Genomic DNA, 66,844 nt, shown 5'->3' with positions numbered 1-66,844 from the left:
CTCTGCCCGCCCCCTCACCTTTTCACCACACAACACACACACACCTTGTGCACACACCGCCTGTGTGCATGCTATCCCAGCCCATCTGCCTCCTCCTCCCTCACACCTATCCTTCCAGAACAGCCTTCCTGACACAGTCACGCAGGAGCACAGGCGCTTCCCACATCACTCTCTGCCTGTGCCTTTCCCTCCCCCTCCTGTCATTTACATGAACACCTGCTGCCCGCTTAGGCCTCCACACCTGTCCTTCCCACCTCCCGACTACCTGTCTCCTAGCCCTAAACCTCCGATCACTCTCACGACCCCAGCTGTCTCGTGTTTTCTTTCTCATGTCCTTGCCTTGTCATCATGCTTCCCTAAAGTCCTTGTCCACTAAGAGTCCTACCTGCCCCACCTGAAAGCTCCCCGCCTCTCTCAGTCACACACTTCACACTTGTACATTCCGGGGCAGGGACTCTGTCCTTTGCTGCAGCTGTCTGCCTCACCTGTGTACCTGTTTCCTCACATCTGCCCCTCAGGTACCAATCTGTCTACTTCTTTTCTCCCCCACGCTAATTGCCCATGTTACTTACTTCCTCTTGCCTTGTAGCACAAGGTCACACCAGTAACTCCACACACCTTCCCCTTCCTCACCTGTTCACCTCAAGCATCACCTGTTCACCCCCACAGCCACTAATTTCTTCAGCAAACAGATGCTAAGACATCCAAATACCCACTCATGGCACCCTTAACCTCTCTCTGCCATGTAGCTCTTTGGCAGTTTTCTGCCATACTCCTGGCTTGCTCAACCTGTCCCCAAAGGAGACACCAACTCCTAGACACATCCCTGCCCCAGAGACATACACCTGGCTCCCAGTGCTGTTTCCACCTTTCTTCTTTTCCTCCTAAATGTCCAGGTAAACCCTGAACCCTTCACAAACATCATGAGCATCTTATAAACCTCTGCACACTTAACCATCTTGTTCTCAGCTTTTTCCAACGTCACTACCTGCCCATGCAACCTGTTGCCCACACCGTAGGGGCCAAACCTTCAGCTCCCTCACACCTGTCCCTTTGCACGACATGCATATCCAACCTGCCCTCTTCTCAGGGAACACCTTTCTTGGTAAGCATAAGCAACACCTAAAGCGTTTGTTAGACGCGTGTGATACCTGTGTCCAGCCACTTGCACACCTGCTCTCTGCACCAGGGACAAGACTCCCTTAAATCAGAAATCCTCAGACATCAGCCTGCATCAGAAATACCTGGCAAGTCTTCCTGGGGCCTCACACCAGGTCGGGGGCTGTATGTGCCGCTGCTGGTCCACCCACCTCACCTATTTCATGCATACTGATGGTGATGATGACAGCTGATTACTAGAATCTTCTGTGACAGGACATCCATCATCTCCTGGGACTCAGGAGGCAGGGATTTAACTCTCATCCCATTTTACAGAGAGGGAAAATGAGCTCAGAGAGGTGAAGTGTTTTCTTTGGGTCCCAGAAACTGGGAGCACTTGGAGAACTGAGTCAAACAGAGGCCATCTGACTGCGGACACTGCCCTTCTAGTCATCCAAGGGTCCTGGCCTCCCACACTTGCCCATCAGGTGACCACCCTCCTCCACAGACACACCTGTCAACCGAGTTGATTTGGGAAACCTTGCCTCTCCATCACTCAGGTCTTCCATCCCCCATTCCTGCTCTTGGACACACCCCGCCCTCTGCTCACACACTTGGCTTCCACTAACACTGATTGACTCCTAGGTCCACAGCCTTATCCCATCTCTCCTTCAAACCCATACCTGCCCCCTAGACACCCAGTCTCTCCACATGCCTCACTCCTTTGATTTCCTTTCTCTATGGCCAGGCTACCTTTGCTTCTACCTGCACATCCCTCCTTGCCCTGTTCCCCTGCCTGTCTCTGAATCTGTCTTTTTATTTTTCCCTTGTGGTTCTGGAGATGGACCACAGGTGCTCTACCCTGAGCTCCATTCCCAACCTTTTGACTAAGTCTCTGTCTCTTTGTCGTCTGTCTTTGTTTCTTGGTCACTCTCTACCTCTTTGTTCTCTGTATTTCTTCATCTCTCCACATATCTGACTCTGTTTCTCTGTGTCCTCTATTCTATCTCATTCTCTATTTCTTCCTTCCGTTTTTATCTCTGTCCTTTGCTTTCTCCTCTGACAGTACAGATATTGGGGCCTTGAAGTCTCCCTGATCTGCATTTTAGTCCAGTCTACACCACTCTCTCTTGTGAGACTTTGGCCAAGTTACTTTCCCTGTCTGAGCCTCACTCAGTTTCCACATCTGTGAAATGGGTGTCATGGCCATTCCTGTCTCATGTGGTGATGAGGATGGGGTGCTGAAGGAAGTGAGAGGGCCTGGGTCAAATCAGGTCTGGACTTCCCTAAGTCCCCTTCTGGTCCTGTCTCTTCTCAAGGGCTACTGCCTGGCCTGGCCACCAGTGGGGGTGAGTGTGTAGTGGGGGGAATGGAGGGAGAGATGGGCAGAAGCGTCCCAACCAAGGAGGCTTGGGCATGGGACCGGTGTGGGGCTGGGGACAGGGATCGATCCGCCTCGGCGGCAGTGTGCGGGCCAGGATTGCATCTTGTCACAATAATTTATTGCTCTCATCCCGTCTGATCGATGGCACTGAATTAGCACTGCGCCTGATGCCCCTGGAGCCCCAAGCCTCCCCCAGCCTGGCCGGACCCTGGCTCTTATGGGATCCCCAGCAGCCCAGGCACCTGTCTCAGCTGGCCCGGCCCCTGACCTGCCCTCAGGGCACTGGGGCACTTGGGCCCTGTCCACTGTCTCCTCTCCTTGTTCCTCTGAGTTTCTTCCCTGTTCCCTTGACTCTTTGTCCCTCATGTTTGCCCTCCTGGGTCTTTGACTCCATTTCTCTTTTATTGATTCTCATCACCAACTTCTCCCCATTTTGCCCCCATCCTCCTGTCCTGTCTTTGTCTGTTCCCTGTGTTCAACCCTCCAGCACCCTTATTTCCCCTTCCACCCCCTCTGTCTTTCTGATTCCCTGCCAGTCTGTTTGATCTGGATTTGTCTCAAACACTCTTTCTTCAGCAGATACTTGGTGCCAATCAGGACACACCAAGGAGCCCCTGGTCCTTGGTGATCAGTCTAGAAGGGCTCTCAGACTGGCCACTCTCTCCTTCAACGTTCTGTCCCTCTGCCCCTCCAGCAACACTGATTCAGTCACTCTGTGATGGGGGGTGTGAGGCCAACAGGTTCAACCCAGAAAACATGGCTGGTCAGTGGGGTGAGGTTGGGGATGGAGCTGAGAAGAGGCCAGGGCTCAGGATGGGGCAGGGGCTGGGGGTGGGGTTGTGAAGATGGGGTTGGGAGTGGACCAGGTGGAGGTGAGGAGAAGGAGGGGCAGGGGTAGGTTTTGGAGCTGTCTGACCCCCCCCAGGTCTGAAGCTGTGTAAGGGGCAGGTGAGTACTGGTCACTCACAAATGGAAGCCATGAGTCCACATAGCTGGGTCCCCCTCAGCCCCCCTTGGCTTTCTGTTCTTCCTCATCCACTTTCTTGCTTCTGTCCTAATCCCTCAATTTTCCGCATCTCTGCCCCCTCCTTGGCTTCCTCTCTGACCCTGGGTCTCTGGCATGCCCTCCCTGTCTCCCGGAGTCCTCCAGCTCTAATTTACCTGGTCTCAGCCTCTTCACTCTCTCCCTCTTTCTGGGTTTCTCTAATTTGGGTCTCCCTTCTGTCTCTTTGTCTCTGTCAAGTCTGTCTGTCTCTCTCTGGGTCTTGCTTCCTTTTACTCTCTTTCTCTCTGGTCTCTCATTTCTGTTCATCTCTCTCCCTCTCTGTCTCTATCTCTGTCTCTCCTCCCTCTGTGTTGCTTCTCCTTCCTCTCTGTTCTGTATCTCTCACTGTCCCCTCTGTGCATGTGTCCCTCTTTCTCTGGGTCCTCCAAGTCTCCAGCCTTCTCCAGCTCCCTAGGTCTTTGCAGGGAGGGGCGCAGTCTGGCAGGGAGCAGGGCTGGGCTGTCGCGCCTCCCTCTCCCTTCCCCCAGTGCTGTTTGGTAGGCGGGGTGCGTGGCACTGCAGCTCCCACCTCCCTGGGGACGCTCCCTCACCACCACCCCCCACTGACACTGTTCTGCACGCTGGCCACAGCCCCAGGGACATCTGTGCAGAGACTGGAACTTGAGGAGAGAGACAGAGACCCAGAGAGACACAGCTGTCCCCAGGCAGAGACACCTAGCAAAAGGGAAAGACAGGATGAGCGAGGGTGTGGGTCTCCATTCTGGGCCCTCCTTAGCCACTCCGCCTCCCTGTCCCTGGCCTGGCGCCTCTCAACCACCCAAACCTGGTGTCAGAAAACTCCTCCAGATCCAGAAGCCCCTGGCCATTTGTCCCTCTATCCTGCACAAACCAGTCTCAGCAGAGGACCCAGCATGTGTGCCTGTGTGACTTGTGTCATAGTGCAATGTGACGCAATGCGTATGTCCCTGGGTATGGGGACTAGGTGTGGGTGTACGAGGCCATGGGGCTGTGTAAAGCCACGTGTCGTGTCCGTGAGCCTGCCTGGGGGACCTGTTTGGCACTCAGCTGTGCATGTCTGGTTTGTCTGTCTAGAACTCTGGAGCTTTGCTGTGTCTGGTGTTTCCACAGTGTGGGGCCACACAGGGCTGAGTGACCAGAGCAGGACAACCATGTCCCCAAGGGCAAGGAGGTGAGAAGGCTTCAGCCAGGAGAAACGAGGTGGGAGGACCAAGCTAGTGAGGCCTGAGGGGAGTCAGACCCCAACTCACCAGGAGCCAGGCTGGTGAGTGTGGGTGTGAAGGACCAGCCAGGGAGACCCCCAAACCTGTGTCAGGTCCCAGGTGTCTGAGTCTGTGTGGCAGGGTGTTGTGCTGGGGGCTGGTGTGTCTCTGAGCTTGTGTCTAAAGCCGGGTTCTGTTGTAGGCGTAGTCTGTGTGTGCGTGGTCACTTGGGGTGAAACGGAACAGGCTGGATAAAGAGTGTTGGGTTATGGCAGTGAGTGTGTGTGTGACCAACCTGAAGAGTGTTGATGGCTGTGTGCACGTGTGACCAGACTGTGTGTGTTTATGTGGTTGTGTGTTCATGTGTGACTGTTGAATGGTGCCTGTGTGTGCAACTTGCATGAGCTCGTGCCCAGTGCTGTGTGGGAGGCTGTTTCTGTGGTAAGTATGGACATTGAAAAAGTTTGTCCACTGTGTGCCTCTGCGTGTGTTTTATGGGTCTGTGTGTTATGGCTGACTGGATTTCAATTCCAGTGCTTTACGTGTGTGCCCATGTGAAAATTACAGTGTGAGAGTGTGGTATGTGTTGTGTGTCTGGTATCTGGGCACATGTGCTGTGTGTGGGGTGTGGTGTTTGAGTGTGGCATGTGTACGGTGTGTCATGTGGTGTGTGGGCGGTGTGGCTGTGGTGTAGGATGGTGGCATATGAGATTTGTGTGTGCGTGTGATGTGTGAGGTGTGAGGTGTGTGTTGTGTGGGGTTGTGGGGTGTGCTGTGGTTTGTGCTGTGGCGTGGAAGGTAGTGTTAGATGTGTGTGGTGTGGTTTGGTGTGGGGTGTGTAGTGTGTGTGGTGGATGGTGTGTTGGGTGGTATATGGTGTGGTGAGTGGCGATGGGTGGGATGTGTGTAGTGTGGTGTGTTGTGTTGTACAGTGTGATGGATGGCGTCTTGGGGCTATACACATGGTGTGTGTGGTGTAGTATGATACGTGGTGTGGCGAGTGTATATATGGCATGTATATGGTGTGTGTGGTGTGTACATGGTTTGTGTGGGAACAGTGTGTGTATGTGTGTGTGTGTACCTCAGGCACAGAGTCACCTCCTCCCGTGGCCAGGCCAGAGTGTTGGGTGGATGTGAGGAGGGGTGGGAATGGGGACATCTGGGGCTGGGGGACAGGAGCTGGCAAGATAGTCCCATCCTGACCCCTCCTCACCAGGACAGCCACGGGGTCTCCCAGTGACTATGGTGGGACAGTCCCTGAGCCACCCATAACCCAGTGGACAGGTGTGTGAGCACATGTACATACAGCGTGTGACAGCAGGCCTGTGCACCGAGCTGGACAAGGTGTTGGGGGGTGCTTGTTCACATGAAGGCAGATGGACAGGGGGCCGGCTGCGCGCCCACGGCCCAGGGTGTGCGTGGTGTGGTGCCGACTGGTAAGTGTGTTTGTGAGTCTGCTGTGTGCACAGATGTGTGCTGTGTGAGCGTGTGGCCTGGGGAGGGATGTGTACCCAGAATGTATCTGAGCTTGTGGCCATGGATGCAGACAGAAGTGTGTGTGTGTGTGTGTGTGTGTGTGTGTGTGTGTGTATGTGCGCGCGCTTGTGGGGGCAGTGGTGGGAGAGGGGTCTTGGGCCGCGTCTCTCTCCTCTTTAGACAGAGCCCTGGAGAAGATATGAAATTTAAAAAAAAAATCAATTTTCATTCCACTTGTGCAGATTGTGTTAAGGGGAGGTGGGGATGGGGGGGTCCGGTGAGGGATGAAGGGGCTGGGGGCGGTGTGAGGCCCGAGGCGGCTCCCGAGGCGGCCAGCACAGCTTAGAGAAATCAAAACAACTGGTTAAACCCCAGCCCAGGGGGCTGCAGCGATGGGGGGTGAGGAGACAAGCAGACAGAGAGGCCTAGAGACAGAGAAAGACAGACAGAGATGTCCAGAGACAGACAGACAGAAACAGAGACACTTAGAGAGGTGGACATTTAGAGTCAGAGCCAGACCTAGATGAGCATCAAAGATCTTCAACGACAGACAGACAAACAGATACTGACACCCAGAGGGTTTCTGAGAGACACAGCTACAGAAGAGGGGTCGAGACAAATGCATATTTTATAGACACACGCAGACACACATACACACGCAGACATGCTTGAGAAGTGCATGGTTGGATGGATGGACAGTCGGACGGATGGACAGATGTGGGACTCTGGGGTGCCTCTGTGTGCCTCTGAGTACACACCTGGCCCAAACAAGCTTTGACCTGTGGGTGTGAGTGTGTCTGAGTGTGTCTGTGGGGCTGTGTATAGCTCTTGGCTGTGCTGGTCATGTTTGGGACTGTGATTGCAATTGTGTGTCTGCGTGTGTGATTGTGACCGTGTCTCTGAACAAGGGTGCAGCCATATGAGTTTGCTGTCTGGCTGTAGCTGTCTGTGTTGATGGTATGTGCCTCTCTGTGAGTGTGTGTTTGACTGTGTGACTGGCTTTTTTGTCATGATTTGGCTGTGCTGCAGTGTGTCTAGGTGTGTCTCTGTTTCTGTGTTACATTGTCTCAGTGTGTGATTGTGTGCTGGTGTGCTTACAATCTATATTTCTGTATTTGAGCCTTGGTGTGTGCCTGTGTCTGTGTTTAGTATGTGTCAGTCTGGGATTTGTGATTGTGTCTTTGTTTCTGTGTGGGATTGAGTTGGTGTGTGTCTGTGTAAAATTGTGTATCTGTTTCTGTGTGAATATCTGTGACTATGTTGTGTGTGATTGTGTTGAGGTGTGGGTCTGTGCAACAAGGATTGTGTGTGATAGTGGTGGTGTGTGATTTTGTAGATGTCTGGGTCTACAGAATTGTGTTGCATGACAGTGGGGGAGTTTGTGATTGTGTTGAGGTGTGCAAGCTGTGTGATGTATGTTGTAGGTACGTGGTATGTGTCACTTTGTTGGTGTGTGTGATGTGGAGTGTGTGCCTGGGTAGGTGTGGGTCTGTGTGATTGTTTTTGGCAAGGAACACAGGGAAGCAGCCTGTGCTGCCCAGCCCCTCTCCACCCGGCTGCCTCACGCACACACATTCGGTGCCATGGCTGCGGGCGGGCGGTAGAGATGGGGGGTTGGGGGGGAGGAAGCAAAATAAAATTAAAAATTAAAGCTTGCCCGGAGTCCCCATCCGCACCGCGCGGCCGGCAGGGAGGGACTGGGATTGCGGCTGCTCCCCCTCTTCTAGCCACTGGGGCTGAGGCCTGTCTGTCCATCTGTCCGCAGCCCTACCTGGCCCCTGCTTGGCCCTGCAGCCCCAGGCCACAGGCCCTGCTCCTTCCATGGGTCGATCAGCAATCAATGGGGCCAGGGGGGCGCCAGGGGCAGGATGAGATCAAAGGGACCCCAAGAGAGGGACAGTGGGACTGAAACAGAGATGTGGAGACAGAGACACGGAGATGGGGCAGGGAGACAGAGACAGACATGAGGAGGCAGAGACAGAGAGACAGACAGGGACTGCAGGAAGGGGAGACATGGAAATTGAGACAAGGAGGCAGAGGTACGGAGGCCCAGAGACAAAAAAACAAGTGATATGGGGACCCAGAGACATGGGGACCCAGAGTGCAAGCAGCAGTTCCCAGACAGGGCAGAATCAGGGCGGGCTGGCATAGGCTGGGTGGGGCAGGGAAGGGGACCCAGCAGGAGGCGTCCGGGCAGCTGGTGCTCATGGGACCTGACACAGGACAGAGGCCAGGCACGGGGAGAAGTGGCAGCAGAGACCTCAAGATGGTAGAGACACATGTGAGAGATGGCGGGGGGAGCGTGGGAGCAGGGCCCGGAGCGCCGATCCCACGGCTCCTCGTTATAACGTGTCCGGAGGAGGCGGCGGGGAGTTGAAAGCGTTGGGAAGAGAAATCAAAACCAACACGGAAATGAGAGGGGCCAATGGGGGGTGGGGGCGGGGGGAGGAAGGAGGGGGACCCAGAGAGGCGGGGAGAATGGGAGGTGGGAGAAGAGTGCGGGGGAGTGAGAAGGGGAGACAACAGAAGAGGGACGGGATGGGTGGGGGGACGAGATGGAGGAAGGGAGGGAAGGGAGAGACAGACCAGAGATGATAGAGAGAGACTGAGGGAGAGACTGAGATGGAGAGATGGATGAAGTGGGGGGATGGAGAGGGAAGCAGGAGAAGGGAGACAGGAAAAGACAGACTGGGAAAAGATCAGGGGTGAAGGTGGGAGGCAGAAAACCAGGAAAAGAGACTGAGGGGTGGAGGCTAGATAAGGAAAGAGGGGAGGTGAAGGAGGGATGCTGGGAGGATGGTCCAAGTGATAGAGAGAGAGATGAAGAGCGAGACACACCAGAGATAGAGAAAGACAGAGAAGGGGCTTTGAGAGAGACAGGCTGTGAGAAGTGTGGCCTCAAGGCAGGCTGGGGAGACCTCAGGAGGTAGATGTGGACCTGGGGGAGCTGTGTGGCATGGGGAGTTGGGGTCCTGTGGGGAAGCTGGACATGTTGAAGGGACCTAGGTATCCAAGGGATGAGGTGGGGTTACGGGAGCAGCAGCATCTAGGCTGTGGGGACCTGGTGGGCTCCTGAGGGTGTGTAGGTTGTTTGGGGAGCAGCTGCCTCCAGAGGACCTAGGGGGTGGGGTATCTGAAGGAGTCCGAGGACAGAGAGAGCTGGGTTTGAGGGTTGGGTGGGAAGGGTCTCCAAGAGCTCAGGGGTGTCCTGACCAAGAGATTCAGCAGTCTGGGGTGGGTGTGAGTGGAGCAGGTGGCTGAGAATGTGGGGCAGGGCTGTAGGAAGGAAGGGGGGTGCTGGGAGAAAGGGGTTGAGGGATGGAGCATCTTAGGGGCAGCAGGGGAGTGGACATCAGAGCAGGGCTGCCCGTGGGCAGATTCTGGGCAGATTCAAGGGGAAGAGCAGTCTGAGGGAGAGGCCGATCCAAGTGGGAGGAGTATCTGAGGGAGGAGGCAGCTCCAAGGGGGAAGGGGTGCGTGAGGTGGGAGGCAGATCTAAGTGGTGGGAGTCTTGGGGTGAGCAGCTCAGGCTGTGGGCTCAGGCTGGGGGCTGCAGGCTCTCCTGGGGTGGAGGACGGACAGGGACTGGGCCTGCCTGGCCAGCAGGTGCCCAGCTCTGCTAGGTCTGAGCTGCATCAGACAGCCAAGCTGCTGGGGGCTACTGGGTGGGGGTGAGTTTCGAGTTTCTGAGCGTGATAAATCTGGGGTAGTTGGAGAGAGTGCCACACACAGAGGGAGACAGGGAGACCCAGAGACGCAGACACCAACCCAAGAGGTCAGGAGAGAGGCAGGGGGACTGAGATGGCAGCAGAGCAGCAGAGACGGGGTGAGGGCGGGAGGTAGCAAGAGCCAGCGAGAGTGAGCGAGTGAGCAAGGAGTGGAGAGGAGCAGGGCTGGTTAGTGACAGAGGACCAGAGTAAGAGGAGGTTGCCGGGAGAAGGAGGGAAAGACTGAGGCTCTGGCGGGACCGGAGACCAGCCGGTAGAGGGGGGACCTGCGGGTGGGGAGGGAGCAGGTGGAGAGGGATTGGGCGTAGAGGGTGGAGGGCACCAAGCCAGGCTGGGGTCCTGGGAGAGGGGGAGCCCCGGCCGCGCCCCGCTGGCTGACCCGTGTCTGTCTCTCCTGCCGTCCTGTCCCCGTGTGTCTGTCCCGGCCTCTGCAGGGCCCGTTCCGCCATGGACTGTAGCTGCGTCTCCGACCTTCTCTTCGCCCCGCCCGCCCTGCCGGCTCTCTGGACCCCCGGTAACTGGCCTGGATCTCCCCCACTCCTCCCTAGGGGCTGCACCCTCTTCCCTATCTCTCACTCTCTCATCTATCTGTGAGTCTCTCTTCCCTGATCTCTGCCAGAGTCCCCTGGATAAGACCCCTTCATTAAAAAAAAAAAACTTGGCTAGAAACTTCCTAGCCCGCTCTCCCTGCCACCTGCCTGCCGAGACACCAGGGTCTTTTGGAGGGTGGGTGAGGTGTGGAGGTGGGAGAAGGATGAGGACGGCTGATGGGGCTGAGGTCCTGTGTCTCTGCCATGCAATCTCAGCCTATCCAGGATCTGCCGCAGAGAGGGTAGGGCACAGGGCTGGAGGGGACACTAGGCCTGGCACGATGGACAGATGGACAGGCAGCCGGAGCCTGGGCTTGCGGGGATACTCAGAGGTGGATAGTAAGCCGGTTAGGAGCGGCATTTGAGCTGAAGTCACTTGCACCACAGATGGCAACCTGTCCGTGTGTGAGAGAGGGAGGGAGCCCGACCCTGCCTGGTTGTTTGGGGTCTCACTGCAGAGTGTGTCCCTGTGTCACACTTCACTTGTTTCTGGAAGAAGGGGTCACACTAGGCAAGTGTCTGCATGCATCTGCTTGTCTTTGTGTGAGCTGTGTGCCTACTCTTACAAATACCGCTGAGGCCACCAGAGGGTCTCTGGGCTGGTGGCTCCATGTTTTAGGGTTATGTATGGGAGGCATCTGCCAACATGTTGAGTGTCCCCCTGCCTCAGGTGGGGGAAGGAGCTTTGCCTGTGCCTTGCCATTTGTGATGTAGTGTGTGGCATTTGCAGTGGCTGTCTTGGTGCATTTTGGTGTGTGTGTAGATGAGCCCCTGGGCCTCTACGTGGGGAGCTGTGCCTGGGGTTCAGCCCATGGTGTGTGTGTGAGAGAGAGAGAGACTAGGGTGTCCCTGTGTGTGTCTGTCTGTTGAGGTGGGCCCTCTCTCCAGCTGTGTGTGTCTCAGCAGGTCCAGAGTATTTGAGGACTGTGTTCCAGGACGGGTAGTTTTCCCCCGGGTTGACTTTTGCATTGTCATCTTGGAGTTATGTTATGTCTGTGACACAGTTGCTGTGTTCTGAGTGTGGAATGGGCCAGAACCCATTTTGATTGAGTCTTGTCATCTGAGATGAGAAGACTTGAAAAGGAGTTGAAATAAAAATTCTCCTTTCCTGGCCTTCTAGGTAGGAGAGTGTCAGTGTCCACTTAGACACTGCCCAGCCTGCCTCCTGCTCCTCCTTGCCTCCCACCCCTGAACTCCCGAGAAGGGTAAAGACTTTCCCTGTGGCCACACAGCAAGTAGATACAGGAAACCAGGTCCTCAAGCTTAGCGTAGTCCCTGCCCCACCCCATGCCTGTTGATTCCCTCCCTAGTCTCCTTCTCTTTCTCTTCTTCTCACTGCTCTCAGCTTGGTAGAGCCCAGCTCTATCTTCCGTGGTTATACCTGGGACTGGGGGCTCTGAGAAGGGGGAAAGAAAAGGAGGATGGCATAGGAGTTGGCATAGAAGGCCTGATGACTTCTGGATGGGAGGTGAGACCATGGATAAACAAGACCCTAAATTTGCACCCAGCCCTGGGAGTGTGCGGATAGTGGGGTCAGGACACCCCTCCCAGTGAGAAGTGTGTGGGGGATGCTGAGAGGGCTGGGGGTGTGGGTTTGGGTGGTTGCTCTATTGCACGGTGTCACCCTGTGTGTGTCTGTCTGTCCGCTGTGTATCTTGAGAGCCAAATGCCTTGATATTACATTTACTGTCTCCATCACACTGGGTGTCACATGAGCCTTTGGGTTCTGTGTGTCTGTGTGTGTGTCTTGTCATGCAGTTGTGTTGTCGGTAGGTCCGGGTTCTGAGGGCCCGAGATGTGTAATTGTGCATGTTGTGACAAGTGTGCAGTGCTGTGTTGTGTCTTTGGCAGACTGTGTCTGGCATGCCAACGGGAGTGTGGCATTCCAGCATATCGGTGTCCCGTGGTGTGGCAGGGTGTGTCTGGGGGGTGAGCGGATGCCTGTTGTGCCATGGGCATCTGTGCGCACGCACACGCACACACACACACACACACATACATGCAAACACACATTCCCTTTTGGACAGTTCTGGCAGACCCAAGCACATTGGACTTGGGGAAGTGAAAAGTACAAATACACAGATAGGTGTAGAGACACAGAAAGGCACACAGGTTCAGCCTGGGTATTGCCAATGTGGGGCCAGTGGGGGCTTGGGAGAATGGGGAGGGGACAAGCGATGGGGAGGAAGAGAGAAAGCAAGAGCTGTCAGGGTGCAGGAGACACCAGAGGCCTCCAGGACAGGCTGGGGACAGTGGGGAGAATGGCTACCACTGCGGAGGGGGTGCTCTTTCCTGCCAGCTCCTCTCCAAAGTCACAGCTGCAGGATGTGGGTTTCACCTACCCCTACAAGCCAAACCTGGGCGGGGGGTTGCTGTACCGAGGCAGAGGATCTGGCAGAGTACACAACCAGGGTCCTACCCCACTGTCTGGACAGTTTGTGGACTAGACAGCACAGCAGGTCTGGAAAGTAACGAGCGACCGGGTTCCTGAAGAGGCCAGAGGCTGGCGGTTCTCTTCAGAGCCCTGGAGTCAGGGTAGGACTGGATGCCTCCCAGGCTGCTGAATCCAACAGGATCCACAGTCCCCAACTTGGTGTCCTGTCCCCAGGGTTTGCCTTCCCGGATTGGGCCTACAAGCCGGAGTCGTCCCCTGGCTCGAGGCAGATTCAGCTGTGGCACTTTATCCTGGAGCTGCTGCAGAAGGAGGAGTACCAGGGCGTCATTGCCTGGCAGGGGGACTACGGGGAATTCGTCATCAAGGACCCTGACGAGGTGGCCAGGCTCTGGGGCATCCGCAAGTGCAAACCCCACATGAATTATGACAAGCTGAGCCGGGCCCTGCGGTGAGGACGGGCTGTGGGCCTGGACTTCCACCTGCCCCCTTCTCCCCTCACTGCCTCTCTGGTAGAGACCCCCCCCCCGCTGTGGGGGGAGCTTGCCCTCCACAATCCTGGGACTGAATTCCACTGGATTCCAAAGTGCAGCTCTTGTCAGAGCTGCCCCGATTATTTCAAGTGGGAGGCAGGAAAGACCTGAGTCCTGGGCTTTGGAGGCATAGCTCATGCTTCACTCACCCCATGACCTTGGTTAAGGGACTTCAGTGAGCCTCAGTTTCTCCAAACTGCTGCATGTACAATGAAGCCCTGGGGCTCTCCTGTTCCTCCCCAGCACCCCTGCCCTCTCTTCCTGCAGTTACTACTACAACAAGCGCATTCTCCATAAGACCAAAGGGAAGAGGTTCACATACAAGTTCAACTTCAGCAAAGTAGTGCTTGTCAATTACCCACTGCTGGACATGGCGGCAGCTGCCACAGGCTCCCCACTACTGCTGACCCCTGGTCCCTTTGGGGGGGCCCCTGGGCCAGATGTGTCTCCCCTCACCCCTGAGGTAAGTTTGGATACTAGGATCCCAGAATGGAAAGTGGGATGTTACAGTGCTACCCCAAACATAAGCCCCTCTGGGAGGGGGCTGTCTAAGCAGCACTGCCTCCTTACCTCCCTCTTCAGACCCTGCAGACCCTGTTCTCTGCCCCACGCCTGGGAGAGCCAGGGGCACGAACGCCCCTGTTCACCCCTGAGACGGACAAACTGCGTGTGGACAGCCCTTTCTCATTTCTGGGTTCTGGTAAGGGGAGACCTCATATTTGAGGGAAGAGACCAAGAGAAGGCTATAGGGGGCAGGATGAAGGAAGGAGACCCAGGCCCGACAGTGTGCATGTGTTTAAAAGCCAGGGGCTGGGAGGAGGGTGACGGGGCATGATGGACAAGCTGGGAGAGGGGCCTCGGGGTGCTGAAGGGAGGTAAGTGGGGGAGTAGAGGGGGTCAGGGAAGCCACATTAAAGACAGACCCCCAGTGGGAAGGACACCGGGAGGATGGTGAAACATACGAGAGGTGCGCCCTGCACTGGCCCAAGTACAGGCAGGCCCCATGGGTAAATGGCCAGGCCTGACCCATCCCCTGTGCCCCCCAGGTACCACTGGCTATTCCAAGCCCCCTGGACTGCTAGGACCTTATGGCCGCGCTTTCCCAGAGTACCCCTGGAACTTTAACCCGTATCTCACCGGCCCCTTCCCCAAGCTGCCCCCCTCTCTCTATCCCCCGCACTTTTATCCCAACCCTCTGGGTTCCTTGGGCCACCTGCCCTCTTCAGGGGCAGGCCCCACAGCTACAACCCTGTTGGCTGCAACAGGAGACGGCCTGGGCCCTGAGCGTCCCTCAGGCCTGGCAGCAGCCCCTCGTCTGGCACTGCCAGGGGCTGAGGGTCCTGAGGCCACACTGGGTGGGAAGGACGACAGTGACTCGGAGCTGGAAATTACCGATGTCAGTGGCTGCAGTTCTGACAGCGAGGGTGATGAGAGCCTCCCAGTGCCCGCTAAAGCCAAGGCCGGCAAAGGGGAGACCGGCAGCTGAGCCAGTGTGGGTGTTGGATTCTGCCGAGGCGGGGACCAGGGCAGCCACCAGTGAAGTCTCTTCAGTCAGATCTGCCCTGAACAGCAGTCCCAGGTGCAGGACCAGCCCTCGGCACCCTCACAGGGCCCAGTCTTCTCCTTCCCCGCCCCCAGCATGGGGGTCTCCCCTTCCCCTCCGTGAAGGAGGAGGGAATATGATAGCCTCCAGCCTCTTCCCCAGGCTCCAGTTTGAGGGGGGTCCCCACCTGGCCCCACTCCCAAAGTGCAATACGGCGCCCAGCCTCCTGTCCACCCCACTGTGCTGTGACCTGCGTGTTTGTGTGCCAGTGTCTCCTCTGATACCCTCCCACACAGGCCCCCTGGGGACAGGGAGCTCAGAGCAATAACCCCGCCCCCAGCCCCCACCCAGGAGGGCCCCCCCAGCTCCCCTTGACCCCCGCCCCCACAGCCAACTCCAGAGAGTTTACTACAAAAATAAAAGAACGGAGAGATGTGGGACGCGCCCTTCGGATGACCATGGGGGCTGGGGTGGGGGCTCCTCAGATCTAGTGTGGGAGGCACCTGGGGAAAAACTATTACCAAGTGAATGATGAACTGGTGGAACACGGTGGGCCAGACCCAGGAAGTCAATGCCAGATAGTAATGGAGCGGCCCAGATGCAGAGGCCGAGGCGTCCTCACACACAGACCTCTCATTAGATAATATATATTAAAAAATAAACCTCCAATTCAGGATATAAAAACAGAGCGAAGGCACTTGGGGGTGGGGGAATGGAAGAGTGGTCCCCACAGGCAATACTGAGATGGCCCAGGAAAGAGAGGGGTCACAGTGGTCCCCCTGGAATGAAGCCCTGAGTCCCCCCCAAGCAGATGGTAGGAGGGAGAGGAGGCCGAGGCCAGTCAGGGAGGTAGGGACCCCAGCCAGGTCCTTCCCAGGCGTGGTCCTCGCAGCCTGGCTCGCTTCCCTCAGGCCTTGGGGTGTGAGATGCTGCGGCAGCTGTGGGGCGGGGGTTCCCCACATGTCGTCTCCCCTGTTCCTCTCCTCCTTGTGCAAGGCCTGGGGGATGCAGAAGGGAGACGGGGCGAGATGGAGATAGAGGTGAGAGAAGGAGTTGAGAAAGCCAAGAGGCAGAGAACAAATTGATGGAAACAGGAGTAGAGTAGGAAACAGAAATGGGACTGTAGGGACTTACTTGTCCCTTCTCAGAGCCACACCATCGCTTCTAGCCCCCAGATCCCCTACTCACCTGCCTGGGCAGAGACCTCAGGTGCAGCCAGGCTGGGGGACAGGGTTGCCCCCAAGCTGAGACAGGAGTGGTCGTAGGCGGCAAACTTCCTCCTCTAGCTCCTGGTAGTGGTGGAGGGGTCATGGATGAAGGGAGGGTCCCCTTCCTTTTCCAGCCCACCCAGGAACCCCCTGCCCCCAGCCACACCTCCAGCTGCTTTATGGATTCCTCCAGGCTGAGCAGGTTGTCCTGAATTTCCTGGGTCTGCACAGGGCCTGGGCGGCCACCACCTGGGACCCCATCCCCATCGCCGGGAGGCCCCGCCCCACTGTCTTCCTCCGCTGGCAACAGGAGCTGCTTCAGGGACAGTACTAGCCAGGGAAAGGGGGATGGAGTCACAAGAGGTGGGGGCTTGGGCTGGGATCAGTGGGTAGGGCAGAAGCCAAGGAAAGGCTTACTGGGTAAACTGAGGGACAGGACTAGAGGCACTTAAGAGGGTGTGTGGAGCTGGGTACTGGTGGCTTACACCTGTAATCCTAGCTACTCAGGAGGCAGGGAGCAGGAGGATGGTGATTTGAAGCCTTCCTGGGCAAATAGTTCAAGAGACCCTATCTCGAAAATGCCTATCACAAAAAAAAAAAAAAAGGGGCTGGTGGAGTGGCTCAAGGTGAAGGCCCTGAGTTCAAGCCCCAGTACCAGAAAAAAAAAAAAGGGGGTGTAGAGGTGAAGCTGGTACAGGAGGTACTGAGGACAGAGGGTGGTTGCAGAGGGACTTGGGCCACCTAGGATGATGGGTGGGATTGGGAATGTGGGTTTTCTGGACATAAAGACATTTGAAAGCAGGGGCCTTTTTCTAGTTCAAACAGTGGCACCATTTGGCAGCGAAGGGCTGGTCTACCTTTCCGAAGAGCTGTGGCAGCGAGCTGGCCCTCGGGGCCGGGTCTGCAGAAGGGCAAGAGGTCGCTGAGGATTCTTTCAGTCCGGGCTGGGTGAGGGGACAGGGAGGATGGTAAGGCTTCCCACGGTGCCTCCTATCGCCCGTGGCCACCCTGCTCCTTACCCCTCTGGACTCACCATCAGTGTGAGGCACCTCCCGGCCACCATTGCCATTCTCAGAGCTGCTGAGCAGGGGTTCTCGGGTACTGGAGGAAGAAAGTTCTGGGTGACCCCAAACCCCTGGCCCAGGGGCAGGAGGCACATCAGGGGCAGGGAGACAGCTGGAAGTGGGGAGGTCAGAGAAAGAGACAGATGTTGAGGCCAGGGGACAGAGGCCTGGAGATAGGAGACTGTAGAGTTGGCACACATGTACACACACACACACACACACACACACACATGCTTGTACACACATGTGCACACTGAGACGGGGCTGGGCCTGCTGGGTTCTGTGGATGTGCAGGGATGCCGTCCCTGTCCCAGCTGCCTTGGTTCTCCAGCTCCCACCCTGACCCCCTCACCTGCTTGGGCTGGGCCGGGGTTTGGGGCGGGAGGCAGGGGCTGGGACCTTCAGGGATCCGGCAGTCTCAGTGATGAGGGTACACCAACTGAGGAGACAGGCCAAGGCTCAAGGCAGTCAGCATCCCTAGAGCCTGTTTGGGGACCCCCCTCCCCCACTGTCCCCAGGCACCCTCCTCACTTCTTGCGCTCAGACACAGACTGTGCCACCAGCTCATATATCTGGGCCTCCTGATCCCAGGTAAAAATAACGTAGAAGGCTTTGTGATCTGTAGGGGGAGGAGAGAAATGGAGTTCAGTCAGGGTCCCCTAGTGAGTGTCCCTCCTTGGACACAAGCTGGAGTCTGGGAAGTCCCTGTGCCTGCTGCAGTGACACAGTTCACCCTCAATGTCCTACTAATTTTCAGGGCTTTTATGCCCTTCTCCTGAGCCCTTGCCCTCCCATTGACCCAGATCCAAGAGCTGCCCCACCATCCCGCCACTCTCACAGTTGTGGTCCTAGCACAACCTTTTGGCAGTATGCGCTTACAAACCCTTTCTCCCTGGGTCCCTGCTCCCTACAGATCCCGAACAGCAGCCAGAGTGTGTGAAAATACTGATCAGGACAGGCCACACCTTAGTGCAAACACGGGGCAGTTTCCCTCCATTTGAGTGTGCCCCACCAAGCCCTGCCCACCTTATTTCAGCCAGTCAAGCCAGTCCCTTCTCAGCTTCTGCAGCTGGCCACCGATTCCCCAGAGTGGCCTTCCTGTCCCTAGAGTGTTCTGCTCCCCGCTCCATGGGGCAGCTTTGTGTGGATGACTGCCCCAGGCTCCCTGCTGACACACTCACCAGTGGCCACTTCGCGGGTCATGGCAGAGGTGAGCCGCAGCACGGGCCGCAACATGGTCTTGCCATCAGGCGTGGGCGTCAGCGTCCGACTGTGTGACTTGAGCAGCAGCCGCTCGTCCTGGCGCTGGAGCAGCAGCAGAAGGTCGTCCAGCAAGAGCACGTGGACCTCTGCAGGGCAAGGCCAGAGTGTGCTCACACCTAACCCCCCACATCCTGTTCACTGTCCTGCCACCTTCCTGGTACTCACCCACAGCCTTGTCTTTGGTCACCCGCCATGTCAGCGGGCCCTCATGCACTAACTTCTTCTTGGTGATGTCCAGGTTCTGAGGCAGAAAGGAATGGTGGTTAGCCAAGGTGAGGGGGAAAGACAGGCATGAACAACCGGATCAAGCGTCACCATTGATACCCGGTTAGGAATGTGGTGGGAGGCGGTGCAGAGGCTCCCTGGATGGTATCAGAGAATCCCCTAGGCAGCAAGGTCAGGGTGGGCCACGGAAGGGACAGGAACGCAGAAGAGCCCACCTTGAACTCGCTGAGCATGGGGTCACTGCTCTGCCGCAGGTGGGACAAGTCCAGGCGCCGCTGGTAATCCTTGAGCCTCTGGGGCAGAGACAGGAGTGTCATAGGGGCAAGCCAAGCACTGAGGCTGACCCCAGTGATCCCGCAGTGGGTAAGCCAGAAGCCAAGGACAACTTCTGAAAGACAAGCTGAGGTCCAGGCCTGACCTCCAGTGACCTTGAGGAAGAGATGCTAAGGGCTGGGTGTCCGGTAGATACTCAGTAACCTCGGGGAGGAGCCAAGGGCTCTCTGTGACTGCTGAATAAAGTGAGAGTGACAACCTCTTCTACAATACACCCCGCCCCAGTAGGGGCCATGTCCAGCTCACCAGCAGGTCCTCCATGTCACGAACAGCTTGGTTGACGTGGTGAAGAATCTCCCGACAGCACTCGGCTGCCAGCTCCACTTTCTCCCGTTCCACGGGCTCTTCTGCAGGCAGGGAGAAGTTGGCTCCAGTGAACCCCTGCCCGGGAGGCTCCTGAGTTAATGGCCAGGGGTAGGGAAGAACAGCAGAGGCTCAAGGCCAGCCAGGTGGTACCTGTGTTCTGCCCAATGCTCTGCAGCAAGAGGGGGTACTTGGTGAGACGCTGCATCTCCGTGGGAATCATGTCCTTCAGCTGTAGGCGGCGGCACCGGGGGCGGCTCTCAGCATCCTGAGGGCAAAACAGTGCTGGGACACCAGCCCCTCCTTCCCAGAGACCCTGGAGTGCAGCCCCATACCCTTCTCCCTCAGACCCAAGGGTACAAGCCCCAGCCCCTCCTCTCTCAGACCCAGGGGTTCAGACCTCAGCCCTCTGCCCTCAGATCCAGGGGTCCAGGCCCCAGCCTTCTTTCCTCAGACCCAGGAGTCCATGTCCTGTCCTTTCTCCCCTGGGACCCTGGAATCCAGCCCCATCTCACCTGCACAAAAGCACAGAATCGAGGCTCCTTGCGCTGTTTGGCTTTGAGCTGCTCTAAGGCAAATGACTGGCGGCTGCAGAAGCGGGAGGAGATTTTCTGGAACCACGAGCCCTCGGTACCATCAAACTATAGCGAGATTTAGGCCAGGGAGGGTCTCAGGTAGATTGACAGGAACACAGCCTCACCCAGGGACGGAAGTCTAAAGCAGGACCCAGGGAGATTGGATTCCAGGTCCCTGGCTGGGAGATGGGCTGGGAGTTAGGGAAGGCACCCTCACCCGGGCCAGCAGCACATCTCCGATCTCCTCGATGAGGTAGCCACTCTCTTGTCTCCGCTTCATCAGGCGATCAAGGAACAAGGCTGTGAGGGGCAGTGAGGAAAGAGGGTGTTCTGTGGGGGTACAGAAGATTGTCTGTAGTGTGAGGGTGGGGGTCAGGGCTGATCGTTCAGGCTTGTGAGCCTGCTGCCCTCTCTTCATGTGCTTGTTTGGTATGTCTGTCCCCTAGGTGTAAGCTCCGAGGGCTGGGGAGAGGAGGTCCCCAGTACTAGTCAGAGGCTGTGGGAGGGAACCAGGAAGGTTGTGCTGGGCTCCAGGTCTGGGGAGGTATGGAAGGAAGGAGGCAGCTATGGGGTACAGAGGGGCCGGAGCCCGGCACTCACAGTGAACCTCGATGAGCTCATCGAGGCTGGGGAAGATGTTCTGCAGCTCCTCCAACGGGAAGAAGCCCCCTTCAGCCATGGGCTGGTAGAAGAGGTCGTGCAGCACACGCAGCATTCGTACGTGGGCTGCCTCTGTCACCAGCAGCTCTGTGGGCCCCCAAAGCAGGACACATCACTGGGGAGGGCGCCAGCTCTGGGAGCATCCTCAGAGGCAGGCTGGGAGGAGGCGAAGGGCCCGATGGGGTGAGAAGCCTCCTAGGAGCTGGTGTGGGGGCACACTCTGGGTAGGAGCACTCATCTCCTTAAAGAGCCAGCCATCGAGGACTCCTTCACCTACTGCCTTTTCCTGTTGCTGGGACATTCAGCCAGGGTGACCAGTAGTTCCAGTTTGCCAGTCATGGGACTTTCAGGGATAAAACTGGGGAAGGCCCAGGCAAAGCAGCACAGGCCTGAAGCTGTGTTTAGTATCTAACCCTCTATCCATTTTCTCAGACTTGGTTTCTGGTTTGATTTTTTGAAGCAGGATCTTGCCATGCCATTATAGCTCAGACTGCTCAGGAATTCTTTTTTTTTTTTTTCTTTTGGTGGTACTGGGGTTTGAACTCAGGGCCTCATGCTTGCCAGGCAAGTACTCTACCACTTGAGCCACTCCACCAGCCCTGTTTTGTGAGTTAGGGTCTTGTGAACTATTTGCTAGGATGATTACAGGTATGAGCCACCGGTGTCTGGCTCTTTTTTTTTTTTTTTTTTTGGACAATATGGGATTTGAACTTAGGGCCTCATGCTTGCTAGAAAGGTGCTCTGCAACTTGAGCCATGCCTCCAGCCCTACCCTGGAACTCTTGATCCTCCTGCCGCAGCCTTCTGAGGGCTGGGATTACAGACATGCCCCACAATGCCCAGCTTCAGCCAAGGTTTCTGATACATGGATTCTAACACAGATCTAGAGACCTCTCCTTCCTCCACAGAAGGATTCAGCACAAGTTCCAGGAGCCCCAAAAGTCTGTTGAGACTAAGTGCACAATTCTGTGTGTTATACTTATCTTTCTGGTGAAATTGGCTGCTTAAATTTTAACTACTTAAAATGCAAATGAGGGCTAGGGGCATGGCTCAAGTGATAGAGGCCTTGACTTCAATCCCAGTACTGAAAAAAAAAAAAATCAAATGAAACACAAAAATTCAGTTCTCATTTCAAGGGCTCAACAGCTATCTGTGGCTGGTTGTTACTGTGTTGGACAGCATAAATAGTTTTTCATTCCAGAAAGAGCCTATGTTTGTATCACCTCCTCAGAAGGCTGTGTGACCTAAAAAGTATTTATCTATTACCCTAAAAATTCTCTCTTGCGCCAGGTGTGGTGGCACCTGCCCGAGCTCTTGAAAAGCAAAGGTAGAACACCACCATCTAAGGTCTACCTGGGGAAAAACTCGAAGCCCCTCTCTGAAAAACTAAAGCAGAAAGGACTGGGAGCATGGCTCAAGTGGTAGAGCACCTACTTGGCATGTGCGAGGCCCTGAGTTCAAACCTTGGTACAGCCAAAAGAACCCCAAAACTCTCCCCTCCTTTTTTGGGGGTGGATTGTTAGCCAGGGTGTCAAGTGTGCTAGGCAAGCACTCTACCACTAAGCTGTACTTCCATTCATGCTCTAAAAATTCCGCGTGAGTATTTCTTTACTATTAAGTAACCTGTAAATAAACTTTTAAACACGCTTCCAAGTGTTTTTACTTTTGCCACCACTTATACCCATGCAATCAGAAAGCACAGAAGAAGAAGAAGAAAAAGAAAAACCAAGATAAAAACAACACACTCATCATTTCTCCACCCCGAAGCAAGCTCTGCTAATGTAGTCATCATTTGCCTAAGCTTTTCTCTGTGGGAATCCTCTTTCTCCAAATCATAAAGACTGTACTAATAAGGTTGGGCTCTGTGGCTTGCGTCTATAATCCCAGCTACTAGGAGATGGGAGGGATCATAGTTGGAAGCTAGTCTGGGCAAAAAGTTAGCAAGCTCAGCAAACAAGTGGGGCACGGTAGTGTGAGCCTGTTATTCCAGCTACTAGGGACACCACGGGTAGGAGGATGGCAGGCCAAGACCAACCCTGGACAAAAACTTAAGACTCTGTGTAAAAATAACTAAAGCAAACATGGGCTGCAAGTGTTGCTCAGGTGGTACAGTGCCTGCCTAACAAGCTCAAGGCCCTGAGTTCAAATCCCAGTACCACAAAAAAGATCATACTAATAATCCAATTAAAATGCTCTTCTGTGCCCAACACTGCTCTTCAAGCGTCATCCAGATCCACTCTGGGTAGGCAAGTATTCTCCCCAGCCTCACTTCTGACTCTCACCGCCAGCACTGTCTACACTGCAATTTATGTAATCAACTGTCCTCTGTTGGCAACGAGCTGCCTTTAAGCTGCTGAGATGGACACCTCCCTGTGTCCTTGGCCACAGTGGGGTGGACAGGGGTGGCACTCACCACTGATGACTTCCTGACGCTTCACTTGGCTCTTGGGTAAGTTGAGCAGCGTGTCTGGGGGGACAAGTTCCCGCCAGCCAGGAGGCTCTTCTGGTTCCAGCTCTAGTCCCAGCCGTCCTGACTCCCCGTCGTCTCCAGGCTCAGGGCTGTGGGCAGAGGCCTTGTCAGGGCCTCAGTGTGGGCATCCCCAGGAGCAGCCTCTGACTCCTTAGCGTACAACTCCTCTACGGCCTTGGCGTTTGATGTCCCCAGAGTGGTCCATGCTACAGACCAGACCCCAGGTCTCTGGACATGTGTCCCGCCCTCCTCTAAGGCTTGAGGCCCTTGCTGCCTTCAATGACCTTGACCACGTGCTGCCCATTTCTCTGTGATTCTGGCAACTACCCTCCCCCCGCCCCGACTCTCCAGTCTGCCTCAATGGATGGGGGAGTAACGTACGTGGCTCGTCGGGCAGGGCCAAGCACGGCCGTAGCGGAGCTGGGGTCCATGTCCACGTCGCTCCGGGAGCGGCCCCCACCCCGGCCCTTAGCCCCGAGGCTGCCCCGGGAAGGCCGGCGGCGGTCACTCACCCGCAGGCTCTCTGAGCGCCCCAGACGCCCTGATAGCCTGGACCCCAAGGCCAAGGACAGAGTCAGGCAGAGGCCGGGACAGAGACAAGGAGAGACCAGGACAGGGACAGGGGAGATCAGAACAGGGACAGAGGAGACCAGGACAGGGACAGAGGAGACAAGGACAGGGACAGAGGAGACGAGGACAGGAAGACAGAGACAGGGAGACCAGGACAGGGATAGGGGAGACCAGGACAGGGACAGAAGAGACCAGGACAAGGACAGGGAGACAGGGTCAGGGGAGACCAGGACAGGGACAAAGGAGACCAGGATAGGGATCAAACATGCAACAGAAAAGAGAAGAGTCAGGAATAGTGAGATTTGAGGGGTGCTGGGGGGAGGGTGGCTGGGAGGTGTAGTAAAATTGGGTAGGAGGCTGGGGGACCCACTGTGGTGTACAGGACTGACCTCTCCCTCCCCTCCCTGAGGCAGGGGACAGGGACAGAGGGGAAGGAGGATTTCCATACTTAGCTCTTCAACTGGGAGGGTGATGTCCCACCCACCCCTCACAGGGGGTGAAGGGGAAGGGATGGCCAGTGGGAGGGGAGAGGGGCTGGGAGAAATGGGGGAGGGCTAGCCCTCCCCCGACCCAGGGCCCAGGCACCCACCTCTTCCACCTTCTGGGGAGAGAGGGCACAGGGTCAGACGTGGATCAGGTAGAACCCAATCCACTTCCCCACACCCACCAAAGGGTCCCTAAAGCAGCAGCACGAGGACAGGCAGGGGGCAGAACCTGCCCCCTCAACTGTGAGGGGGACAAGGCCCCCAGGGGAACAGAGCATGGAGCGCAGAGGGGGATGAGGAACACCATGAGCAGGAGCAGGTGCAAGGTAGGTGGGACTTAAAGAGAGGACAGTGGGGATGGAAAATTAAAGAGGTGGAAGAAGTGGAGGTCAGAGGGCATAAGAGCTGAGGAAGAGGAGGGGAGGAGATGGGAAGGAAACCCGGACAGAGAGAGGAGGCAGAGAAACGAAGGAGGTTATAGGGGAGAGGAGAAACATCAGTGAACAAGGAAGAAGGAGGGGAGAAAAAAGGGAGGAAGAAGGAAGAAGAAGGGAGAAAGGACCAGGAGAAAGGAAGAGTAAGAGGGAGGGGCCGGCAGCGAGGACATGGCTGGGGACAGGCAAGTGCAAATGGCAGCAGCGACCCACACATACCCTCCCAGGCCCGATAAGACATCCCTGCCCTGTCCAGGCCCTCCCAGCACCCCATTCAGGTACCTCTCTGTCTCAGCACCCTCCTCTGTGCTCTCTGAGGGTACCGGAGGCTCCAGGTTTGCAGGACCCTGCGGGGGAATGTCCCCCAGCTCCAGGGGGGTGTCAACACCTGTAGGTGGAGTGGAATTGAGGCTGGTTAGAAAGCCCCTGGCATGCCAAAACCACTCTTTTTCTAAGGGCCTCAGTTTCCCCAGCTGTGGATTGCTAAAGCACCCAATGTCTACAAATATCACGGGACAGACAGGCAGACCTTGAGAGGTCACTGGGGCTGAATGGGGAAGATGTCTCAGAACTACAGTGCCCCAATCACACACCCACTCAACCAGACTGAAGCACTCTGGAGGTGGGAGGGGCCTTTGTGCCCATTCATTCTGCTGACCCTCAGCCTTATGGGAAGAAGACAGACCCTACTTTACAGGTGAGGAAATTAGGTCTCAGAGAGGGAAGTGATTTCCACACCACAGCACAAGTAAGCTGTGGAGAAGCGATTTGAACCCAGGCATGGGCAAGCAGCTAGCTGTGATCTAAGGGGCTAAATGCCCCTGGAACACAAGAAATACTTCATGGAATTGTGGGATTCTGCACCCAAGGCCAGGGGCATGGAAATGTCATTTGGAAGGTGGACTGGCCTCTACTCAGCTTCTGGGAAATGAAGCCCTGGGGGGCTGATGAAAACATAGTCCAAGGAGGAGACATGGTACCAGAAGAGAGGTCAGAGCCCAGTGAGAAAGCAGTGGAAAGGGCAAACTGAGGCAGGGAAACGGTTGTTAGTAACACTGGTGAGAAGGAAGGCGAGTATTGCCAGGCTTTCGGCTAAGTGGGTGCCCCTCCAGGGCTGGTGGCACTCCCACTCTGGCCCAGGAACCTCTCACCTGGTTCTCGGTCTGGGCTGTCCCCAGAAAGAGGGTGCAGAGAGACACCTGGGTTGTCCTGCCCAGGAGCCCCAACATTCCTGTCCCGAAAAGGCACACCTAGGCTTCCCTTCCGGTCTGTAGGACCTGGCTTCTCCCCTGGAGACAGCAAAGGAGAAAGGAAATGAGAAAGCAGTGACCCTCATCCACAACTGCTGCCAGGGGGTCCAAGATGCTGAGCTCCTGTCCTCCTCCCCATCATGGGGATCCTTCAGATCCCAGGATCCAGACCCCAGCCCTCCTCCCTCAGGTCCCAGGATGGATGATACTCTAGCCACAGGTCCATTACCATCAACCTCGCTTTTGAGGTGTCGAAAATCTGGAGCTGAAACAACAGAATGGGACAGTGAGGTGGGGACAGCTTGGGGAAGATGGCAAGGCTGAGTCAAGGACACCTGAGGTCAGGGCCACTGTACCTGGGGGCTCTGCCCGGTTCCATCGAGCAGCGTCTAGGATGCTGCTCAATCCTTTCTTGGTCTTGGGGGGCTCATCTGACCGCCGATTCCCCATCACCTGGGGGAGGGTTGGGAGGAAGGGGAACTTAATATTTCCAAGATGATATACAGCAGAATCAGACCCCAGGTCCCCAGTCTCGAGACTCCCCCGGAGGGTGGGGTGTCCCTGACGAGGCAAAGGCCAAGTTTGGTTTCAGCACCTTTTTCCGGAAGAAGTTCCGCCCTGACTTCTTATCCCCACTCTTGGTCCGCACCCCAAGGTGGCGCATGTATAGACTAATGGCGGTGACCACAGCAGCACTGTGGAGAGAAGATGGTGAGGGCCCCAGCAACCCACACACACAGACAGGAGTGCACTAATGCCCCACAGGAGAGGCGCAGCCCCACCCCCATTCCCACAACCACTTCCTGTGAGTCTGAGAAAGGGGAGGGCTCCATAGGACAGGGGCCAGGGATGCTGCTCTGGGGAGGCCCCAGCATCCCTCAGACCCAGACCACCCACCTCTCCCGACAAGCTCTCCACCCCCATCACCTCTTTTCTTCATCCGTAGAGATGGTATGTCTGTAGGGAGAAGAAAGATATTTGTGACAAAGCTGTGAAGCCTGAGGTCCCTGTCCACCAGCACACACCTCTTGGGTTGCTGTCTTGCAGTAGGGAAGGCAGAAGCAGCAAACAATGGCAGCTGCCAAAGAGCCTGGGAAGGCTCATGACAGGGAGGAAGGACTGTCACGCAGGAGAACCTGAGACGCAAGCCCAATCATGAGGCCATGGACAAGACCCAAAACTGCAAGGTGACCCCAATGACAGGAAGGGAAGACCCAGGGTTAGCAAGAATAAAAATGCCAGGGCAGGCCAAGAGCCCAAGTACCACAAATGAACCCTGACACTAAGAGGGAGCTGGCGGATAGGAGCGACACATGCCAGGGCCGCCGAAGGTGTCCTGCCCGCTGCTCACTCACTGCATCTCCTCCAGGTGAGCCAGCAACCTCTCAGCCACATGCCGCTCCCGGGCCTCGTAGCTGGCTCGGTCCCGCCCAATCCAGGGCTCCAGCTGGGCCAGTTCCTGTTCCCAGGGCGTCATGCCCATGAGCCGCTTGGAGCGGAAGTCCTCCAGCTGCCGCCCCACTGCGGCCTGCTGACTTTGCACCACCTCCTGCACAAAGCGTCGCTGGACATCCTCAGAGATGAGGTCGGGTCTCGTACGGTCTGTAGGGACACATTCAGGGGCTGGGGACATGTTTCCTGGCCCTCTGGCACCTGACTCCCTTGGACCACTATACACCCACCCGTGCACAGCGACAGCCACACTTCCCAGGGCTGCCACCACCACCAAGAAGGAATGAACGAATTGTGGCTTCACTCCTGGGCTGCCTGGAAGGCAAATCCCTCCCAGAGACCCTCCCTCATCCCTAGTTCCATCCTCTCCTCCTTACCAAGTTCAAAGGCGACATTGGGAGGGACTGGCACCCGCAAGACCTGCTCAGGGGAGACTGGAGTGAGGGGAGGCCCTGGGTGCGGACAGGGATGCAGCCCAGGAGGCCTGGTGGGAAAAAGGGTCTGAGGACGGAGGGCGCAGGTTGGCAGCTGCCCCAGGCCAGGCTGCCTCTGTGGGTACAGAAGGCACTCAGTACCCTCAAGGGCCAAGCAGAGGTTGGGGACAGGGTGCCTTGAAGGTGTCTCTCACCGCGGTCTTCTCCAGGAAGCTGTGGTAGAAGTCGAGAAAGGCCTTCTTGGCCTCTTTGGGGCCCAGTGAGCCCAACATATCAGCATGCAGGCAGCAGAGCTGAGAGAAGACACAGAAGGTGACTCTCTTCCCTCCCAGCCCCCAAAGCACACTCCCCCTTGAGTAGCCTAAGGGACTTAGGCTTCAAATGCCACCTCCTCCCTGATTTCCACCCTCACCACCCAGGCCCTTGTCTCTCTCGCAGACACTCAGGTCACCACCACAAGCATTTTCTGTCCTATGTGGTTCTCTGCTTGGGATCTGAGGGCAGGAAACCTGTCTCCACTATACTCCACGGTCTAGAAATACTGCGAGCAACTCGGGGGTTTGTTTGTGTGTGGGGTTGGGTTGAGGGGCTGGGTGCACAGTGAGGGCCTTGCAAGTAGGTGAGGAGAGAAGTAGGGAGGGCTCACTCCATCATCAGCAGGCATGTCCTGAAGTGCCTGTGTGCAGCCCTGGACTGGGTGATGCTAGCAATGTACCGAGGAGTTCAACTTGTCCTGGCTCATAGGGGTTCAGACATGACCTTGTATGTCTGAAAGATTTACTCTGGTGTTGGCAGGACTCTCTCTCTCTCTCTCTCTCTGTTTCTTTGAGACAGGGTTTCACTAGGCAGCCCAGACTGTCTTAGAACTTGCTGTGTAGCCCAGCTGACCTTAAACTGGTGAGACTTCTGCCTCCGCGTCCCCAAATGCTGGGATCATAGGTGTGTGCTACCACGCTCAACTAGCAGGACTCTTTCTCTTCTTTTAAGCAGTTTCACCAAGTGTATGTCCACTCTCCTAACCCCACTCCCAAAACATAGCCTGGGTGAAGGAGCTGCACAGACAAATCTCAAAATGGCAAAGACCATCTGGGTCACCTCTTGAGGCCTCAGTTTCCACATCTGTAAAACCATATGGCGTCAGCACAGCCCCTGGGGTAAGGCCCAGGAACTGGACTTTACATTCTAAAAACCCCAAGGCTTGGGTGGAGGACCTCTTGCCAAAGGGCCAGAGCCTCTATGCACTAGGGAAAAAGAAGCCACTTTTCCAAAAACTACAGATAGGAGAGATACTGGGATGTCTCAATTTTCTGCCAGTCTCTAAAGTTTTGGCGTCAGGAGAGTCAGCCTAACTTACAGTTCACATGCCTTTCTTTCTGCGGGTGTTCCTGCCTTCTTTAGTCTCCTAGTTTTCTGGAGAGATCCACTGTGTATTTCTACGCAGTTCGGCATCCCGGGCTAGCTATCCCCTGGCTCGTGGCCTGTGCTGTCAGTCTTGGGATGAGACACTTTCTAACAGGCGTGCCCCTACCATCCAGTGCTTTGGCTTCTCCTGTCTAAATCCCTGGCTGGGATGTCTGCAGGTGTTTCTGGACAGCCTGGTCCTGCACGCGGAACTCCCAGGAACCTTCTGCATAGTGTAGGAGGTTTTTGGACTAAGTTACATCCTGCCTGCCTGGGGCTGTTTGGGAATGTTTTCTTGCTCTAGATCAAGGCCTGCTATGTGCTCTAGGCCTGGAATGGCTAATAGCTTTCTCCACAGCCTCAACCCTGAACATCTGACTGGTGATGCCTGCTGAGAGGGCATAGCTGATGCCCCTCCAGAATCCAGGGTCAGAGCACTGTCACTGATGGGTGATGCTGCCACAGGCACAGAAGGGGATGGACCATGATTTCTACCAGGCTATGGGTTCTCTGTTGCTGTCTGCATGGCCCTGCTGCCCATACTCTCTGTTGCACTCGCTGCTCACTAAGGTTTACATGGAGCGCCTGTCTAGTGTGGACCGCAGGCTTAGCTCTCTGGCTCTCATCTGCAGTGCTATTTCTAGATCTTGTGCTGTGTGCTCTGGATCTGGTTTCCCACACCCTCCCAGCTGACTAGCACTGGTCTAGCTCACTGAAAGCCCAGTCTGTCCCAGACTCACCCCTCCCTTGCCTCCGCAGCTGCACCCTTACCAGGGGTCCCGGCTCAAACTGCAGTGCCACGTGTTGCAAGAGGGCCATGAGGTGGGCAGGACGCCGCTTCACCTGCTCTAGGCTCTGGAACTGGCTGCTTTGCTCCTCTGAGTTCTGGGAGTGGGAACAGGGGCTGAATGTCATGAGGAGAGAAGAGGGCCCTTGGGCTTGACCCTACCTTGCCCCTGGAATCCCTCGATGGACCCAAGATGGGAAGATCCTCGGAGTGGAGAGCGGTGATATGTCTACACCATAATGGTAACAGCTGGTTGATAAGGATGGATGAGATCGGAGGTTATATTGCCAAGGAGAGAAGGAATGGGGATCCATGCAGGGAGAGGCCACAATAAGTTGGGGCCACAGCAGCAGGGTGGGAGTCTATGCTGGACCCGACACATAGGAGGGGTAGGAGGATGAAAGCAGGTACCAGGAAGATGACAGAGTCAGAGATGGGCTGAAGGACACATCTAAGAAGAGAGAACTGGACCTGCAGTGGTAGGGCCCCCCTGCCCCCCAATTCCCATCCTATCTACTCACTGTCTCCAGCTCGTTCTCAAAGTCCTCATCCTCAGCCCCAATGATGCTGATGGGCACCAGGCCAGGCCGGGGGGGCCCTGGGGCCTGCAAGAAGGGAAGGGATAGCTTCAGTCCACAGGGCTCCCACCTCACAGCCCCCCAATCCCGTCATCTTGGTATGCTCTCTCCACACTCACTCACCGCCCCTCGGGCAATGTCTTCCATCTCCAGGGCTCTGCAGGGAGAGGAGGGGCTGCGGTTAGTGGGGGAGGAAGCAAGCGGCATAGGGCATGGGGTGGGTGGTTACTCACAGATTCCTGGCCCAGGTGTGAAGGTGAATAAACAGCCTCCCCCACCAGGCCTCTGCAGCTCAATGGGGCCTCTGTGTGGCGACAAAGAGCCCTTCACAGGCCAGCCAAGGGGCGGGCGGCCCAAGGACTGGTGCCTGGGGGAGGAGGGGGGTATGGGCTGGATGCCCAGGAGCCTGGGTCCAATGGGAGAGGTGCAGGAGAAAGCCTACAATTTGGGTCCCTAAAGGAGGAGGGACCAGGGGACTGGGAGTGGTCCCAAAGGCGGCAGGGCCTTGGGGCAAGCACAGTTAAAAGTCAAGTTTAAGGGGAGGTAGGCAGAAGCCTGGAGTGTAGGGGGCTTTCCTCTGATCTGTGACAGGCCTGGGCCAGGATGTTGTCTTTGAACCCACCAGCCCCACTTCCTGTGACAGGAAGTCACAATGGCGAACCCCCAACCCTCAACTCTCTCTACAGCATAAAACAACACTCTGAATCCTTCTCCCACAGAGACCTGGAGCCCCAACCCAGAGCCCTCAGGAACCTCCTATCTTTCTCGGCTCCCCAGGCTTCCGGTCCCAACAAAGTAAGAGAGGTGTCTTCAACACCTGCCCCAAAATGTGTACATTTTCCTCCTCCAGCTTGCTTGCACCTGCCATCTCTCCATCTCTCCCTGGGATGTGTGGATTCCTCAGTTCTCTTTTCCTACCATAGTCTCCTCTCCCTCCTTCTCTTGTTTTCTCTCTCCTCCCTACCTCTGGGCCCTAGTTTTTCCTCCCCAAGTTTCTGTCTCAGCTATCTCTTTCTTGTGTTGCTTTTGGCGGTACTGGAGTTTGAATTCAGGGCCTCGAGTTTGCTAGGTCCGTGCTCTACTACTTGAACCATGCCCCAGTTCAAGCTGTCACTTACCTGTTTCCACCCCTTTCTCTTTCCCCAGCTCTAGACACTTTCCTCATCTTTTTCTCCTCTTCTATGTCCCTAATTAGTGGGACTAATACTGTGAGGAGTTGTGTCAAAGGGATCCTGGAAAGTGGGGTGGAGTGGACCAGCAGGGGGCAGTTTCCCATACCCCAAAGATATTTATAACTCTCTTTGCCTGAGACCCACCTTCCCCCTCTTCCATGGGCCTCCTCCCAGACACTCAGTAAGTAGTAGCTACAGTTTGATTCTGATTACTAAATAATGATGTTTTTCTAGAGTGCCAAAATGCTATTGACGAGGGTCCACCCCAGGAGGCACCATCTTCATTCTTTTCCACAAAGTATTATCTTTCCATCATCCATGCTTAGGTCATCTCAAGATCTGAGCATTGTTAAATGTTTACATAAATAAATTTGCAAACCAAGGCAGAAAGACAATAGTAATTATTTATTGTGTGCTAAGTAATTATTCCAGTGTGCTAAGTATTGCTCATAAGTGCTTCTCGTGTACTAACTCAGTTACCCCCACAACCACAAGCACCCCATGCTATTCTCATTCCCATAAGAAACAGGGATGTCTTCACCAGGACAGCAGATGTGACCTCTAAGCTGGAAAACATGACCACAGACATGGAGGGCTCATGCTTATTTCATTGAGGGGTGAACAAGTTCAACTAAGGCAGGAAAATCCCAAAGGAGCAAAGGAGGGACTGGGGGGGGCGGGTAGACGAGTGACCCAAGTGGAAGAGCGCCTGCCTAGCAAGCTTGAGGCCCAGAGCTGAAACCCCAGTATTGCCAAAGGTTGGGGGGTAACAAAAAAAGGAAGAACATTAAAGAAGAGAGAGCTTAGAGAAGGTAAAATACAAACTTCTATTTTGTGCCCGCTTCCGCAGCACATATACTAAAAATTGGAATGATACAGAGATTAGCATGGCCCCGGTGCAAGGATGATATTCAAATTCATGAAGCGTTCCATTAAAAAAAAGGCAGGGACTGGTAGAGCGCTTGCCTAGCATGTGTGAGGCCCTGGGTTCCATCCCCAGTGCTACAAAACAAAAACAAAAGGGGCAAAGCACTGAATCCTTATTTCTCAACACAATAATAAGAATAGCTAACACTTCAAGTGTACTTAGTATGTGCTGCCTTACGGGTGTTCACTCATTTCATCCTCTCAATGACCTCATGAGGCCAGTAGTACTGACTTATTTTATTTTATTGTGGGGCTTTTTTTTTTTTTCTTGGCAGAACTGGGATTTGAACTCGGGGCCTCACACTTGCTAGGCAGGCCTTACCACCTGAGCCACTCCTCCAGCCCTTTTATGTGTTGGGTAATTTTGAGAGAGGGGTCTCACTTTTTGCCTGGGCTGGCCTTGAACCTTGATCCTCCCCGATCTCTGCCTCCTGAGTGAGCAGTTAGGATTACAGGTGTGATAATAAGCAGGCAATCAGCTTATTATTCTAGTCCCACTTTATAAAGGAGGAAACTGAGACATGGCTCATAAGGAACAGACCCAGGTAATGTGGCTCCAGAGTTTATGCACTTAACAGACTCTGTTGCTTCAGAGCATGGGGACTCCCCCCCTCCCTGCCACACATACAACTCTACCCTTAGGAAGCTACAATCTGAATCAAAGCTCTGAGATACAGCAGGTCTTATGGTGCCTGGGAAAGCCATGGCCATATGGTCACTGTGGCCTGGGCTGGAGTGCAGTTGACCTGGCTGCTCCATAGAAGCCTGGGCTCAGAGAAAATTGGGATTGGGGGTGACAGGAACTGTTTGATGTTTAGGACATGGGGAGTGTGGGGGTCCCGACAAAGTCCGGGGAAGTTATAGGTGAAACTGTCAGAGATTGTTCTCTAGGCAACTGACAGCCTAGAGTCCAGTAGAGGGAGCACTGTGTACAGTCTTGGAGCAAAGTAAGCACACATGGGTGCCAGGGTTCTATGTAGGGCTCAGGGTCTTTAAGCTATTGAGGGATGACCCAGGGCCTCCAAGAACCTTTGGGAGCTTTCAGGAACCTAAAAGGGTGTGCTTGGAATGCAGACGGCCCCAGATTCTATTTAATGCACGGTGGGTCAAAAGTATCCGCGCATTACAGGGATCATTATTCTATAGAGAAAGTAGACGGTTTATAGTTATGGTTTATGGGTGCGCAGAATTCTATAGGGGTGTGTGATGGGTTCAGGAACTAGGGTTTATATAGGGTCCCGGTTTCAGGGAATGCTACTGATCTGAGAGAGAAGCCGCGTTTATAAGAAGCGGGGTCTCTAGGGGAGGCTAGCCGGAACCTGGAGGGTCTGCGAGACTTTGTAACCTATGTGGAACGTGGCGGGTCCACACCAGCCCGAAATGCTACAGCGGATGTAGCGCTGTGCACAGCCGGGGATGCCGGGGAAGACGTGCAGAGACAGGGTCTGATGCCTGCCAGGGGCCGCGTCCCTCACCTGCTCGGACGGGAAGAGAAGTCACTACAGCCGCCGGAACCAAAGCCTCCGCGCGCGGGCTCCGGACTCCCCAACCCGCGCCGCCGAGTCGCTCTAGCCGCCCCAGAAGCCACCTTTGCGCCCAGCTCCACTTCTCCCGACGGCCGCTCTAGCCCGCCGCCAGCCCGGGTCCGGCCCCGGCAACTCTACTCCTCCGCCGGACGCTCTAGCTCTCCACCGCGCCACGCTGGCCAGCTAGGGCCGCTCTGGCCTGTCTTGGAGGTCTGGCGTTTCCGTATCTCTACTGCCCCTGTCACTCTCCCAGGCCCCGCCCACCTTCCACCCCCCTCACGCCGGAGCTGCGGACCGTTCCAACTCCTAGCTGGAGCTCGAGCTCAGGTCTCCGAGTCGAACCGAAGTCCCAGGTCCTCGCACTGGGGCTCCCCGCCTTCTTGCCTCCCCACCTCGTCATCCAGTTGAATTCCCAACTCTCGCATCAATCAGTTCCCTCTGCCATCCTGCCAATACTTTCCGCTGGAACTGGAAAAGCAAAACTCTTGCCCTTGAGCGTACCTTTCCCTATGACATCAGAGTGACCTGCAAAAAGCAATGACCTCTTTCCAGGCCTCAGTCTTCCCATCTGTACAAGGCGGAAAGATTTCCAGCTTTCTCCTCTACACCATCTCCCAGGGCATAATTAATGACCCAGAAAAGAGCTTTCGGAAAATGCTTTCAAACGCGCTCTGCAACACTCAGCCTCACAGGGCCCCACGGTGTTATTGTTGTTTGTTTTTCTTTTTTAGGTGGCCCCAACGCATGCAGGGTTGGAGGACAGCGCTTAGCAGGAGCCACCTTCGAGTTCATTTCCCAACTGAACACTGATTCACAAAGTGTGTCCCTGGGACGAGCCAGTTCGGTTCCCCGGGCCTCAGTTTCCCCACCTCTAAATGGGTGTGATCATCGGTCTTCTATTGAGCAGTTGGGCGCTTGACTCCGACCTCGGATCGTCCATTCCCACCTACTGGATGGACACTAGGCAAATGTTAGATCTTTCTTTGACCCCTTTGACAGATGGGAAAACTGAGGTCCCAAGAGAGGAGGCCGCTGGCTCAGTGTGTCCCCGAGGAGGCCCCTCGGCCGCCGGCAGCGCCCCGGTCCCCTCCCTACTCCTCCCCACTTCTCCTGGCAGCCGAGGGGAGGAGGCCGGGCGGGGCCGGGGCCCGTGTACCTGGTGTCCGCGCGGGGAGGCGACCGGCGGGGCCCCCGAGGTCGGGCTTGGCGATCCCGGGCCCTGCGTCCAGGCTCCCGCTTCCTGGCTCTGGCGGGGCAGGAAGTTGGGGCGTTTTTCCGGAGGCCCCCGCCCGCCGCCCCTCCCGGCTTCCTGCCTGCGCCCCGCGCCCGCCCGGCACCTCTGCTTCCTTCCCCCTTCTCGCCACCCGCCCGGCTCCTCCTTTCCCCGCGGGCACCCGCCCCGCCCGGCCCCGCCCGGCTCTCCGGAGCCGCTTTGTCCGTCTGTCCGCGGTCAGGGCGCGGTCTCGGCGATCATTGCGTCTCCCGCCCGGGCCCGCATTGCGTCGCCAGCGGGCGGGGACCCGGGCGAGACCCACACCGTGCGCCCCAGCCAGGCGCACAGCGAGCCTCCTGCGCTCCGTCTCTGCGCCCTGGCTCTTCCTCTTTCTTCGCCTCTCTGGGCAAGCTTCCCTCTGTGTCCCTCTCTCTGGGTCACTGTCCTTCACACCCTTCCTCGGGTGGAGTCCTGGCCTCCTCTGTCCCTTTCTCCCTCTGCACCCTGCTCTCCCCTCTCTGGCTGTTACCTTTCTCATCCCCACCTCATGCTCTGACCCTTCCCCAACTGTTGCTTTTTCTCCATCTTGAAGGGTAGCCTATCCGTGTCCGGCTTACCCAGGGCCCTGCTTTCCTGGTCTGTCTCTTCCTTGTCACCTCTCTCTGCCTCCATACCCTGTCTCCCAGATTCCCTGTGTCTCCTCATTGTCTCTTACTCTACTTGTTTTGTGTCCTTTGCTGCCTCTGTGTCTGTCTCTCTCTGCTCCCTAGCTCAGTGACTCCTTGTCACTGTAACTCTGTGTTACTGTTCCTCTTTGTCACAGCACCCTGAGTTTCCCACCATCCTCCAGTTAGGGCCACAGACTCTCCAAATCCCCATGGGGAAATTTGGTACCAGCTCCACAAGCTAGTCCCCTGTGTTTCCAGAGCTTAACTATGCATAAAAATTTTGTTTGCCACAACCACCTCTTGGTGGTCCCCCTTTGCTTAGGACATGGGGAGGGTGAGGCACTGGAAGGGGGCCAAACCAGCCCTTCCATTGGGGTGGGGACTTCCCCAAGAGACTTCCTGTTTGTCTGGGGAGATGGGTGTAGCCAAGACTGGCTACCTGGTACCAGGTGCCTGGAGTGGGCAAGTGACTGGGCCCAGATTCCAGGGTTCCAGGGAAGAAGGCGGGGGCAGTGCTCATGAGATCCATGACTCCTGCCAAAGTCTGCAGTTGGGAAGGATTTATTATCACTAAGTGGCCATGACAGGGCTGGGAGGAGGGGGTGACACTAACGAGGCAGCTGCAATCAGCTCCCCCAGAGGCAGCAATTAAGGGCTCATTACCCACTGGGGAGGGAGCCTGGGAAAGGCGGTAAGGGAGGGCTGGGTTAGGTGGGGGGGTGGGGCAGCCTCCAGGGAAAAGTGGGACACTCCAGAGGGAAGGTGACTCAGAAGTTCCAGGGGAAGAGGACAGGGAACATTCCAGGGGGATGAGGGCAGACACTGGAGTCCCGCACACAGCAGGCAGGGGCAGCCTGTGGCAGGGTACGAGGGTGATCATGGCTTTTCTAGCTGAACATCGCCAATGTGGAGACTGCCCACATCCTGGTAGGTGCCCTGGAGTCCCCTGGAGATGTCCTCGTACATGGAGCAGTCGTCCAGGTTCAGACCCTGGGGGGGGCATGGGGCAATGGACATCAGTATCCTGACACTTGGGGTCTCTGCCCCCAAGAACCCCAAGGTGGAATCCCATGCAGACCCCCCCAGTACACCTGCCCCTACTCCAACCCCATTCTCTGCTCACCTCATAAAGATTTTCATCTTCATAGTCATCTTGGCCATCCACCCCGAACTTCTCATTCTGCCAGCGCTTCTGTAAAGGGTGATGAATGGGGCGAGACCCAGTGAGGAAGGGGAGGCAAATAATCTTTCAGACCCTCCTAGATGCCAGGAGGTGTTTTCCAGAAGGATAAGTCCACATATTGGGGGCGGGACATGGCAGGTCTCTCTAGGCCCAAAGCTAATGTCCTTTTGTCAACTTCCATTGCCTTATTGTTCTCCATATATGACAACAATAACAGTAAATAATGTACAGGGTGTGGTGTTGCACGCCTGTAATCCCAGCTACTCATGAGGCAGAGATTAGGAGGATGAGATTGGAGATCAGCCCAGGCAAAAATCTAGTAAAACCCCATCTCAACAAACAAGCTATGTGTGATGGTTCACATCTGTACTCCCAGATGTGGAGTACAGATGAGGCAGAGGTAGGAGAATCTCCATCTGAGACGAGGGCCCAGGCAAAAGCACAAGACCCTATTTGAAAAACAGACTAAAGCAAAAGGATTGGTGGAGTGACTCAAGTGGTAGAGCGCCTGCCTAGCAAGCATAAGGCCCTGAGTTCAAACTCCAGTGCCACCAAAAAAAAGTAAAAAATAATAATTGCCTGGTGGCCTAAGGAGACACCTGAGGAGGTGACTCTGCTCTTGGCTACATTGATGGGGGATGGCAGGAGAGTGAGAGCATTCCTAGGGAGGGGCAGTGGGGACCTTTCCTTATATTAGCTCATTTAACCCCCAAAGCCCTGACTTTGGGTGCTTTCATTCTCCCACGATTTGGAGGGGGAACCTCAGACTCCAGAGGGCCAGCTGCAGCCCAGGCCTTCATCTGGCTGACTTGGGGCTCCTGGGAGGGGCTCACCCTGAACAACAGCAGCGTCCCGGGTACCACGGCACAAAACAGCAGGATGATGCCTTCCGCTGTGATGATGCGGTTCTTGGTGCCCTCCCCCATGTCCAGGAAGGGTCTGGGGGGCGGCTCTGTGAGGAGGGGGTGCTGCTTAGACCCTGGCATCCCCTACCCTTCCCACCTCGTGGCCCCGCCTTCCTGCAAAGCCAGACTCCTGAATCCCCCATCTTGGAGATGAAAACCTTAATCACTGCGCAATGGGTTCCAAGCCCAGGAGAAACTGTCTGGGTCCCTACTTCACAGACAAGGGAAGAGAGCAGTGTCACTCACCACGCACACGGAGGTAGGTGCCACAGGAGTGCCTCAAGTCTCCTTTATCTTCCACTCGGCACCGGTATATGCCCCCATGGCTCTTGTTCACCTTCAAGATAATCCACTCTCCCTGGGCACCCTGGCCTGGACCCAAGAACACAGGGGGCCACGAGTGGTTGGTCTGAAGAATCCGCCACCATGTGACATTGGGATTGCTGCCATTGTGCAGGCAGAAGAGGCGAGCATCGTCCCCTGTGCTCACTGTCACCGAAGGTGGTCCCTCGTGCACCCACAGGGCCTGGCACCCAGGTCCTGCAGAGAGGAGGGTGAATCAGACACTGGGGATGGTATCTCAGGCCCCAACCCCAGCCTCTGCAGTTCCAACACTTCTGGGACAGGAGGGGGTAGAATGAGGCAATTCCAGTTGGGACAGTGTGACATCTGAAGGAGAGAAGACATCCAGGATGGTGAGACACCCCTGGCCTCTCCTGCATGGCCCACTTCGTGCTTCAGCCCCAGCAGACTCTGACTTTTGGATGCCTAGTTTTCTGAAGGCCTTTGAGGTGGTCCACGGTGCCACTTGCAGCCTCAGGCTGGCCCTGTGCCAACAATTTCCCCTTGTATAGTCATCACGAAACCTTTAGAAACCTCATAATAAGAAAGAGTAAGAAAGAGGATGAATTTAATCAAAGTACATGCATGCATTGAAACATCATAATAAAACCTGTCATTTAGTATGATTAATGTATGCTAATGGTCAAACAAAAAAGAAAGAAGAAGAAGAAGGAAGAAGAAGGAGGAGGAGGAGGAGGAGGAGGAGGAGGAGGAGGAGGAGGAGGAGGAGGAGGAAGGAGAAGAAGGAGAAGAAGAAGGAAGAACAAGGAAGAAGAAGGAAGAAGAAGAAGAAGAAGAAGAAGAAGAAGAAGAAGAAGAAGAAGAAGAAGAAGAAGAAGAAGAAGAAGAAGAAGAAGAAGGAAGAAGGAAGAAGAAGAAAGAAGAAGAAGAAGAAGAAGAAGAAGAAGAAGAAGAAGAAGAAGAAGAAGAAGAAGAAGAAAGAAGAAGAAGAAGAAGAAGAAGGAAGAAGAAGAAGGAAGAAGAAGAAGGAAGAAGAAGAAGAAGAAGAAGAAGGAAGAAGAAGAAGAAGAAGAAGAAGAAGAAGAAGAAGAAGAAGAAGAAGAAGAAGGAAGAAGGAAGAAGGAAGAGAAGAAGAAAGAAGGAAGAAGAAAGAAGAAAGGAGGAGGAGGAGGAGGAGGAGGGAGAAGGAGGGAGGAGGAAGGAGGAAGAAGAAAGAAGAAGAAAGAAGAGAAGAAGAAAGAAGAAGAAGAAGAAGAAGAAGAAAGAAGAAGAAACCAGGTGGGCTGGTGGAGTGGCTCAAGCTGTTGCATAGCAAGCGTGAGGCCCTGAGTTCAAATCCCAGGACTGTGGAAAAAAAAAAAAAAGAAGCAGCAGCAGCCAGATGTCACCTGTAGTCCTAGCTACTTGGGAGGCTGAGATTGAGAGGATCATGGTTCAAGGCCAGCCTGAGCAAATAGTTTGCAAGACCTGATCTCCAAAATAACCACAGCAAAATGGACTGGAGGTGTGGCTCAAGCGCTAGAGCCCTGGCTTTGCAAGTACAAAGCCCCAAGTTCAAATCCCAGTTTCACAAACAAAAAAAAAAAAGAGAAAAAAAGAAAATCTTCCATTGTACAGGGGGCAACCTAGGCCTAGGGTAGGCAGGCTGCAAGCTGTTAAAAGTGGCACTGAGGCCCAAACTCCTAGTCTCCGGGCCTATCCCTGCCCCTGACCAAGCAGACAGTCCTGCTTTGGCCTGTCTCCCCACATTCTTCCTTTTCTGTAACTTGAATGTGTCAGTCTGTGGGTCAGAGGGTGAGTTCAGTTGGTTAGCTGGACATTAGATCAGGGGAGGGAGCTCAGCAGGATGGAGATAAGGGTGTCTCAGAGGGTGGCTGGGTGGCTGCGATGTCCACTCTGGGCTCCTCTGGGAAGTCCCAACTCTCAGCCTTCCCCTGCCCCCCGCTTCCAGGCTGGCTGGCAGCTCTCCAACTTCTGGAGGAGGGAGGTGCAGAGGTAAGGAGGAAGAGATTGGAGAAGGAGGCCAGACCAAGCAACCTCATGGTCACGGGCTTAAGACACACAGACATGAGCTCCAATCTCTGCTCTTAGCGTCACTTGGGTGAGCCATCTATCTCTCTGAACTCCTCAGTCGATGTGGTCACAGCCCCTGCCAGCTGGCCTTAGGCAGGGGAGGGGAGAAGGGGGGGTTGATGAGGTCAACCTCTCCCACTGAGAAGGGACAGCCTACACCCAAGGTGACTGAGATCAAAGGCAGAGAACGTGAAAGGTTTTTTTTTTATCCCCTGATGTTCTGTGCTACCCCCAATTCCCCTTCCTTCCCCCAGCCTTGGTGTTCAGTTAAGAGCCACCTCAGTTCCTTATTTCAACTTGTGAGGACAAAAGAAGGGGGATGGTGCTCTTGATGCCAATCCCCTCTGCGGAGACTTAGGTTTGTCGGTCTGTCAGTCTGTCGACTTTACAGAAACTTCTCAGCTTCACCTTGGCCCTGAGGCAGTCAGATCAATAGATGTGATTTCTACCACGGTTTCCATCTCCCCCTGTTCTACTCCTCTCCCCACCAAGCACCTTTCCCCATTCTGTGGTCCCTCCACCCTTCGGCCCACTGCCAAGCACCTGCCCTTCATTTCATCCACATACCCAAGCAGGCTGCCGACAGCAACAGGAGGAAGATGGTGGGAGGCAAAGCTCGGAGGAGGGCTTCTGGACCCCCAGGCATCTTCTCCCAGTGGGTTGGGTAGTCTGGGTTGTAGCAGCTTTGGGGGTACCAAATTCCACCCCAAACCCCGCCCAACTTCCTGTCCAGCCCTGCAGGAGATGGGCTCCAGTGGCTGTCACTGCTGGGCTCGCTGACTGTTGTAGGTTTCAGGCTCTGAGTAGAGAGGAACTGGCTGTCGCACCTGCTGTGGCCACAATTCCCCTGAGGTACAGCTGCTCTGGTGGGGAGGAGACTGGTCTAAAGCTTGGCTCGTCACTGTTGAATCTTGGGAAAGAAGCCTGAGGGAGCTAGTGTTCTGGGTGCTGCAGGCAGATCTGCACGGTGCTTCTGAACTTGGCTTCTGCCTCTCCTTGACCTAGGGAAAAATTTGTCCCCTCCTTGAGCCTTCAGTTTTCTTGCTTCTTGGTTTTAGAAAATGGAATTTAGAGGGTTGGTACAATCACAGCACTGAGCACGGGGCCTGGTCAGTAGTGAGTGCTCAGTAAACGTTAGTTACTTTTGAGGCTCACAAGAAATAAATAAGGCAGGGCAGGACACTCTCCCTGTGAGAGGTAGTTACTTCCCTCCTCTGAACCTTGGCATTTTGAGGGGCTGAGGGATGTGGTGATGGGGATAGAATCTAGGGTCTTGTGTTTGTTAGGCAAGTGCTCTACCACTAGCTATCCCCCCAGTCTTGGTCTTGACAGTTTTAATCCATGAGATAAGAAACAGAATATCTCCCTGGCATTGTGACATGTGTGGTGTTCTTAGTACCCACGAAGTTACAGCCATAATTAGTTCTTTTTTTCTTTCTTTGCAATACTGAGGTTTGAATTCAGGGCCTATACCTTGAGCCACTCCACCAGCCCTATTTTTGTTAAAGGTTTTTTTTTGAGATAGGGTCTTGTAAACTATTTACCCAGGCTGGCTTTGAACCACAACCCTCCTGATCTTTGCCTCCTGAGTAGCAAGGATTACAGGTGTGAGCCACAGGCTCCTGGCCATAATTAGCTCTTTGCTGGAGTTCTTTTATATTGGTGTCCTAGAAACAGGGCAAGGTAGGCATGTTCCACTTTACAGAGGAGGAAACTCAGTGAGGGAAAGTTGTCATTTGCCCAGTGTCATGGAGTCTGGGAGTGGTGAAGCAGGGATTCAAAAGATGATTCAAGTCAGGTGTGGTGGTGCATGCCTGTGATCCCAGCACTCCAGAGGCTGAGCCAAGAGGATGGAGAGTTCAAAGCCAGTCTAGGCTACACAGCAAGACTCTGTCTCAAAAACCAAAAAGGTAACGTGATTGCATGTCACCTTCTTGGCTGGGTGTGGTGGTGCACACCTGTAATCCCAAGTAAGTCTGGAGGCTGAGACAGGAGGATCTCAAATTTGAGTCTTGCCTGGACTACATAGTGAGACCCTGTTTCCAAGAAACAATACAAAAAAATGGGGGCTGGGATGTAGCCCAGTGGTAGAGCATTTGCCTAGCATTTGTGAGGCGCTGGGTTTGATCTGCAGCACCAAAAAAGACAAGACAAAAAAAAAAAAACCCACAAAAAATGAAAAAAATGGCATCATATTGTATATGCATGTATGAAAACAGAATAATGAAACACATTAAAATGTAAAAAAAAGTGGGGGAGAGGGGACAAGAAAGAATAATAAATGAACTTGATCAAAGTACATTCTATGCTTGTATACAAATATAATGAAACCCCTTTGCACAATTAAAAAAAGTCATCTGTATTATGATTCTCAGGTTCCTTTTAAAAAAATTTTTGTTATTTTTGTGGTACTGGGGCTTGAACTCAAGGGCTACACCTTGAACCACTCCACCAGCCCATTCTCTGTGATGGGTTTTTCTGAGAGAGGGTCTCATAAACTATTTGCCCAGGCTGGCTTCAAACAGAGATCCTCCTCCTGATCTCTGCCTCCTGAGTAACTGTGATTACAGGCGTGAGCCACAGGGTCCAGGTTTCTCAGGTTCCTTTGAGACTGTCATTCTTGGCCAGGGAAATGAGGTCTGGGTGGGGAGGGCGGAGTTGTTGAGATATCTTTGAGCATTTAGAAGACTCTCACATATACATGGAGGCACAGAGAAAAATAACTCATTACAGAGAGATTTTTGGTAGGAAAAACCGAGAGACAATCCAAAACTCTATTTACAGAAGGGACACATCAATTGTGGTACAGTCAAGCAACAGAACAGCACAGAGTAGGGGAAGGGTCAATACAGTGGTGTGTCAGAAACAACTTGAGAATGAGAAAAACACAGTGTAGCATGATGCACTTGACTTGCTTTCAAAACACACAAGAATACTGCTTTGGGAGAAATCAGTAGTAAAAGTAGAGACCCACATGGGTGACTACCATTGAGTACTCCCATCTCTGTTCTGTTACTTCTTAAACTGGGTGGTGGGTTTTTGTTACACTGACTACTGTTTTGCATGCCTGAAGTATTTAATAGTCTAAAAACTGCATAGCCTGGAGTGGTGACACACATCTCTAATTCCAGCTACTCAGAGGCAGAAGCACGAGAATGTGGACTTCAGACAGCCTGGGCGAAGTTAGTGAGGCCCTGTCTCAAAAAAAAAAAAAAAGAAGACTGGCAGAGAGTGACAGTGACTCACATGGTACAGCACCTACCTAGTAAGTGTGAGGCTCTGAGTTCAAATCCCAGTACTGCCAGAAAAAAAAAAGGCAACTATCATCCATACAACAGAGCATTGGCCGCATGAATCAAAAGATTCTTGGGTTTGCATCTCAGTTCTGCTGACTGGTCATCTGAGCCTCAGTTTCTTCTTCTGTGATGTGGGTACAATACCCCTTTGTGAAGCTGTAAGAATTTTACAAAGCTCATTTTACACTCTCTAGCCAGACACATGACTCACACCTGAGAGACTCTCTGCCTCAGGAGGCAGAGATCAGGAGGACTGAGGTTCGAGGCCAACCGTAGCAAAAAGACCCTATCTCAACAAATAAATAAGCTAGGGCAGATGTGCTCATAGTGGTACAGTAATTGCCTAGCAAGAGCAAGGTCCTGCATTCAAACACACACACACACAGACATATGCACACAACAAGCCAAGCTTGGTGGCACATGCCTCTGGTCCCAGCTATGCAGGAGGCCACTGATAGGAAAATGGAGGTCTGAGGCCTGCCCTGCCTAAAAACTCAAGACTCTATCTGAAAAATAATTAAAGCAAAAAAAAAGGGCAAGGGCGCAGGTCAAGTGGTATAGTGCCTGCCTAGCAAGCAGAGTTCCCCTTCTCTGGCTCTAGACCTCTTCCCCCTTCCCTTGAGAAAACCAGCTGTTCTGTTTGGCCCCTGCTATCACTAGCTAGCCGGTCGCTACCCCCTCACCCACTGCGCTCAGTTGCACCTTATGATCCCATCCGAGGAAGCAGCACGGGTCCAGAGCTGGAAGCCCTAGGAATTCACCTTCAGCATCCTTTGGCAGCTTGAGCATGTTTCCAGACCCTTGACTGCCCCCTAGTGCCTGGAGAGGCGAAGCTGCAGGATTGTAGGTCTGTTCTGGCCCAAGAACCTGTCCAGGCACCTCCACCTCTGGTTTACCCAGCGCTCCCAGGACCCCGCCCTGGGCACTGGACTCTCACATCAGCTCTGGTAAATGTTTTTATCCTCACTGACAAAAACAGTAAACTGGGGCCAAGAATGCAGCATGCCTGCCCACAGTGAGGTGAGACCAGGGAACATCTCCCACCTCTCCCCCTTGAGGGACAGAGCACAGCAGCAGACTGGAGCAGGTGGCTTTCACCCCTCCAGCCTCGGGACATCTGCAAGATAACTGACTTACTTTCCCCACTCCAACATACAAGGCCTGTTGAACAACTACTTGATGGCAGTGAGGTTTGAACTTAGGGTCTCACTTGCTAGACAGGTGCTCTTGCCACCTTCAACCACTCCATCAGTCCTTTTTATGGTTTTTTTTCAGGTGAACTATTTGCTCAGGTTTTGAACCATGAGCCTTCTGATCTCTGCCTGAGCAGCTAGGATTACAGGCTTGCACTACTGGGTCCTACCTTCAATGTTAATACAAATTTTTCGGCACTATCAACCCGCAGCCTGGGAGGGGTAGCAGTTTCACTCCCTACCAGCTGGCCCACCAGCTTCTAGCCAGACTGGGATTTTCCTGTTTGTCTCCAGAGTGGCTGGGATTACAGTACCAGTCTTGGCTAAAATCTCTTAAACACAGCTAAGGCCAACTTTTTGTCTACCAGGGGTTGTCTGGAGCTTGTACTTCTATATGGTATCTTAATTTCCCAGAACTAAGCAGCATCTCTGAAGGATGGAAAGCTGAAGCAGGGAGCAAGGTGCACAAGGCCACATAGAACTAGGGGCAGAGCTGGATTCTACTTTTTGTAGTGCTGAGATTTAATTTAGGCCAGGCAAGTGTGCTCCACTGAGCCACTTCATCAGCCCTGTTAGAATTGGGGCCTAGATTCCTTGGACCTCCAATCTCAGGGCTTTATAATTTTACCTATCTGGGTCATTGGTCTGGTCCCACATAGAGGGTTTTCTGTGGACCAAGCACATGCCCACCAGTCCCAGTTCAGATCTCCCGCCTGACCAGATGCCCAATCATTAGCAGAGGCCTGCCCACCTTGCATTAACAACCAATCCCTACACAGAACTAAGGCTACAGTGCACCAAGCAGCCACACGGGGAGCTCGCAGTTCTGCTCAGGAGCCTTGCAGCCTGGCCCTGGACTAACTAGCAGCTACCCAGCTCCAAGCAGCAACTTCAGCAGCCCTCCCTGGAAACTCTGGAGCCGGGAGGACTTGCTAGGGGGAGGAGGAACACAGGCCACTCCCAAAATGCAAAGACAGGTCTTTCCTGCCCCAGTAGACATGTGAAACTGAGGTCCCAGGGTGCAGAAACATGGTAGACTACCTCAGGTTGCAAGCATTTAAGGGTTGCTTGAACTAGGACATCTGGAGAGAAGCTTCCTCTGTAGCCCAAGCCCTAGCTGGGCTGTTCCTTCACTGAGAAATACAAAGACAGGATGTGGGGGAGGCCTGGCCCCTGGCTCTTTGGGCTGGCCCGCCCCCTTGGGAGCTGAATCAGAAGCACATCTACCCAGAGACACCTGGCCCCTTTTACACAAGGATCCTTCCTCATGGCCCCAAAGAAAGCCAATCAAGACACCCAGACCAGGATTCTGAATGACGCAGTTTATTATCCCAGCATCCTTTGTTCTAATGCTTCTTGTTGGCGGCTGCCACCTGTGGGAAAAAGATGGAAGAGACAGAGAGGGTTTTTGTAGGGGTCCTCTGTAAGGACCACCCACTACCCCCCAGATACGAAATGCATTCATCTCATGCAATCCTCACTACGGTGGGAACTCCCATTTCATGACACATAAATTGGGGCTTAAGGAAATGTAGTTCAAGTCCAACTTCTGACCTTTCCCTGTGAGAGAAGGCCAACTATTAGCACTGATGTTTCTGACAGGCTCTGCACAGTCCTCCCTTCTTCTAGGCCACTCAACAACCAGAGGGCTGACCTCTTCCATTCTTCCATCTTCCATTCTTTTTTGACACATCCCTAAACTCCTAGGTCAAAGTCAATGACATGTAAGTAACTCATGGCAGATCCTAGGGGCTCCTGCTATAAATGCAGCCTGCGGAAGCTTCACAACCACTCTTCAGGACACACAGGAAGAAGATGCAGAGATGAAGCCACTCTGGCTGAGTGTCAACAGCCAGGACCTAGCCCTGAATCAACATTCTACCCTAAGCTTCAGGAATAAGGAAGCTAACCTAAGACGGAACATTATGAGAGGGACCCTGAGATCTCTCTTCTCCAGTACCCAAATTTCCAAGCAACTTCAGCAAAAACAAGTATTTGTTCTCCTGCCCCTGGGCTGTGCCCTACAGGAGAGGAAACAAGTCTTCATGTCAAGGGACTCTGGAAATGCCTAGGCAGTGATTAAGGGACCCGGTCCTGGCCACAAGCACAACTTACCTGTCCGGCGATTCTGTCTAAATCTCTCTGTCCCTGAGGTGTCAGCTTGCGGCCCCTGCAGAAGGAAGTCATATAGCACCTGGTGAGCCCAGGCTCTCAGCCCCCTCCCTCTTGGGCACAAAAGCCAGGTTTTCCAAGGGACCACTTGACGCCAGCCAAGTTTCAAAGGAGTGCCCCAGTCAGCTGCATCGTACAGAGCGGGGGGGAGGGCAGGAGTGGGAGCCCTCCTGGGAGCTGACGGGTGTCGTTTGTGCAAGCATTAGATCAAAAGCCCCGAAAAATCAATTGGGAAAAGTTAACGAGCAGGCTAATGAAAGCGGACAGTCGCTAAATTACCTTTTCCAGAGCCTGAGGAAGCCAGCCAGTGAGGTTGGGGTGAGGCCCCTGACTGTTTGCTTTTCTGCTGAATCCCCTACCTGCCTCTGAGGAGTGGGAATCTGACAACCTCAGTAGAAGTGCTATGTGGGATGAGCACATGGCTCCCAGGCTCTCCCCTGCTTACCCATCTTGGTCCTTTTCCACCATTTTCAGCCCCTCTAGGGCTTGGAGGACACGACGGGCCACACTTTTGGAGCCTCGACTGAAGTGGCTGGGCATGACACCATTTCTCTGCCGTCCCCCGTAGATCTTGGTCATGGAGCCAACCCCAGCGCCACCCCGGAGGTACAGGTGCCGTGCTGTGGAAGCTGGGGGATAGGTGAGAGGGAGCCTGAGGACCAATCTTAGACTGAAGTTATCTCTTCTACAGTTGTAGCAACAGTCTTGCTCAAGGTCACACACATACAATTTGGTGAACAGTTAAGTCCTCATTCCTTTTTTTTGTTGGGTGGGACTGTGGTCTCAATTCAGGGCTTTGTGCTTGCAAGGTGGGTGGTTTACCTCTTGAGCCACACCCCTAGCCCTAACTCTCATTCCTTTGTAGGAAAGGAAACAGAAAAGCACCCTAGATCTGAGACTCCTCCGTCTCTGCAGTGCCATCCCCCACAACAGACACGGCCCAGTAGTTCTGGGCAGGCCCCACTACATTAGTGGTTAGTGCTCTGGTAGAGCTGAGGCAGAACCTGAGGCACTGTGAGGGTGGAGCCTAGTAAAATGTTCACAGAAACTGTGACCATTCTCACATGCCCAAGAGGCAGGAGTGGAGAAAGAACCAAATGCTATGAAGTGCACTGGGACACAAATCACCCCCTCCATGGGCACAGAGGTCTTTGCCCATTGGTGCCAGTCTCCTGGCTTGCAAAAACAGGAACCAAATGCTCTTTAGTAGGTCAGGTGACTGACAGCATGACCTTAGGCAAGCCATCAAACTTCCCAAAGGACCAGAAGTAGTATTTCTCTGCAGCAGATTACTCTCCTTCAGAGAAAGGCTCCAGAGGTGCCCCATGTCACCTGTCCTGAAGGGACGGTTGTGCCACTGAAGCCTGAAGGGATTGGGGGCTGAAATGCCATCACAACTTTGCCAGGCTGGGGAGCACAAAGGCAGGGACTGCTTTAAACCTGGGGCCCAGAGACCAGCCAGCACTCTGAATGACATCACTTTTCTGAGATGGGCAGCATTTTGTGTCTAAAAGGTGAGCAGGCTGCTCCTCCCTCCAGCTCCCCAGTCTGCTGTAGCTCCTGCTGCCCTTAGTTTTTTCTATTGTATCTTACCCCAGGTCCTGTCCCCTGTGACACTCCCTTGAAACTTACTTCAGTCCTGAGTCAAGACTCATTGGTAAAAGCATCCCCTCATCCTCTACCAGGAGCAATACTCCTAGAAAACCCCACTCTTGAGCAGCTCAAATACCCACCAGCCACTGCCAACCCCCCTGTACCTGTACCTTATCTCTGGGGAGGGTGCTCCCTCCACCACTCACTAGGGCTACACCCAAGGCAATCTCAGTTTGGGCTCAGAGCAGTCAGGCAGACAGGGTCTGAATCCCAGTACTGCCCCTTAGCAGTGACATGGGAGCCCCCAGAGACCATGGTACGAAAACCAAGTATTCACTTAAGCCCCGAGCAGGGACTCACAGCTCAGCAGCTTGTTTAACAGGGTTTAGGCTTCTCTCAGTGCTGCACAAACACCTGGTATGGAAAATGAGCCTTGCCAGACCGTTGTAACCCACAAAAAGGAAGATAAAGGCTATTTACTTCACAAACTGGAGGCTATAAGAGTTTCTAGAACTCACAGGAAACACTGACCTCTTGCCTATCCCTTTTCACCCCAGAACTGGGCCCCAGTGCAACACGTCTGAGCTGCAATGGCACAAATCCAGGTTTGATCACAAGTGGCTTCTCTGCCCTCCCACAGGCCTTCGCTCCTCTCCTAATCCTTGGGATGGTAGCCACTCTTGCCATACTCTTTTTGCACTGACCCCTCTCTGGCAAACTCCTGTGGAAAAGTCACTTTTCTGACCTCCACTAAGCCCTTCCCCGACTCCATGGTACCCCCCAGACTCTATTCTTCCCAGAGAATAGGGAACATCAGTGATCCCTTGCAGCAGTCACAAGATCAGTCCCCACCCTACAAGCACAGTATGGTGCCTTCAGGTAGCCTAGCTCAACAAAGGCTCCCAGACACATGCCCACCAAGATACTACCCTTAACTCTCATCTCCCTTCTGAGAATTAAGAGCCCAAGAGAGATTTGAACAGGGTGACACCATGCCACCCATTTACAAAAGTTCACTGGGCTGTTCCAAACCTCCCTTTAGTGGCCTCCACTCTTTTGAAGTGTTTTGTTTTTTTTTTTATCCCTACCTCACTGCTTTGGGACTTCTTGCTCCTTTAGACTTATCCTATGTCAGACTTCTTTATCCTCCACACCCTAAGACTAAGAGTTGTCTATTGCCCCACTGCACTCTAGCTTCAAACCCCTGAGAGGGCAAAACAGGTCAGTCACCACCATCTGGGGGAAAACAGCAACTACGCTTGGAAGCCAGTTGTGGACACAGCTGGTCTGTTAATGTTCCCAGGGCTGCTTTTATGTCAGCGTTCTGCACTGCAGTTTCCTCTGTGGTAAACAGATTCACTCCTATGACAATGACAAAAATTGTCAATATTAGTTGATGGACAAAACTGGGAAATGTATTAGGTTATAAATGCCAGCCAACTATCCATTGGGTCTGTCACGGTTTGATGTGTGGGGCAGCATTTATACAAAAATCTATACAGCAGGGCCAGAGACATAGCTCAGTGGTGGAACACCTGCCTAATATGTGCAAAGCCCTGGTTTCCATCCCCCAGCACAACAAAAAATACAGGATCCATCTCCTCATGCCACAGGGCAGCTGAAAGGCCTACAAGGGACCTCCTCCCAGGCTTCATGTGACACCAGGAGGAAATGGAGGATGCACATCCAGTGTGTGATGTCCAGGAAGGGCATGCATGAAAAGGACCAAGGCAACTGTCACATGTCCCAGTAGGCTCACCTAGGTTCATTACACAGGGGTCTTGACCCCATGTGCTAATTAAAAAAGAAAAATGCTGCCAAGAGAGAATGGGAGTCCTCTGCAGTGATGACAAGGTGGGTAGATTTTGGCATCAACAGCTGACAGACCCTGGACATATTACTAACTTTGCAGATACCAACTATGAATGTGGAAACCATGTAGAAGTTGTTATCACCTCACCTAGTGCGAAAGCTGTTAGGTTCTTTCTTGCAGCCCCAAGCCCAAAGGCACCTGACATACCAATTCCTGAGAGCACTGCCAAAGAGCATTCAGGACTAGGTAGCCATGCTTCCCAAGACTGGGGTAGGGTGGAGGGAGTATGTTTCATTCACGCCTTGTCATTACTCTATGCTCAGAAATCACTTTCCCCTTACCACTTTCTAAAAATGTAGTGAGTGGGTGCACAGGCCACCCACTTCAGTGAAGCTCTTAGTCCCAAGGCTGTGGTTGAGTGCCCCAAACAAAGTGGGCCCATGAACATTTAATTAGGGAGAAAAGCTACACAACATACTGCTTCATACTGTGAAGGCCAATTCACCTTGGACAGTCTTGAGATTTGCCAATATTCAAACTGTCCTATATGCTTATGAGTTCTGGCCAGGCTGGAGTCCCCACACCACAAAGGGAGAAGGCCAAAGATGCCAAGGCCCCTTAGTGAAACCCCTCCCCTCCCCCCCCCCGGGGCTACAGGAGGGTGACAGCTTATAGAATCTTGGAATGTCCACACAGGTGACCACTGTGCAGTCAGAAAAAGTATTCACAACTCATCACTTGATGCCGGGCCCCAGTGGCTCACACTTACAATCTTAGTTATTCAGGAGGCAGAGATCAGGATTGAAATTTGAAAGCAGCACAGGCAAAAACTTAGCATCAGTCTATCTTGAAAAACCCTATCACAAAAAATTGGGCTGGTAGAGTGGCTCAAGGTGAAGGCCCTGAGTTCAAGCCCCAGTACCAGGAAAAAAAAAAAGTTTACAGCAAGGAATGAGCTGCCCAGATCCCTGACTACTTGTTTAAAGTTAACATGCTGGCCACAACATAAATAATGTAGACACGTGATTTTCCTTTTACTATTACCATGCAACATTCAAAACATAAATATTTTCACTGCATTAAACTCATTTAAATCCTCACAATAATCCTGTATTGGTGATCATTAGCTTTACCACAAGAATGAGGAAACAAGATACAGGTGGATTCAGCAAATAAAGTCAATTTAACAGAAATAATATATTTTTAAGTTTGACCCCACAGATATAAAAGAGATTTTGCCTCTTGAAATGAAACCATTTTAAGTAAAACATGAACACTTCCATTTGTTCCCAGACTTTCCTTACAGTTCAGTCTGAGTCACAAAATGTCATGTCACACATCGAATGATGTGAGTTTCTCCACTCATCACAAACTTGAGAGGGGGCAAGAAAGAGGGTCCCCCCCAGCTTCCCACTCCCAGCCCAATGCCTCACCAGCTCGCGTGTAGAACCAGTTCTCATCGTAGGGAGCAAGCTCTTTATGCTTGGCCAGCTTGACTGTGTCCACCCATTCGGGAACTTTCAGCTTCCCGGACCTAGGACCAAGATAGTGAGAAAAACATAAATCAGTAACCTCTGCTTCATTCCCCAAGCCTCTGCCCCTCAAGGATAACTGCAAGTTAACAAGAGAGGAACACATCCCAGCATGGAAACAGGCTTAATACACCCAACCCGGGCATCACGAGGAGGGCAGACCTCACGTGGAGGCCCCGCTAGAGCAGGGGAACACTAGGATTCTGGGGTGTCGGGTATAAGGGGACAGCCTCAGTCCTCTACTCACTTTTTGAGAAAAGCTGCGAGAGCTCTGACGAACTCCTGCTGGTTTACGTCTTTTACAGTAACTCCTGGCATCTGCAAGAGAAGGGCAAGCACGTGAACGCAAGCCTGGTGGACACGACTAACACGGGCCCGGGTCAACGTCAGCCCCGTTCCACAGCGTCCTGAACCGCAAACCCTGTTACCTTCCCAGATCCCCTTCAACTCCATCCCAACTCCTGAGGGTTCCAGAGCCCACCGGAGCCCGCGGTCTCCGTGGGCCGCACTACCCGGCCTAGCCCCTGTGGGTACAGCCTTTACATGATCCAACCCCTCAGCACCGCGATCCTGGGCACCCCAAGCACCCCTCTGCAGCCCACCAGGCCCTCTCGGTTACCGGACCACAAGACCGGGCATGTCCGGCCTGCAGCTCGCACGTGGCCGCGGCTCCAGGGTGTGAGGTGACCCCGCGCCGGGGGCCCCGTAGTCCTCAGGCACACGCTCCCAGGCCGGGTGGTCGGTTCCCGACGCCCCGCACCCAGTCCGTCCCGGAGCGCCCGCTTACCGTGCGGTCTCCACGCTGCAGGCCAGGGGAAAGGGAGCGACGGGGTTTCCCGGGCGCACAAGTCGGGCGTAGAGTCTCGCGAGAGTTCCGAGTGCTCGCGAGAGCGGGGCTAGAGGAAATGGCTCCGCCTCTCTCAGGGCGAATGTGGCTTCGTCTTTGCCTAGATGGGAGAATCTGTAGTAGGGGTGGAGAGGCAAAGAAAAAGGGCAGGGGGGCTGGGGGGAGCTGTATTTCCTCCCCGCCTTTATCCCGAGGCGGGGCTGATAGAGGAGAGATCACTCGTCTGGACTTGGGGAAAGTGGCTCCGTTTGTGTCCGTAGCCGGCAGGAACAGCGGTGGCGGACACTATGAGGGCTGAAGTTCTGGGGGAGTTGAGTGGGCAGAAGAGGATACCTGGCCACGGCGGGCGGCCCTTTTTCCAGGTGGAAGTGGTTTTTCCCTGGCCGGAAGTGGGAGAAGTTAAGGGCGGAACTGTGATGGAAACCTAGGGGAAGAGCAAGGAAGAAAGGTGGCCGTTGCTTTCCCTCCTGCCACCACCTGTGCTCGCGAGAGCAGGAGGAGCCGGAAGCTCCATCCTTGTCAGGGCGGAAGTTGCTTCAGATCCTCTGAGGCGAAAGGAATGGGAGTGACGCTTTGGAGGCGGGGAGGAGATAAGGGCAGGGACAAAGGGACAGAGGCGGGACCTTCGGAGGAGTTAGCTCAGCTCTGCCTCCTAGTGTTGGAGTTTGTTTGCTCAGTCCTTAAACTCAGCTTGCTCATTTGGATTTTAGGATTCGGCTGACAAACGTAACTTTAATCAGTCCATTTGTGCTGCCCCCATCCTCAACCCCGCCGCTTTACTTTCACCGACACCGAGTCCGACCATTTGTCTATTTGAAGTGACTCTCCCTCCATGGCCCGTCACATTAATTCTGGCAACAGATATTTTGAATTCTTACTCTGCGCCAGGTGCGGGCAAACATTTGGATGTTTATCACGTACTATTAGATGCACGACCTTACTTAAACCTTATGAGGTCCAAAAGTCAATGACCCTTGTGGTCTAATAATACTGTTAGCTTGATGCAAAAAAGAAACATTCGAATGTTAAATTTCTTTTCTTAAGTTGAAAAGACTAAGAATTTAAAAACATCATAGCAAATAATATAACATTTTTCCATATTGAGACACTAGGTCTCCAAAATGCTATAATTATTCACAAGCCAGTATGTTACAATGCTAATACCCATTTTAGACCTAAAATGGGTATTTTTTGTTGGCACTGGGGCTTGAACTCAGGGTCTCACACTAGCTAGGCAGGCGCTCTACCACTTGAGTCACCCCACCAGTCATTAATATCCATTTAAAAAACCTTGCGGCTGGAGGTGTAGCCCAGTGGTAGAGCTCTTGCCCAGCATGCGCCAAGCCCTTCCTGAGTTTGATCCCCAGCACGACAAAAAAAAAATTAATAAATAAAAACAACTATGCTTCTAACATGATAAAAGCATACATTTAAATCAGTTTTACATTTAGGTAGAAGGCTGTTGAAACCTATTTTATACTATGTTTTTTTCACTTATTTTTGGTTTTTTTTGGGGGGGGGTCTCACTATATAGCCCAAGCTGACCTTGAACTCTGGATCCTTCTACCTCAACCTCCTGAGTGCCGCGATTATAGGCATGTACTACCAGGTCAGGGTATGAGACCTTGTCACAAAGAGCTCTCCAAAAATTAGTTTGGAGTGCCATACTATACAAAGGAAGAGATGGTGTTAATATAGGATTTTGGGAAGGGTGAAGCTGCTCAGGTAAAATTTGTATTAAGCAGAGTTTTGATGGATTTAAACAAAGCAGAATCTATATAATGGAATTAGCATCATGTCTGGTTGACAAGCAGGCCCAGATTCCTGTTTCCTTGGAAATACAGGGCTAAGATAAATGTGCAAGGTTGTCTCTGGAAACCCCTCCTCTAAAGTTTTCTCTGGGTTGAAAATCATGATTGCTTCTCTGTGTCAGTTACCTCACCTAGACTTCCAGGTAAGGATGCCATTCTCTCTTTCACTGTGCTTTTGGAGAGCAAACTTTCTGATAGTCTGTGATTCTAGACAACATGGTTGCTCAGCACTGTGTCCTTGGCATTAATTTTTTCAAAAGGTTTCACATGAGCTGGGTGCTGGTGGCTCACGCCTGTAATCCTAGCTACTCAGGAGGCAGAGATCAGGAGGATAGAGGTTCAAAGCCAGCAGGGCAAGTAGTTCGAGAGACCCTATCTTGAAAAAAACCCATCACAAAAAAGGGCTGGTGGAGTGGCTCAAGGTAGGCCCTTAGTTTAAGCCCCAGTACCGTAAAAAAAAAAAAATTTCACATGTTTATTATTTGAGCCTATTCTTAAGTTAATCAAAGAAAAAGAAAAATCAAATTGATTCCTAATTTAAAATGCCCAACTGTCCAAAGTTGGCATTTTCAGCTTCATAGATTGAAATGAATCATTGACCATAAGAGCATAAATATGTGTGTCTTCTCCCACATTTCTTTACAGACCCTGCTTGGTTCTCCTCCAATATCTCCTCTTAGAATTGATTGTGTTACCAGCTTTACCAGCTTTCATCCAAATGCATTGGGGGAACAGGACAGTTTTGCTTTTGTTTCCTGGCCAGGAATTTGCTTGGTTCCAACAGTCTTGTGAGAAGACATACTAACAAGCTGGGTAAAACACGCACACCACATGGTGGACAAAAGCAGAAGAGGGTTGGGATTAATTTTTATAGGTTTATAATGTGTGACCTTGCAAGAGGTCGTGATAGACTAGGCAACTGAGACTTAGGAAGTCACGTTACGGCCGGCGTCATTTTGGAGATATCCAGGTGCTGGCCCACTAGTGTAATAAACCTTCCTTTCCTCTAAAAACAAAGAAAAAGTCATGTTACTTGCCTGGCACTGGTGGCTCATGCCTGTAATCCTAGCTACTCAAGAGACAGACAGAGATCAGCAGGATCTCAGTTGAAAGCCAGCCAGGGCAAATAGTTTGCAAGACCCTATCTCAAAAAACCCATCACTAAAAAGGGTTGGTGGAGTGGCTCAAGGTGTAGGCCCTGAGTTCAAGCCCCAGTGCTGAAAAAAAAAAAAGTCATTACGTGTCCAAGGTCACATAAAATAAAGCCTGAGCTGATATTTGAATCGGTAACTGATGACTGCTTAAAGGTCTTTCAGTAAACTCTAAACAGAGACTTTAAAAATGGTTTGGAGAGCCAGATATGGTGACCCAGGCCTGTAATCTTAGTAATCAGGAAGCAGAGGCAGGAGGATCTCAAGTCGGAGGCCAGCCTGGCTTACATAGTGAGACTTTGTCTCAAAAAAAAAACCAAAAAACAAAAAACTATACACATACACACAAACAACACACACATGAAATGGTTTGAGGGACTTGGGGTGTAGGTCAGTGGTAGAGGGCTTGCCTGGCATGCACAAGACCTTGAATTTGATCCCCAGCACTTCCCCTACAAGTTAGAGGCTGTGGCATAGTCACAGAACAGAATATTATTCAGTATTAAAAAGAAATGAAGGGGCTGGTGTGACACACACCTGTGATCCCAACTACTTGGGAGGTAAGAGATGGGAAGGATTGCAGTTTGAGGCCAACCTGGGCAAAAGGTGAGACCTCATCTCAACAAGCTGGGCATTGTCATACAATCCTGAAATTACAGCTGCAGGGAGGCACAGGTAGGAAGATTGAGGTCTGAGGCTGGCTGCAGGCAAAAATTTGAGACCCTATCTGAAAAATAACTGAAGTAAAAAAGGGCTTGGGGGCATGGCTCAAGCGACAGAGCATTTGTCTATCAAGTGCAAGGCCCTAAGTTCAAGCCCCAGTGTACCACCAAAAAAAAAACAAAAGAAATGAGCTATCAAATCATGAAAAGATACATGAAAGGAAACTTAAATACGTATTACTAAGTGAAAGGAGCCAATCTGAAAAAACAACATACTGTATTATTTCAACTATACTGCATCCTAGAAAAGGGCAAAATTTCAGAGACAGTAAGAAGATCAGTGGTTGCTATGGTTTGGAGAGAAAAGGGATGAATGGGAGTTGCACAGAGCAGGTTTTAAGGCAGTGAAACTGTTCCCTAAGATACTACAACAGAGGATACATGTCATATGTCTGTTAAAGCTGGTAGCATGTACTATACCAAACATGAACCCTAATGCAAACTATGGACACTGGGTGTGATGGTTGATTTTTTGGGGGAGGGTATTGGGGTTTGAATTCTGGATCTTGCCACCTGCACAGCAGATGCTCAATTGCTTGGCCCACACCTCCAGTCTGTAATGGTTGATCTTTTCTAAAAAATTCAAATTTTTTTAATGGTTGGTCTTGATTGTCGACTGGACAGGATTAAGAAACACCTAGGAGATTACTAAATGACACCTCTGAGTGTGTCTGTGAGGACATTTCCAGAGACAATTATTACATCATGAGGGTTATGATCTAATGAATGGCTTAATCCCTTGATGGCATTATTGGGCCATCAAGGTAGGAAGTGGGGCTAGTTGGAGAAAGTAGGTCACTGGAGTCCTGTGCTTGGAGGCTGTATCTTGCCTCTGCTTCCTCCTCTACTTCCCTGCTCTGCTTCCTGTCTGAGAGAAGAAACTCCTCTGCCACAAGCTTCTACTGCCATGCTGTTTTGCCCAAGTGCAGGGAGCAAAGCAATCATGGAATAAACCCTCTGAAACTGTGAGCCAAAAATAAATCCTTCCTCCCTTAAATTGCCAGGTATTTGGTCACAGCAATGACAAAGCTAATACATTGAGGTAATGTGTCAGTGCAGATTCATTGTAACAAATGTATAACTTTGGTGTAAGGTGTTGATGGGGAGATTGTGTGTGTAAATAGGAGGATGGTATATGGAAACACTAATTTCAGTTCAATTCTGCAAACCTCAAACTGTTCTAAAAAAGAAACTATATTCAAAGAATGGCTTGAGGGCAGGCAGTTGGTCATATTAGGATTTGGGGGGGGGGGCAGCATTTGAGTGCACTTAGGAGGAAAAACAATTCCTAAGGAATCTGACAGAGCCTGTTTACTCAGTCACTTATTCTAAGCTCCCAGAGAGGAACTAAACAGGCCCTGTCTTCTAAGAATACTTATTCTGAATGGAGACGGAGACAGACACAAGCACAACTCAAAGTGATCCAGTTTGTGAAGTAGGGGTCAAGAGCCTCTAAGGAACAAAAGGTCTCTGCCTAATGAGCTTAGCACAGATACTGAGTCAGAGCAAAGAGACTGATCTTTCTTTGGGGAAAGAGCTCAGAATCTCATGCAGGGCAGTAGTTTCTAGGACTGCGTCTATGTATCCATATACCAAGGGTTGCAAAGTCAGCTATACAAAGGGACAAGAGTGCAGAATGAGCCTACATGTACCAGGAATGAGGATCTGAGTATAGCCTGGATAGGAATAAGTGGTTTGATGTTGTTTCTGCTTGGGCTAGAAGTGTGATCAAGCTTAGACTCAATTCATGTAGGGCTTAAGTGAAGAGAACGTGGATTCTCAAAGATCAGAATGTGAGATGCACTCTGGAAATAAAAAGTGGGTGGCTGTGGGGAGGAGTCTTATGAAGAGAGAGAGGAACAGGGAGGATGGTGCTTTACATTTGGAATCTCATTGGTTATTTCTGCAGTACCAAGAGGGTAAAGGGAGGAAGCTTAGAAGGAGAGGATTTATTCCTCTAGTGGACCAGGGCAACAGCTTTCCCTGCTCTGCAGTGGGAAGTGGGAGTGGAGTGGCACAGGAACAGTGCTACTAGAGCACTAGCTGAAACCTTTGAGGCTGGTCAGAGGCCAGCAGTCTATTGGCTCCCCATAGCTTCACCCATAGCTGCGGGTGAAGAGTGCCAAACTCAGAAATGTAGCAATGTGGAAGGCATGAGCAATTCTTAAATCTGCCTTGTTCCCAAGGCTGACCTCTGCAGGCCACCCACTCTGAGGCACCAATGGAGGAACTAAAAGATTTAAAAGATAAGTTGGCTTTGCTGATGGTATGACCTTACCAGGTCTTCACTGCCAGGCACTGAAGGGGAGGTGGGCTCTAGAGAAGTGAGAAGCCTGCTGTCTGCTGCTCTTGGTTCCCTCCCTCACTCCATTGCTTTCTCTTCTCTTTTCTCATGGCATCCTTTTTTTTTCCCCCTTTTTTGGTGGCACTGGGGTTTGAACTCATGGCCTAGTGCTAGCTAGGCAGGCACTCTTACCACTTGAGCCACTCTGCCAGCCCTCTCATGCCATCCTTTATCCCCAAATTACACTTTCTCTTTTACCTTTCCCAGCTGTGTGACCTTGGTGCACTACGGACCCTTGGTGAGCCCTGAGTAACAGTCTTAGCTATGTTGTATGTCGCAGTGCTTCACTGCTCTGTGACTATGTGGGCTTGGTCATCTGTCACTGGGAGAGCATGGCATAGCAAGCTTAGGCAGGTCTATTAAGGGACAATCATATATCTAAGTTATAACTAGGGAGTGATGGAAGATGTGAAGCAGACTTAAGTCTTTCCATATCTTACAATGCTTCTGAGAAGTGCTGCAAGTTTGTTACTCTGTAATCCATTAGGGAGAAGCAGCCCACCTTTGCAAGGCCCCAAATAAGAGAACAGTTGTTAATTTGATACCATTGCCATTAACCATCTTGGATAAAAAGAGAGGTGTAGGTAATATCAGGAAAAAGAATTGGTGATCAGGAATGTCCCTTGAGCTTTCTATCTTGTCCTCCTATGGGCGGGAATGGATGGGGATTTCTAGGTCTTCATATCTTTGGAATAGTTCAATGACTTTCATATGTTTGGAATGGCTCAAGAAGGACTTGGCTGACAGCAGAGGACTAAGAAACAAATGCAGCTAAGATCTTAGTACTATGTAATGATAGTTGAGTAGAAAAAGAAACTTAAAAAAAAATCCTTCTGACTCATGACTGATCCCTGGAGTACCAAATCTGTGCTTTAAAAAAGTTATCTATTAATTCATTTGGGTTCTGGCAAGGAGAAGGAATTATCTCCTTATTGTTTTCTAGAAAATTTCCCTAAAATTTCAGCTAAGTCACTTTATCTCTTTAAGCCTGTTCCTTTATTAATAAAATGGAGATGATAAACAGTTTACAGGGTTGCTATGAGGATATACGTGAATTGAATATAGTAGGTACTCAATAAATGGTAATGATTGTCTCTAACTTTTATCAGACACATGAGCCTTTTTTTTTCTTGACAAAGGAATTTTCTCTTGATCAAGAGGGTGCAAGCATATACTCACTCCCACTAAGCAAACACGCAAGCACAAATGGCTGACAGTAGCTCTTCCTTATATCCCTGATACAGTTGTACCTGCCCCTCACACATGAACCTCTCTTGTGGAGAAAACTTTTTTCGTTTTTGGTTTGAACTCAGAGCCTCACACATGCTGGGCAAGTGCTCTACCACTTGAGCCACTCCACCAGTCCTTCGAGTTGGATGTTTTTGAGAAAGAGTCTCATGAACTGTTTGCCCAGGGCTGGTTTCAAACTGTGATCCTCTTGATCTCTGCCTCCCCAGTAGCTAGGATTGAACCACCAGTGCCCAGAGAGAAAAACACTCTCCATAAAGTCTAACTTGGTGTGGTACAGGGCTTGCATACCAAGCACGAGGTCATGAGTTCAAACCCCAGTAACTGCCAAAAAGAAAGGATGGAAAAGGAAAGACTTAGCTCTTCTTGTCCTGATTGGCTTCAGTTTACCCATTTGGAAAACAGCATGTTAGATTAGCATCAAATTAGCATTCCATTGACCAAAGCAGGCCTGAAGATATGTTTTATTGGGCCCACATAAGATTTAAAAAGAAAACTGTGCCAACATTTGAAAATTGAGATGATGGACATAAAAACCCATTTCTCTCAAAATATTGGAAATATGGCATATTTCTGCTTAGAACAATCCACTAAGGCCAAAAGGAGGCTGCCCCTTGGGTAAGCCATGCATTCTTAGTTTGCTAGCCACCACCATGATCTGCTTGGCCCTAGGTATTTCAATTTGCAGCTGTCAGGATAATAGGAAAATGTCTATGTCTGGCATAGAGCAGGTAATTAGTTGCTACATGAGGGAACCCTCCACTACCTTCCTCTATCACTATTATCTGGCTAAAATAAGAAATCCAAGTTTGTATTTACTTGTATTTATTTTTTGTGGGCAAGACAGGCTGGTGGTGTGCTCTCAGCAGACTGGAGAGGCCTCGGGATCCCACCTTGGGGGAGGGCATGTGGCACCACCCCCCCACCCTGTGGTTGTTTTTTAATAGATGATTTTTTTTTTTGCAGTACTGGGGCTTGATCTCAGGGCCTACATCTTGAGCCACTCCACCAGCCCTTTTTAGTGATTGTTTTTTTTTTGAGATAGGGTCTCTTGAACTACTTGCTCAAGGCTGGCTCTGAACTGTGATCCTCCTGACCTCTGCCTCCTGAGTCGCTAGGATTACAGTTGTGCACTACTGGTGCCCGGCTGATGATTTCATTTTGAAAAGTGAACTGAATGTCTTTTCTGTTAGTCAGGATAGACTAGGTTAGGCTATGATAACAAATAACCTCCAAATCTTGTGGCTTAAAACAACAAAGGTTTATTTCTTGCTTACTCACACAAATCTAGAAACAAAATGGAAACACTCTCCTGTTTTCACATGCCCAGAGACAGACATGAGTGCATAGGTATATCCAGAACATGAACTCATGCAAAAAATGTACTTAGATACTGGTCAGCTTAAACTGCACAACTCTCTCTTTTAGTGGATTTAAAAGGGTCACCATACCCAAGGAGGAGTATGAGAATATTCACCTTTGGTCAAGGAAATGCCCACACTACAAAAGGAACCAAAAGCTAACTGAAGCACCTTAAAAAAAAAAAAAAAAGCTGGTACTATGTTAAATTTCATGCAAAAATCCCAAAGTAAAATACCAAATATGCAGTGCTTACAGGCTATTGCCTCCCTGCCTCAGTGAGGAAGCCTCCACCTCTGGGTTCTAGCTCAGGAGGGAGATGGACCCCAGACGCCCAATATGCAGAGAGACGGAGGGAGTTGGGCTGGGTCGGAGAGAGGGGCCAACAGGCTGGAATCCTCTTCCTCCAGCAGGAGCTATAGGCAGGAAGGAAGGGAGGGCCAGACCAGGTCACATCTATTTCCCCTCCCTACAGTTCCCTATTCTTACCCCATTCCATTCAGGCCTCGTCCTTGCTAACCTGGCTTACTCCTCCTCACTGGTTTTCTTACCTCCAGTTTTGCTTTCTCTAGTCCCTCCATTAAAGCCTCCACTTGTCTGTCTAAAGTTCAAGGTTTCTGATATCCCTGCCTAGTTAGAAACATTTCCTAGCTCCCCTTTGTGCAGTTGCTGGTCTAGACTTCTAAGTCTGGCATGACAAATCTCTACAACTGGAGGCCTCTCCTGCCTCATTAACCTGTTTCAGCAGTTCCGCTAAGCCAATCCACCATTGGAAGGAGGATTCTCAGCCTTCCTCTTTATCCCCAACTATCCCCACTCCTTATAGTTCCTCTGGTCTTGCTATTGACCCTTAGGAAGGCATCAAGATTCCCCAAGTAGAACGGAAGCTTCTGGGAAGCAGTTATTACCTCTTCCCAAGCCAGATTCTGGTTAAGTCTTCATTCCCTCTCCAGACTTTAGCAGGTAGCTAGGGTCTGGAGAGAGAGACTTGGACTAGAGTCAGGAGACTAGGGTCTCATTTTCCTTGATTTCAAGGCACTGCACATTTGTTGTTGAGAGCAAAACTGGTAAAAATGATTCACTGAACAATCCTAAATTGCAATCTCAGAAGCCAGGCTGAAGAGCTTGGAGGCCTGGTCCTGATGACATTCAATTTGTTGACTACCCTTCATCTCCTTAGTCTCTTCTTGCTCTAGTGATCTCCATTTCCCAACTATCATTATCCTGCCCTCTGCTTTCAGGGAGTAGGTTACCTGGTGGGCCACAGGGGTGGAGTAGGGAGATCCAGGCAGGGTTGGGGGGTACAGAAGGGGCCAGGCGGGAAGCCTGGGATGAATCTTTCAGACCCACAAGGGCCTCGGCTGCCTCCCGCTGCAACTGCCGCTCTGAGGAGGTCGATGTCCAGGCTAGGCGAGACGCTCCAGGGGCCTGCGAAGGAAAGGGACAGAAGTAGACTAGGAAGCCCCACTTCTGCCCACCCTGCAAGTGTTCCTTTGCCCCCTGGTTCCTTCAGTCCCCTGTTTTTCCCTTCCCCAGGCTCAACTTCCTCCCTGGGTCCTGGATGCCACTTCTTTCCCAGGACCTGTGGCTGTAGCAGAAGAGAGTCTGGGGTGCCACAGGACTGGAATATCAGGGTCGAGCATCTAGAAACAAGGAGAGATGCCAGAGGATTAAACACCTAAGACATGTACACATGGAAAGAGGGTCAGATATTCTGATCTGAAAATCTAAGACCCTACTGGGCCTCCGGACTTTGTGGGTTTGGGTAAGTTTTATCCCCTTCTCATGGCCTGCTTTGTTTTCTATAAAATGAAAATCCCTGCTAGCTTTTCCCTCCAGGCTATTGTGAGGATTACAGGAAATCATTGGTGTCAATTTTAAAAAAAGAGAAAATATCTAGAGAGACTGGGATTATTGTCCATGCTCTAGCAGAGTCTGGTTTCCCTCTCCCAGTCCTCCCTAAAGGTGAGCTTGGCCCACCCTCAAGAAGCTTTCTTTAGCCTGGTGCTGGTGGCTCATATCTGTAACCCTTCCTACCTACTCAGAAGGCAAAGATCAGCAGGATCACAATTCAAAACCAGCCCGGGAAAATAGTTCAAAAATACACAACACAAAAAGGGCTGGTGGAGTGGCTCAAGTGATAGGGTATCTGCCTAAGTAAGTGTGAGGCCCTGAGTTCAAACCCCTGTACTAACACCAAAAAAAAAAAAAAAAAAAAAAAAAAGCCTTCTTTAATGGCCTCTGACCTTTCTCTTGTCCCTCTCTGGCTTTACCTTCATAGACCTCCATTTCAGGAGGCAATCCTACCCTGTCTTATCTGTTTAAGAAGATTTAATAGCCAGTATTTTTTCAAGGTTGGGGTCTGTGCTAGGTGTATCCTATACATTATTGTTATATCAACCTGAATGACAATTATGAGAATCTGAAAGAAATGGCATCTTCCATTTACAGATAGAAAAACAGGCTCAGAGAGGTACAGAAACTTGGATCAAGGTTCCCAGTTAGGTAATGGAAGATCTGTTAGTCTAAGGCCTTTTCTTCATTACCCACCATGGTGTCCAGCACCGAGTTAGGCTCAGAATAAATATATATCTTTCTGTCCCTACTCACGTGTGGGGCAGGTTTGGGGGCCCTTGGGGCTCTCCAGAAAGAGGAGTCGTCAGTACCGAGCGAGATCCTGGGCAAGTTGGGAGGGACCCATGAGTAGGCAAGCGGAGGGAGGTGCCAGGGTCAAAACCTAAGGAAGGTAAGAGAATACAGCGTTTATAGGGCTCAGAGGTCACGGCTCTGTTCTCCCTCTACCTACCTGTGTCCTCTTCCTCCTCCCTTCTAATACAGTGGCAAATTGGCACCCAAAAATCTGTTGAATGTTGAATTATCTTCTCACCAGGGAAAGGATGTAGAGGGATAGCAGGTTCTTGGCATAGGAAGCGGCACACCACGGGGGGTGGCATGGAGAGGCCTGGAGGCAGCCAATGTCCAGGGCCCCAAGGGCCAGGAGGCACTGGAGTCCAAGGCAAAGGCAAGGCTTCTGGGGGACGGCTAAGCAGCAGAGGCCCACAGTTCTCCTGTAAGGTCAGGGAGCACAGGTTAAGAGTTAGGTGTAAGGCTGGAGAAGGAGTAGGCATGTTCTGGAATAGGACCTGAAGATTACGGGTAGGCCTTAATGTCCGATCCTCTTATTTTCCTTACAGAAAAGAAACGACTTGCTCAATATGTACATAGCAAGTCAGGGTTGGGGCTAGAACTCAGGTGGAGAGGAAGGGGCCTGGGCAGGAGCTAGGGTGGGAGCCTTTCCTTCAGGGTCTATATTCTTCTTACCTTCCCAGGGGGTGTCAGTGCCAGAGGAATTGCCCCATGGGGACTCTGAGGCTGTGGTGCTATGTTCTCTTTTCCAGCTGTAAGGGACCAGGGAGAGATATAGTGAGCCTTTTTTTCTGACTCTTATCCTACCCCTCAGCTCTCAACTTTCCTTTTTTGTTTGTTTTGTAGTACTGTGATTTGAACAGGACCTTGGGCTTGTTAGGCAAGCTCCAAAGCTCTCTACCATATGAGCCTTCCCCTTCCCCCCACCTCTTTTTGCGTGACCCTATTTTTCAGATAGGGTCTTGCACTTTTGCCTGGGGCCAGCCTCAGACTGCAGCCCTCTTACTTATGCCTTCTGCCACCCACGGCTCCTCTGAGCATTTTCTACCTGCAGATATCATTGCACCTTCCCAGCACTTGAATGCATTTGATGGTGTGTGGGGGGCTAAGGCCCAGAGAGTAGAAACACCTAACCCAAGGTCACACACCAATTCAGTGATAGGACTGGGACTTCTTTCCCTACTTATGCTTTCTACACCAATCCCAGCCACATTCCCAGTCAGAGACACTTACAGGGTATTCCCAGTCCAATGGCTCCCTTCTTGACACGGCTGGGGACTTTGAAAGGGGCTGTCCCTCTCACAAGTCCCTGAGCCAGGTGCCTCTTTAGCTGTGCCTCCTGCTGCCTGCGCAATGCCACCTGGGCAGCCATAACTCTTCGGCGCTCCCTACAGGGGGAAAAAAAGTGCAAATCAAAAGTCAGCCACCCTTCATAGGGGGCCCATCCTCCCCCTCTCCCTGGACCTCCTACTCACAGGATGAGGACACATTTGTGACACTCGCAAGCTTGAAAGAGGCAGAGGCGCTTGTGGCCCTTGAGGTGAGCAGTGACACCATGATTGCGGCAGCGGGCACAGGTTGGAGAGCGACTGACAGCTCTCCTGGGGATAAGCTCCATGCTCTGTGAGGCTCTGGTCTCACCCCCTGGGTCCGAGTCAACAGGGCAGTGGTGGGCAGCAGGTGTTTCATTGGGGTCCATGGGTCTAAGGGCAAGAGTGGCAGGTCAGGATGGCCCTAACCAATCCTTCTTTGGGGAGGCCACATCTGTGGCTCTTCACATCCTGCCCATTCTGCTCCCAGCTTTCACCTGTCTTCTCCTCTCTTCACCCCACGACCTTTCTCATGGATCCTCCTTCCTAAGAAGCCCCTCTCCTCTTTCCTTTCTTAGGTATACTTTCATTTTTGTGCGTGTATGTGTAATTGGGGCTTGAATTCCCGGCTTCATGCTTGCAAAGTAGGCACGTGCCAGTTGAGCCACACCTCCAGTCCTTTAGGTATGCTTTCAGTGCAGACAGCTTTCTTTTGTTCACCTGCACTCCTGCCCGTGATGAGTCTGCTTCAGGCATATGCATGACCTTCCCAGGCCCCCTCAAAGATGTCTGCACCTCCTGCCCACAAACACCCTATGCTATCCAACAGATTTTGTTGTTTTTTAGGTGCTTGGGAGCTGAACCCAGAGCCTTGAACATGCTAGGCAAATGCTCTACCACTGAGATAACCCCCATCCTCACCTTTGGTATTTATCCAATCTCTAACATACATACACACACATATACGTGTTTTATTTGTGGCCTCACCCAAGTACTCTACTAATCCAGCTAATTCCCCAAACCCTGGGGGTGGGGGGGGGAGAGTCGCTAACTTTGCCCTGCCTGGCCTCAAACTCTCCACCTCTTGAGTGGCTGGGATTATAGTGGGCACCACCACACCCTGCTCCTAAAAATATCTGTATGCTCCCTTCAATTCTTGGTTCCACAGAGGCAATGTTCCTTCAGTCTGATTTTGTTCTTACACCCCCAGAAGCGACATCATTCTCAGGGAGTCCCGGCCCCGCTTTCAATAGTTAACGCTCCTTCATTCCACAAATGTTCACTGAGTACGTCCTAATCTAAGCCAGAGGACGCCACTCTCTCCCTTGCACCCACAAGGCATCCAAGCTTCCACGCAAACCCATGCAGTCATCACG

At 52.5% G+C, this 66,844-nt stretch overlaps 5 protein-coding genes and 2 non-coding genes across 15 annotated transcripts in view; 2 read left to right on the top strand and 5 right to left on the bottom strand.

The window, feature by feature from the left end:
* Erfl (ETS repressor factor like) overlaps positions 1 to 14,985 on the top strand; it is a 16,774-nt gene extending 1,789 nt beyond the window's left edge. The window contains exons 2-7 of the mRNA XM_074057347.1: positions 10,347 to 10,426; positions 12,354 to 12,408; positions 13,076 to 13,345; positions 13,695 to 13,890; positions 14,010 to 14,127; positions 14,474 to 14,985. Of these exons, the coding sequence (XP_073913448.1) occupies positions 10,347 to 10,426; positions 12,354 to 12,408; positions 13,076 to 13,345; positions 13,695 to 13,890; positions 14,010 to 14,127; positions 14,474 to 14,913 (1,159 nt within the window). The 3' untranslated portion in view covers positions 14,914 to 14,985. The remainder of the gene's footprint in view (positions 1 to 10,346; positions 10,427 to 12,353; positions 12,409 to 13,075; positions 13,346 to 13,694; positions 13,891 to 14,009; positions 14,128 to 14,473) is intronic.
* Positions 14,986 to 15,603: 618 nt separating this feature from the next.
* On the bottom strand, positions 15,604 to 35,450 carry Arhgef1 (Rho guanine nucleotide exchange factor 1). Of its 7 annotated transcripts, XM_074057189.1 has the most exons (31): positions 35,243 to 35,450; positions 34,956 to 35,035; positions 30,585 to 30,618; positions 30,405 to 30,488; positions 29,868 to 29,981; positions 27,890 to 27,988; positions 27,639 to 27,810; positions 27,165 to 27,411; positions 26,737 to 26,766; positions 26,405 to 26,504; positions 26,166 to 26,262; positions 26,039 to 26,074; positions 25,711 to 25,848; positions 24,842 to 24,947; positions 23,452 to 23,619; positions 23,014 to 23,159; positions 20,542 to 20,688; positions 20,159 to 20,241; positions 19,882 to 20,007; positions 19,520 to 19,634; positions 19,310 to 19,410; positions 18,946 to 19,023; positions 18,671 to 18,746; positions 18,424 to 18,591; positions 17,774 to 17,861; positions 17,595 to 17,681; positions 17,212 to 17,279; positions 17,036 to 17,122; positions 16,345 to 16,508; positions 16,159 to 16,259; positions 15,604 to 15,968 (listed from the first exon to the last, which is right to left on the bottom strand). In XM_074057189.1, exons 3-30 carry the CDS (start codon positions 30,606 to 30,608, stop codon positions 16,176 to 16,178), a joined length of 3,033 nt encoding a protein of 1,010 aa, XP_073913290.1. In that variant the 5' UTR covers positions 30,609 to 30,618; positions 34,956 to 35,035; positions 35,243 to 35,450; the 3' UTR covers positions 15,604 to 15,968; positions 16,159 to 16,175. The 7 variants fall into 7 exon arrangements, with proteins under 7 accessions (XP_073913290.1, XP_073913288.1, XP_073913292.1 ...); XM_074057187.1 differs by lacking the exon at positions 34,956 to 35,035 and having other exon boundaries at positions 35,243 to 35,449; XM_074057191.1 differs by lacking the exon at positions 34,956 to 35,035 and having other exon boundaries at positions 27,639 to 27,681; positions 35,243 to 35,447.
* Trnaa-ggc (transfer RNA alanine (anticodon GGC)) lies at positions 21,124 to 21,196 on the bottom strand. Its single transcript has one exon. It is a non-coding gene; the product is annotated as a tRNA-Ala (tRNA).
* Positions 32,468 to 32,572, top strand: LOC141418299 (U6 spliceosomal RNA). The gene has a single exon (XR_012442980.1). It is a non-coding gene; the product is annotated as a U6 spliceosomal RNA (small nuclear RNA).
* A 1,043-nt stretch (positions 35,451 to 36,493) lies between the features above and the next one.
* On the bottom strand, positions 36,494 to 41,259 carry Cd79a (CD79a molecule). The gene is made up of 5 exons (XM_020166907.2): positions 40,999 to 41,259; positions 38,302 to 38,595; positions 37,984 to 38,102; positions 37,091 to 37,159; positions 36,494 to 36,957 (listed from the first exon to the last, which is right to left on the bottom strand). Exons 1-5 carry the CDS (start codon positions 41,075 to 41,077, stop codon positions 36,844 to 36,846), a joined length of 675 nt encoding a protein of 224 aa, XP_020022496.1. The 5' UTR covers positions 41,078 to 41,259; the 3' UTR covers positions 36,494 to 36,843.
* A 4,968-nt stretch (positions 41,260 to 46,227) lies between these two features.
* Rps19 (ribosomal protein S19) lies at positions 46,228 to 52,905 on the bottom strand. Of its 3 annotated transcripts, none has more exons than XM_074057178.1 (6): positions 52,818 to 52,905; positions 52,278 to 52,348; positions 51,932 to 52,032; positions 47,538 to 47,721; positions 47,036 to 47,090; positions 46,228 to 46,623 (listed from the first exon to the last, which is right to left on the bottom strand). In XM_074057178.1, exons 2-6 carry the CDS (start codon positions 52,346 to 52,348, stop codon positions 46,555 to 46,557), a joined length of 480 nt encoding a protein of 159 aa, XP_073913279.1. In that variant the 5' UTR covers positions 52,818 to 52,905; the 3' UTR covers positions 46,228 to 46,554. The 3 variants fall into 3 exon arrangements, with proteins under 3 accessions (XP_073913279.1, XP_020022517.1, XP_073913280.1); XM_020166928.2 differs by having other exon boundaries at positions 46,228 to 46,293; positions 52,818 to 52,904; XM_074057179.1 differs by lacking the exon at positions 52,818 to 52,905 and adding an exon at positions 52,650 to 52,781.
* An 8,910-nt stretch (positions 52,906 to 61,815) lies between these two features.
* Dmrtc2 (DMRT like family C2) lies at positions 61,816 to 65,857 on the bottom strand. The gene is made up of 8 exons (XM_020166908.2): positions 65,634 to 65,857; positions 65,392 to 65,546; positions 64,834 to 64,910; positions 64,400 to 64,580; positions 64,123 to 64,249; positions 63,095 to 63,155; positions 62,766 to 62,940; positions 61,816 to 61,928 (listed from the first exon to the last, which is right to left on the bottom strand). The coding sequence occupies exons 1-8, from the start codon at positions 65,855 to 65,857 to the stop codon at positions 61,816 to 61,818; spliced, it is 1,113 nt and encodes a 370-aa protein (XP_020022497.1).
* Between the last annotated feature and the right edge of the window lie 987 nt (positions 65,858 to 66,844).

Source organism: Castor canadensis, chromosome 16 (assembly GCF_047511655.1).
Source record: "Castor canadensis chromosome 16, mCasCan1.hap1v2, whole genome shotgun sequence".
NCBI lineage: Eukaryota > Metazoa > Chordata > Mammalia > Rodentia > Castoridae > Castor > Castor canadensis.
The sequence above is the reverse complement of the archived record's forward strand: the minus strand, read 5'-3'. Positions and strand labels throughout refer to the sequence as shown.

Excerpts from the sequence above, each read along its gene's own strand:
- Arhgef1 (XM_074057189.1), bottom strand. The coding sequence starts at position 30,608 with ATGGAAGACATTGCCCGAGGGGCG. Across the intron at positions 30,489-30,584 it reads AAGACATTGCCCGAGGGGCG|GCCCCAGGGCCCCCCCGGCC; the intron begins GTGAGTGAGTGT and ends CCCTTCTTGCAG. Across the intron at positions 17,280-17,594 it reads CCCCGGCCCAGCCCAAGCAG|TACCCGAGAACCCCTGCTCA; the intron begins GTGAGGGGGTCA and ends TTCTTCCTCCAG.
- Dmrtc2 (XM_020166908.2), bottom strand. The coding sequence starts at position 65,857 with ATGGACCCCAATGAAACACCTGCTGCCCACCACTGCCCTGTTGACTCG. Across the intron at positions 62,941-63,094 it reads CTCTTCTGCTACAGCCACAG|GCCCCTGGAGCGTCTCGCCT; the intron begins GTCCTGGGAAAG and ends TTTCCTTCGCAG. Across the intron at positions 61,929-62,765 it reads CCACCCCTGTGGCCCACCAG|CTCCTGCTGGAGGAAGAGGA; the intron begins GTAACCTACTCC and ends TCCTGCCTATAG.
- Rps19 (XM_074057178.1), bottom strand. The coding sequence starts at position 52,348 with ATGCCAGGAGTTACTGTAAAAGACGTAAACCAGCAGGAGTTCGTCAGA. Across the intron at positions 47,722-51,931 it reads CTGGTTCTACACGCGAGCTG|CTTCCACAGCACGGCACCTG; the intron begins GTGAGGCATTGG and ends CCTATCCCCCAG. Across the intron at positions 47,091-47,537 it reads GTGGAAAAGGACCAAGATGG|GGGCCGCAAGCTGACACCTC; the intron begins GTAAGCAGGGGA and ends TTCCTTCTGCAG.
- Cd79a (XM_020166907.2), bottom strand. The coding sequence starts at position 41,077 with ATGCCTGGGGGTCCAGAAGCCCTCCTCCGAGCTTTGCCTCCCACCATC. Across the intron at positions 38,103-38,301 it reads CACCTACCTCCGTGTGCGTG|AGCCGCCCCCCAGACCCTTC; the intron begins GTGAGTGACACT and ends CCCTCCTCACAG. Across the intron at positions 36,958-37,090 it reads AAGATGAAAATCTTTATGAG|GGTCTGAACCTGGACGACTG; the intron begins GTGAGCAGAGAA and ends TGCCCCCCCCAG.